The sequence below is a fragment of the Papaver somniferum genome, unplaced genomic scaffold, assembly GCF_003573695.1.
Source record: "Papaver somniferum cultivar HN1 unplaced genomic scaffold, ASM357369v1 unplaced-scaffold_137, whole genome shotgun sequence".
Lineage (NCBI taxonomy): Eukaryota > Viridiplantae > Streptophyta > Magnoliopsida > Ranunculales > Papaveraceae > Papaver > Papaver somniferum.
In genome coordinates this window covers 16,954,785-17,026,873 of record NW_020622934.1, presented here as the reverse complement: position 1 = coordinate 17,026,873, position 72,089 = coordinate 16,954,785, and the positions used below count along the sequence as shown (strand labels likewise).

Genomic DNA, 72,089 nt, shown 5'->3' with positions numbered 1-72,089 from the left:
CTAAATCTAACTTATGCTAACACGGTACATAGAACAAATTTTTAAACTAAAACAACAGCTACGTAACACCTATTATTAATGAACAACTAAACATTTCAATCCTACAAAGTCCTATATGATTAAAGATGGATATTTACAGATGGTAAAATACTATAGTGAAAGAAAGAAAAAAAAACCTTAACAGATTCACAATCCAAACTACAGGGTGCTACCAACTATGGATGAGATTGATTACCGCTAGATCAAAATAACAAAAAGGAGATGTGATAGGATGTTACAAAAACTACAAAAAATCTGGAAGCTACAGATTATAATGATCGAAAGCTTTTAACTTAGAACAAGATGCAGAACATACAATGATGCAGACTATATAACAGATGGGTCAACTTCTAAGTTATACTATAACGACACAAAAGAATACAACAGAAGACAAACAGACTACACTAACAACATGAAACATAAAAATCTAAAAACATAAATACAGGGTTATTTAAAAAATCAGCGAGTTTAGGACAGAAACTTCAGCTACACCGCTACCGAGTCCCCGGCAACGGCGCCAAAAACTTGGTATGCTATTAAACAGTACCTACAATTATAATAAACTGCAAGTGCACAATGTCGATATGCAACACAGAGCAAGCACAGGTCGATCCACATGGACTTGGTGGGCTTAAAGTTGAAGCTAGAGTTTTACTAAAACTGATTCAAATTGAGAGTAACCAAAAGGGGTGTTTGTGTCGATACGACTAAGAGGTTGGTAGTAACTAAAGCAATGAAACAAAATGTAAAGAAAGAATGCAAATTTAAGGGCACTTGGGCAGTTGAATCCACCACCTAACCCATGCTAATCAATTTCAGTTTCAAATTATGTTCTTGTCCCTTTACAATGGACACTGGTGAAGGTTCAAGCCTGCCGTTTAATCCAGGGAATTCTCGAGTGGATGGTCTATCAACTAATATCACTAATTCGCCCCTAGTATTAGTTTTCTTCTTAAAGTACAACCAATCATATGCTAATTTGATCAACTAGCTAACTATTCCTTCCTAAATCAATTAACCACAACAAGAACAATAACAATAACATCAATTAAACTAGCAGTAGAATAAAGGCTTCATCTCAACCCAAGTTATGAAATTAAAACATGATGAAGAAATACTGAAAATTAATATATATTACTGTTTGGTGCACCGGCTAATCCGGGCATAACATCCAAATACAACTGCAACCCCATTTATACAAGATTCTCCCCCAACTATTCAATCCCATTAATAGTAGTTAAACAAGAAGAAATCTAGGAAATTGATAGTCTTGAAACTCACCACTGATGTAGTCTACTTCATCATGCACTGACATTGTAATGTCTTCACTAATTTCAGATGTTGTCGGTGTTGAAAGGAAATCTGATTTCAGACCTAATATGACAACACAACACCCTATTGTTCACCACATCCACCCTTATTGTCTTCTGCAGATGATATTTCAGAGAATTCAAGCCCTCAATTCGACAAACCCTGCTTCTTTTTTTCTTCATAGCCTCCCTACTGTCGATAAATTCAAAGATGAGGCTTAGGTCAAAATTAGGGACAAAATAAAGATGAAAGGGCAGTTGGATAGTGATTTTCCTGGTTTAAAGAGTGGTACAGTTGAGAGAGGGAGATGGAGGTGGTTTGGCAGAGATAAACAAAATAGGCTGAGTGGTATCGTTGTCGGGTAGAGGAAGAACATGAATTTTTGTTTCTGAGATTGGAAATGTTGATGGGAAGAGTGATAAGGGGCATGTTTTGGTGTTCAGCAGAAATACCCAACATAGGTATATGAGAGCCTAATACACACTTTCTTTTACACTTCAGTCAATTCGGCCCATTAACCATAAATCACCACAGGACACAGCTTCTTTTGACACTGTTGTTTGGTCCATGGACTCATCCAATCCACTGATATTGTTGTCTACACTTCTGCTCGCAGATTTCGTGCTTCATGGTGTACCATTCCGCTCTCTGCAATGCCAATCAAACTCTCTTTATTCTCCTACGAACGAAACAAGCACTAATTATCAATATTCAAAACAAATAGGACTATTGATACCCAACACGCAAAATACATAATTTGATGTAAAATAAGACATTAAAGTATTTGAGATGTGACAAAAGACAACAAAATGGCCTAGAAATATGCATTATTAGGCACCGATCAACAACTCCACCAGAAACAACAAAAAGATGAAGTTTTTTTTGGCTCTTAGGATAGTTTGCTCGAAATGCAAACTTGGGTATTTATAGACCAAGGATGTTTGGACACCAAGGAATTTCCAAAACCGAATATTCTCAAGATATGCAATAAATGCCCAATATCGGTTTTCATAATTCCTGGAAATGCTTTGTCCAATATTTCCGAAATCTCACTAGAAAATCTCCAATTAGTAAATGTACATTACCAATTTTTATTTTCTTGAGATATGCATTTAATTGCTGGTAAATAAAAGCATATAAAACTAACAACCTTAATTAAAAGATTCTTAATTTATTTCTGTCCGGGATCTCCTTGAGTTATTAAGGAATATCTTTGAACAATAAAAGATACGAGTTACTGAACATGTTAAAAGTATGTCAACATATTTTCTTTGTAAATCCTCTTTCATATTTACAATCTTGAAATCGATTATACCACACTTCCAAACAAGTTTAGAATTGGTTCATCTGTATTCCAAGACAACTATGTGATTTATCAAATATCAAATCACTAATCATGGGTTTACGGTTCTACCAAACACAAGGATCGGTTCTACCTTAATATGATAACTGGGACCGGTTACACCAGTTACCAGGATCGGTTACATCAATTACCAGGACCGGTTACCATATACTCTTGGTATTACTTGTGATCGGTCAAACAAGTCACTAGGATCGGATACACCAATTACTATGACAGATTATACCAATTACAAGGATCAATTACACAACTCTTTTATAATCGGTCACACCAATTACTAGGATCGGTCACACCAATTACAAATATCGATCATACCATCTTAGGTGATTACTTAGGATCGGTTATACTAATAAAAGTCATACCAAATCGTAAGTCAGGCACCGTGACTAGTTTTACCAAGATACATAACAAGTTATGATTGGTTCTAGTAACTCACACATATATATGCAATGAATAACGATACAAATAAGCCTAGCAATTTCCCTTTCGATTCATAAAAATAGTTCATGAATGTACTTCCTTTAAAAAAATGTAAACATTGTTTCCTAAGACGAAATCTTCACCTTTACACATACACATAATCACAATAGCATTCATATGAATATGTCAATGTCTTATATACGAAGTTCAAAATATAAGCGTTATACTTTGTATCTTAATTCCTTAACACTATGATCATGTGATCGTGCCTCACTACTAGAGTATAATCATTCACAGCTGCGCAGTTATGTTTTCAATATAGTACGAATTGAAAGATACGTTAGGAATGAAACAGTTCAAGTCAAAATATTACTAACCTCGAGAGAAAGGATGATGTCGTCGTTGTAACTTGTTACTTCTTCACATTCTTCAAGTCTTCGAGTAATACTTGTATGTCTCATAATCCAAGACTTTCTAGTCTAATCTATACGAAGTTGTCTCTAGTACATAATCAAGCGATTCTTTAAATGAGTTTTGATTCAATGAAACTTGACAAACAAACTTTACATACCAACGCTTGGTGGGTTCAACCGAGCTTTGCTCTAACAGTTTTAGTATCAACAATGATTGTTCATCCCTTTGCATCAGAATCAACTATGACTGTTGATCCCTTGAGTCTGTATCAACTATAACATTTGATCCCAAGCGTATGTTTTAATTTACTTTCTTAGCAAGACTTTTCTTTTATAGTTTACGTAAAACTCTTTTCTTTTAGCCGGTTCATGTAAGCCTATATAAAGGCTAGGTTTTCTTTGTTTAGAACACATTCTTATTATCAATTACAATTATTCATCTTGATTGTTTTCAATCAGATTATCTAAGTTTTTGACGAAACTTAAACTCTCTTCGCATCCTCAGCAACTAGTTTTCTTTCACCTCCATCCATGCTACATTAGAGTCGAACCTTAAGGAATATATGTATTTTTGGAATCTAACCTTGTGATATTGTTGTATACTTTTCCTGAAATGGTAACAATGGATGAACAACCACCAACTGTTGATGTCATTCACGAAGATACTAAAGATCACTTCCAAAATGACTTGGTAGGTAACCGATTTATTGGTTTTTATTATTTTCCTATGTTCTATTCAAAATAATTAATGTAACTTTACATTGGTATTTGTATCTATTTAGACGTGGAAAACTCAAGCCGAAGCAACGACTTGGGCTGAGGGACATGGTTTTAAAATCAATTGTGTTCTAGTTAAAGGTATACAAAGCCGAAAGGACCGGGTTGAGATGGATTTTGAGGGAAGTGGGCTGAATGTAAGTAAGAAGAGAAAGGGTGAATCGTATATTGGAAAGACCTGGAGAAAGTATAAGACTAAATCGAGGAAGATAAATTGTCCTTTCATCTTCAATTGGAACTCAAGTGAAAATATTTCACCATGAATAAAAATATGGATTATCGTCATAACCATCCACATCCATCCACATCCAAATGATCTTCATGAAAATTATAGAACCGGAAAACTCAAAAATCACGAATATGTGGAGCTAGATAAAATGACGTGAGCACGTATACCGCCATCTAAAATCCTTAGCAAATTGAAGGCGGATGATAAAAATAACAAGACTACCTTGCAACAAATCTATAACGCGAGAAATACTTTGAGAAGGAAGGATTTGCAAGGTAGGTTGGTGATGAAATAATTATTGCGGTTGGCGGGGAAGAAGAACTATGCTTGCCAAAAGAAATTGGATGATTTCGGCCATGTGACGCACCTTTTTTTTCCCACCCGGAATGCGTAAAGTTGGTGCTATGCTTCTTACAAGTTTTCATATTGGATTTCACTTACAAGACTAATAAATATGAGATGCCCTTGATGAATGTTGTTTGGCATACGTCAACCAAGTCACCTTTCACTATTGGTTTTTGTTTTTTGAAAGACGAGTAGAAAGAAAGCTACGTTTGGGCATTGGAACAAGTAATGTTAATCTTTCGGGAAAATGCTCTTACAAAGGTCATGGTAACCGACCAAGAGGCGGAACTGATGTTTGCTATTAGGAAGGTATCTCCGAACGTCCAAAACTTTCTTTGTACCTTTCACATATGGAACAATATGTTAGGAAAAAATTCCAACCGATAATTTAACCGCTTAAGTTGAAATAGATAGAGAAAATTGCAAAATTACGGAAAAATTTGTGGGTTCAACCGAGCATTGATCTAACAATTTTCATTGCACTTAGGTGTATTTCTCCGTGTCAAATGATTTTGAACAATATCTTCCATTTGGTATTTCGATGGTCTATGTCATACTGCATTCATATTAATATTTTTAAAAATAGAACTGTTGCTTCGGATATGCATACGGTCTGAAAATTGATAGGTTTAGGGCCAATCGGTCGGTTGGGTCACATATTTCTTAACTCCATAAGCAAAGAAATCCCATAACGCCTTGTTGTTCTAGGCTTATAGTGGCGAATATAGGCCTAGCCTACGATAAAATGGCAAAGTAAGTCTGATTTTATTATCAATATACATGATGGAGATACTGATGGAAAACATAAATCCTAACAAAAATTCTATACGAACCGCCAGACCCCAAACCACAACAAAACTACCTTTTATTATTTTTGAATTGTAGGGCCCAAAAGAAACCCCCTGTTAACTCCAACAGTGTTGGGACCCGTCCTCATATTGAGGAGGCCGTTTTTACCTGGCTTCCTTTACGCAGTTCAAGTAGAACTACTCAAATCCTAAACACCAGTAACCAAACAGTCTACAAAATCGTAATGAGAGTGGTTCAACACATTAACTGCAAGTCACTTCATTATCCATTTTTGCAAAGCGCTTAATTACCTAGAAGTCAATGAGATTTTACATGTATAGCTAGTAGCCCACCCCACCCCACCCCACCCCACCCCACCCCCCTCTGTCTAAACTATATGCAAGTATGTTTGTCTTTTAGCCCGTGGGACTTGCAAGGAAGGAATGTTGGCTTAGATGTACCATGCTTGGATCTAGGAAGACGTTTGAACTGTGTGAAGCAAGTTAAAGTCAATATATGCACTTTAATTAATCAACTTAAAGTAGGAATAGGAATTAGCCTTGTGGCATCTTTACTGTTTTACACATTGATTAATGGCCCTGCGGTAGCAATTACTGCAAAGTGATCCCAAGGTTGTCAGTCACCAAACCGGCTGGCCAGTACAATGTCTTTTTTTATTTTTAGAAAAACTTTGGCTATATAAGCACCTAACAATGATACATAGAGTTTTCAGTGGGAGGATCACGCATCCTACCAGCATTGATTTTACATAACAGAGCAATATTAAAAGAATTCATGTTTTGAAGTCCATGAATGAGCACATTCTACTAGCATTGATTTTACATAAGAGAGCAACATTAAAAGAATCCATGTTTTGAAATCTATGGATGAGCTTGAGAATTAATAAAACAAAATAAACGGGATTGATATCAGTAGTACTGTCCTCCTCTTTTCTATTACTTCTTTCATAGTAATTTAGATGATATCTTCGTTTAACAGCTTTATGGTAGAGCAACTTGAACCGAACTAGAGTCTCCATGATTTCAGCTTGTATCTATATATTTATGTGCTGCATTTCTTTGGCCCATTGGAAGGCTAGGTCTGCACCTCTTGTTGTTCCCCAAGCTCCAGAGTATCCTGAATGTCCTCTGGTATCAATGATATTTCCTGCAAAATCTATTATAGTCAGAGCAGTATAGTAAGTCAAGCTTTCAGGATCTTGCAGAGTGCATCTTTTTATGATCTTCCCATAATATTTTTGTAAATTCTGATTCAGATTATAGGGAGTGATGTTGTGACTCATAGTTGAATTTATTCCTCGGGTAAGAGAGACAAATCATCCATAATATGCTCTGGTAAGTTGTGAATTTTATTGTGATTGCAGAGATGTTGTTTAATGCGCATATAAGTGATTGCTGCATTTGGGTTGATTTGTATGAACACCAGATCACATCTCGCTTTCCAGATATACGAACATGTAGTGGCATATATATTGCAGTCCTGGCTGGTCATCTCAGTCAGAAATCAGGAGTTTAGCCATTCCATGAATATAGTGGTATTATCAAAGTGAGTATTATGAGAGTCAAGAATTTCCTACCAAACCAAATTTGCAGCAGCGCAATTTAAGAACATATGTGTCATGGTTTCTTTTTCCCCACTATTGCAAATGGTGCATAAAGGATCAATGTAATGCAGTATGCTAGTTGTTTTAGCATTAGTGGGGAGAATCCCATGTGCACATTTCCATAAAAAGATCCTGATAACTAGAGTCACATTCATGTTCCATATTACCTCCCAGTTTCCTGTTATAGTATCATTCCTGCAAAGATTGTTAATCTTTTCCTTATATAGAGCCTTGACAGAGAATTTTCTCGTGTCATTAAGGTTCCATGTAATCTTGTCTTCTTCATCAGGATGGGTTTCCAGAGCAATAATATCTTGAGAAACATTGTGTTGTAGAAGAGAGATTGCACTAGAGTGACATTCCAGTTTCCATTTGGGAGAAGGAGAGACTCCACTGTTTCAATATGTTGGGGACAGTTTGGTGGTTTATTGAGTCTTTTAGTGATGCTTGGGATCCATATATCCTCCCAAATTTTGATTTTTCTCCCACTACCAATTCTCCAGACACAGTGTTGTTGAATATTGCTGATACCTTCAAGAATTCCTTTCCATATTCAGGAGTCACCATCTTTTGATTTTATGTCCATGTTAAGGATATTCCTGCATGTTAGATACTTTGCATCCATAAGTTTGTACCAAAGAGAGTCTTCATCTTGCTATAACCTCCAACCAATTTTTGTGATCATAGAGATGTTAAAAAGTTCCATGTTCATGAAGCCCAATCCTCCTAGCTCTTTTGGTTTGCACACTGCAGTACAAGATTTAGGGTAGTAACCAGTTGGGTTTTCTATGTTTTTCGCCTCAGAAAAAATCCCTTTGAAGGTTGTTGATTTCTTTGCAGGTTTGCTTAGGTATCTTGAAGTAGTTCATCTGATAGATACAGGAAGAAGAGGTGACAGATTTGATGAGCACCTCCCTCCCTGCAGGCACATTCTTCCAGCTAGTCATTTTAAGTTTTTCAACTCCAGGTTTGAAAGAGATGATTTTGTTTCTATGAGTGAAAAGGGGAGAACCTAAGTATTTATCATCCAACTGAAGAACTTGAACACCCATATTGTTGCTTATGAGATGTATACGACTTGGGTTTGTGTTCTTGCTGAAGAACACTCCTGATTTGTTGTAATTGATAAGTTTCCCAGATGTGCTTCCAAAAATATGTAAGATATCCATAATGTTTTGAGCTTCAGGCAAGTTGACTTTGCAGAAGATCATGCATTCTTCAGCAAAAAGAAGGTGGTTGATTGATGGTGCAGCTTTGCAGATTTTTATTCCATGTATAATGCCCAGCTCCTCAACATAAATAAGAGATTCCATGCAGAAGATAAAGAAATATGGTGAGAGAGGGTCACCTTGCCTTAAGCCTCTGGTGGATTTGAAGAACTTGTCAGGTGAACCATTTATAAGAACATCAGAAGTGGAGGTTGATATGCACTGCTTTATTTTGTTACACCATTGGTCATTGAAGCCAATCTTCTTCATTATGGCTAACAAGAAATTTCAATCTACTCTGTCAAAAGCTTTTGCCATATCTATTTTGATACCCATAGTTCCAGAGTCTCCTTTTTTTCCTCTTTTTGATCTCACGTTTTATATGGTCTCATGCGCAATTGCTATGTTATCAGATATTTGTCTTCCAGGAATAAAGGCAGATTGATAAGGAGATATGATTTTGTTTAGGTGAGGTTTTATTCTCTTAGCTATGAGTTTGGATATGATTTTATAGGTTGTATTGCAGAGACTGATGGGCCTAAAATGTCTAGGAGAAGTAAGATTGTCAGATTTTGGGATGAGGGATATGAAGGTAGAATTCATTTCTTTTAGAAGGTGACCAGAGGTGAAGAAATGTTGTACATTGACAATGTCATTTCCTATAATATCCCAGTTGGTTTTGAAGAAATTTGGTGGGAATCCATCAGGTCCTGGAGCTTTATCACTAGCCATGCTGAAAAGTATAGACTTTATTTCATTGTGGTCAGGGTTCTTGTTGAGCATAATGTTGTCAGTTGAGGTTATGGTAGTGGGTATGAGGTTGATGATTTCTATAGAAATGTTTATGGGTTCAGCAGTAGCCATGTTGGAGAAGTGGTTAGTAAAGAAGTTCTTGACTTCTTGATAATTTGTAATCCAGTTGCCTTTCTCATCTTGTATAGTGTCAATCTTGTTCCTTCTAATTCTACTCTTGGTAGCTCTGTGAAAGTAATTGGTGTTTTGGTCTCCCAATTTAATCAGCTGATCTCTGCTTTTGGTTTTCCAGAAATTTCCTTCTATGTCATGCCAGTTTTCGAGTTGTTTCCTTGCATCTTCTAGGGCATGTCCTCAATCCTCCTTGAAGTAGTTGTTGTGTAGCCAGTTTAAGTAGTGTTTGCATTCTTAAATATTAGTCTTGATGTTTCCACATACTTCCTTGTTCCAGACTCTGACTTGTAGCTTTTATATCTTTGAGTCTTCTGGCAATGGTGAAGGCACTGGATCCAGAAATAGATTTGCTCCAGCATTCAGCTATTATTTTCTTGCAATCTTCATGGTCTAACCAAGGGCCAAAGAACTTGAATGCTATCTTTCCATTTTTCCAATGTGGCTTTGAGTTTAGCGGGATGGGATGATGGTCAGACCCAATGGCCAGCATATTGGTGATAGTGGTGTTAGGATAGAGAGCTGGTCGATCATCATTTGCTAGTCCTCTATATAATCTCTGTTCATTAAGGGCATGACCCCTTATTTTTTTTGACCAAGTAAATGGGCATCCAGTAAAACCAATATCAACCAAATCCGAATCAAGAATCTTTTTTTTGAATAGAGAAGCTTCAGAGGCATCAATTGGGTGAGCACTGAATTTTTCACAAGCGGTTCAAGCGTTAACCCATACATGGGTGATCGTGCTATTTGAGAATAAGCTCAAATGAGATAAGATCGGCAAAAACGGTCTCAAAAAACCATCACATCCGTCCAACTTCGCCGGCCTAGTTGGACGTCTTAGATCGCATCTCGAGCAATCAAAGAGGTGCTTATGTGTTCACTGGCGGCCCAATTTTCTTCCCGGTCGACCGACTTGCTCAGGGAAAGTCAATAACGCATCAAATCGTTCGATCGAACTAGGGAGGACGCGGCTTCTTTGAAACCCTAATTGGTGTTTGCGGCAGTATGTTACTATCGCAAATCGATCACAATCATCCATCTTCGCCAGCCACATTGAATGGATTAGATCCAATTTCAGACGATCAAAGAGGTGCCAGCATGATCGTTGTCGGCTCATCTCCATCCCCAGCTGATCGAATTACATGCGGTGATCCAGAAGCACGTCGAACCGCTTGCCCAAAGTAGAGCGATCGTGCACTTATAAAACCCTAAATTGAATAAGCGGCATTACACAACTGCCACAAATCAATCATGTCTGTCCATCTTCGCCAGCCTGGTCGGACGGCCGAGATCTAATTTCAGTAGGCCAACGAGATGCTTGCACACTCACCAGCAGCCCATCTGTGAGTATACCTAATCGGCCTGTCCAAATCAATGACAAACACCACAAATCGTTTGGCCTAATGTTAGGGTGGCCGCACGGCTTCAAACCCTAAAATATAATCAATGAAAGCATACAACTACCGCGGATCATCTCGTCCGTCCAACTTCGCTAGCCTGGCCAGACGGTTTAAATCGTATTCTAGGTGGCCAACAGTGTGACGCCGTGATCACCATCCACCCCTCCTCCACAATTAGTGATCGACCAAGTGGTAGTTCACCCATAGGGTTCTCGAACGATCACCCAAAGTTGGCTGGCCGTGCTACTTCTTTTAAGACGCTCAATTCGTGACTGATTCGATCGAGCTCTAAAACAACGACGCTTCTTGCACAACGATTATTTTCATCTGCTTGTTTAAAAGCGATGCTTCATACACATTGATTATAAGCGATGTTTTATAAATATTGGTTTCACAAATAATTTTTTATTTGGCCTAAAAGCACTGTGTGATGCTTTCAACGACGAGTCCCACGACTCGACCCACTTACTCGAGACATCAAACATGTCACAAACTGGGGGATCTCACTGGGGTATTAGTCTGGTGGTTTACAGCGTGCGGCGTGCAACGCTCCCATTACAAGAAAGTCTCAGGAAAACCGGACGGTTAACAGTAATGAGAGTAGTGGGTGAACGTGTGATCAGTCTTCCCTCATAACGGAAACACGATGATTACCACCTTTCGCACAAACCCATTTCTCCACTACTTCCTCCACTTCCTATGAGATCAGGATGAGCTCAATGACTTGTATAAATAGGTTTTCAATCTATTTCGACAAACAAACAGACACAAGTGTTATCAACACAAGTAACCAGAAACCATTTTCTGATACAAGTCATAAAACAGCCACACCTTCATAATTCAACATCCTGATCTCAAACACCTTCTCTGCTTCCCTCCCTAATATCAACCCTTCTCCTTCACCTTGTGACTGAATTGAATCTAGAATGGCCATTTCTTGGTTTAGGACAGAGTCTTACAGATTGATCTCTCGAATCGAAAATTACTCACGTGCAGTGCATTTGTTTAGGGTTTGAATTCGTTTCTCATCAACACACCCCAAATTTACCAAAAACAACAGAATCGGTTTTTATCTTCGAACAGTATGATAGAGTGAGCTATGCATAATAGATAGAGAAATCTTAAAATAAAGAAATAAAGGGGATTTAGTTATTGTGCCAATGATCCAGAGGAGGAGCTTTCCAAGGTACCATTAGCCATTAAGAGAGGAGTATTACCCATTTGCTCATTTGTATCTTCATTCAAATATTTGAATCTCTTGGTGTTGGTCAGCTCAGAACTGTTGTGAAGTTGATTATTTTCATTTGGGAGTGATTTCTTCCTTTTAGGGTCATGATAAACAATGTTTGGAGGGGATTCACTTAGGGTTTCAAAGCTATGAGCTTTTTTCTTGGCTTTCCAGGATTCCTTCATCTTCTTGGCAATTTCAATATACATATTGGCTTTGATTTGGGCCAGAGTGGGAAGGGTATTGAAAGGAAAAAAAATTGGTGCAGGAAAAAGAGGGAAAATGTGTTCAGCAACAGCAATATCAGCAGCAACAACTTCAGCATCAGCTACTGCTTCAGGGTTGTTGATATGATGATGTCTTGCAGCAGCTTTCATTTTTGGAAGTTTTTTCTTGTATGAACCCACAATTTTTTTTGCCAGTTTTGATATTTTGTTTTTGATTTGACATGTCATCACATCACGGTGAGGAGGGCTTGATAGGTCAAAAGGATAAGTCTGAGCTCCAAAGATGATGGGACTGTTAGAGGTTACAACAATGTTTGCTATGGCTTTTTCGAGTTCCAGTCTTTTAGCAGCCTTCATTTTTGCTTCAAATTCTGCAGCTGCATCAGCATCAGAGTAATGTCTATGAATAATATCTTTACCAGCTTGAACAATTTTTTGTTGAGGGGTTTTTGGTGGGGGGGCTGGTTGAGGGGTTGGAAAATACTAATGAGCAGGATGGTTTTGAATTGGTGAAGTATCACAAAGGGGTCCTGGATGATCAAGAATTCTGCATAATTTACAGAACTTTATGCCATTGAGAGTATAAGCAACTTCCAACCAATGTGAAGTAGTAGTAGTTTCAAAAGCTTCAATACCAAACTTGAGAGACTTTGTGACATTGATTATAAGTTTTACCTCCAAATTGTTTTCAAATCTATCCCTACCATATGGTTTTTTAGCATCTTGATAAACACCAATTGGTTTAACTATATTTCTGATGTCAGGGATGATATGGGTTGGAATTCTCTTGACAAGAAGCCAAATCATGACTTCAGAAAATAATTCTTCATCAATCAGCTCAGGGCCTTGACAGGAACACCTACTAAGACCATAAGTTTCTCAAAAGCTCCTCTAGCACCTCATTTTCTTAAAGTTGTATAGTCTTCTTCATGAGTGGTTCTGAGGATGTAGAAATTTCCTCTCTTGTTCCATACATCAACTTCAATTCTACTATGTATTTCCCAATTTGCATTAATGAAGTTACTAACTCTGGATGTTTGAAAAAAAATGTTGCTGCAAAGCTTACCAATAAAACATCCTTTTCAGTCTTGAGGTTATTTGGTTTTGATATTATCAGGTTTGATGAAGACTTTTGGAAACAAATCCTCTGGAATGTTTAGAGTTGAGTTCATTTCATGGACTAGGTTATCAATGGCGTTAGGATTAGATTTTGAGGAGGAGGCCATGAGGCTAAGAAGGTGAGACAGAAGAATGGAAAGAGTGAAAGTGTTATGTTCACTTGGTATAATATAGATAAAGGTTATTAGCACATGCATTGATCAGATCTCGAGTCAGCTTATCTGAATTTAGGTATATAAGCGTGTTAATAGCACATGCATTGATCCCAGTGAGCCGAAATATTCTTTCCACCAAGTGTGTTGTGGTTTAGAGAGTGATTCCAATCTGTCAAGGAAGGAAGATTAGTAGCAGTTATAGGGGATAATTGAGGGGAAATTGAAAAGACGGTGCAAGAGGGAAGAGGTTGAGTGAACGAAGTGGCTTCTCTTCGGGAACCGCTGTTAATTAATATTGAGTCTACCCACGACCAATTCAAGAAATCCTTTAAATGGAGCCAATTAACCGTCAGGGAGGGTTTCATATCCATAATTTCTTATTTGTTCCACCCCTTTCTCTGAGACATATTTCGATTTATTTAATCTTCAACATCACGTCTGATAATCACAGCAACATTGATAGAAAAGGCAAGAGAAAGATGCAGGAAGTTGATATTGAGCCTCGTATTCATTGGCACCCCTATGAGTACTGTGTAGACTGTTTGCCTTATGGGATTGCATTTCCTCAAGGATGTGAATCTCCTGAATTATAAGAGAGCTTTTCGTGGTATTTGGATGATCTGCAACACAATGTAAGTGTGAAGGTGGAGGAGTGCTTTCAGCATGATGGGCCTCCTAGTGTGGTTCATGAGTTGTTGGTTGATTCCCCTGTAGAGAGATTGAGGCAGTTCTTCAAGCAACCAAAACCTGCTCCTATTAATCAGAATACCAGTCATCCTATTGAGGATCAAGATCAACAAAAGGTTCCAGAGAGCAGTAAGCATCGAGATGGAAACATTGAGGTTGTTGATGATGAGGATGAAATTGGGCCTCATTCTCCTCCTTCTGCTGCAAATCATCGATGGTTTGGTTCTGATGATGATTCTTTGGTATTATATGTTGATCACCCAAAGTACGATCCTTTTCAAGTGCATTAAGGTGTTTCTGTTATTGCAGATCAGTTTCTTGTGTCTGGGTTGATTAGAGTTGGATTTCAGTCCATCACTCTTGCTGCTGAGGAAAAGTATATGGTGTGTTAATTGGCTGCTAAACCATGGCGACACAATGAACCAATGCATTTTTTGGTGATGGATGCACTTTGCCATGTAACTGGAATGATTGGCAAAGCAATCTTTTCTGGTGTAATACAATCCTCCACCGATCCGATCCCCGATACAAACTATCCATCTACTGTTCCTGATGAGAAAGGGCCAAAGACCCCTGCTCCAGAGCCGTATAGTGATGAGGATGAAATTGAGGTTGATCATGCAGCAGCATTTGGTTCTTCCTACCAGTCTAAGCCGAGGCAGCGAGTTGCAGAGATTTCTATTCGCATGACTCGTAGCCGGACCCAGAGTGTCAGCCAGGGGACTTGGAGCAAAGTTGGACGGCATCAAAAGTAAGTACTCAGTGGAGCCATCTATTTCTAGCATCTGCAGAGTAATGCCATCTTTTCTTGAATTTGATAGGATGCTAGTATTGAGTGGGGAAAGGTTTAAACTTTGATTTATGGTTTGGTTAAACAATTTATTTATGTTTAGTAATGGTTTATCAGGACAAAATCTTTTAAATTTGTAATGGTGGACAAGCTTTTTTGGTGGTATTTTATTGATTATATTTGGTTTGGTATGAAATTGATAGTATGATGAATTTGTGGTATGGTACTGGGTGAAATTTGGATTTGGTTGAGTATGCTTTAGGAAATATAGTAAGGACCCATGGTAAAACTGTAACTTGAGTTGATATTGAGATAGATTGCACCTGAGTTGAGAGATTCCATCCTTGAGTTTATTGCTTTCATCCAGATAGTTTAGAGTGTTACTATTACCTATGACATGAGAGTTTGTATTTGATGTTGTGAATGCACTAGCAGGGACTGAAGTTGATGTTGTGAAAGTACTATCAGGGATTGTAGTTAAAACTGTGGTTCCTGAACTTCCTGCAATGCTTGTGGTGTTTGTGATTCTAGAGATTTCTATTTGTCTTGTGAATTTGGGAATTTTGTGAATTTTTTGATTGTCTCTGAGATGTTTACTACCTGTGTTATCAGTGATTGCTTTGAAATTCATACTTCCTTTGATTTAGCTAGGATTGAAATTGAGGCAATTGCAAGAACATAAGTGATTTGGTTTAGTATTCTTCATTGAAATGAGTGATTGAGAAGCCAACAGTAGAAACTAGAAACATGAATTAAGAATCTGAGAATGTAGGCATAGAGATTGAAAAACTGGCAAGAAAATCCGGCGAGAATATCCGGTATAAAGTAGCCGTTAGCTCGGATGAAGACAAGCATAACGGCTAGAAAAAGCCGGAGAGAGGAAACCGGAGGAAGAGATGACGAATTTGGGAGAGAAATTCGTAGAAGAGAGAGAATAAATCAAAAGGACCCAACAGTGCCAGTACAATGTAGATGGTTGCAAACTTGCGATATGAACAACTTGGATGTAGTAGCACCTAAATGAAGTAATTAATTAATAAAACCCTTGCACGGGATATTCAATATTGGTTAATTTAATTAATTTCTTCACTAATAAAAGTATATGTGCGCAAATAACAAAGAATAAACAATAATTAACATGTATTTTAACTTCAAATAATTACAAATTAATTATATGTTTAGTTCAGAGAAATAAATCAACTTCGGATGTTGTGCCTGTGCGCATGCAACACTTGACATCCAGAAATGGAAAAATTTCCCAAACTGGAACTCGTTTTCCAGAGTGCATATAAACTCTACTTCCCACTTTCTGTTTTATCTATCTCCTTTAGACTTCTGAGCTCTCCCTTTTTTTGTAAATTTTTTTTTGGCTTCTGTGTTTTTGCTGAGTTTTTCTTTGTGATTAATATAATCTTTATTTCTACCGAGCAAAAAAAAAAAGAAGAAGAGAAACTTAGGTTTGTGATTAACATAATCTCTATCTTTCTACTTCCATCTAGAATTTTAATTTCTTGTTAAATTTAGGTTTGGTGTTATAATTTGATGAAGGTATTTCACTTTTGAGAAGACAGTGGTGATTCAGTTTCGATCTGTATCATGGGTAGATCACTAAGAGCAATGGTAAGTTCATGTATATTTCATCTTGTTTTTAAGCTTTTTTTCTTTTTCATTTACATTCAGATTGTTTGTTTTGTTTTGGTTTGACAGAGAAGAGAAAAACCAAAACTTCCCATGAAAATTTTAGTTTTTTGTGTGGAAGTAATATCATATCATAAGACTTTATTTAGACTCAGTTTGAAATCCGAAACTAATCTTGAATTTTCTTTATAAAAAACCTGAAGTAACTATCTAGATCAAGTTTTTTTACTGAAGAACAATAAATTTGATGGATGTTGATGATGAGAACCTAATGTGATTATGCACAGTTGAGTTATACTATGGTCTCCTTAACAAGTAGAAGTGAATATGAGGAACGATTAAAAAAAATTAGAATGAAACCCTGATTAAAATGCTCCAACTCTGGCTGATGCTGGGGATGACTACCTGTCTTGGAATCCTGGTAACAGTTTCTCTGTAAAATGATGTTATGATGTTATTAAGGTTGCAGGGTTCATCAGATTTCCTCATAGGAGCTTATGGAATCCAAGAGTTCCACAAAAGGTTTTACTTTTCACTTGGAACTTACGCTACAATGCAGCACCAACACTTGACACTCTGCATAACTCTATTGTTATCAATGGGTGTATTATGTATAAGAAGGAAGTTAAATCTAATTCCAATTTATTTTTATATTGTGATGAAACAAGAAAGCTCTGGAATTTTTTCTTCACAAGTTTCAAGCTTGTTTGGGTCTTCAGGGAAGATGTTAAGGCAACCATTTGGTAATGGAACAGAAAGGAAGGAAATTCTTGGAGACATAAGCTTTGGATCATGATTCCTTTTTCCATTTGGTGGGTAATTTGGAATGAAAGAAATGGCAAACTATCAAGGAAGATATAAGCATTTCAATCATCTTTTGAATGAAGCAAAATTCCTGCTTTACTATTGGTCCTTAGGAACCAAGATTTTTGAGAACATCTCTATTAACAGTTTACTGTTCGGAGTGGAGTGTTGTGTATTACTTAGTTTTCTGTTTTGGAAAATCTGACTTTTATCACTGTGTTTTTATCCTTTTGATCTTAGCTTAAAGCTAGTTTTTTTTTTCTTTGGTGTTCAAGGTTACTTTGTAGCCTCCTTCATAACATAACTTCATGGTTTCCACTTCTTTGGGGTAGCTATGCCTTTTCTTTTTAATACTTTTAGCCCTTTCTGAGTAAAAAAAAATCATGATTTATGCTAGAAAATTGGTAATATTGTGTAGATAGCACCTGAGCTAGCCCCAGTAATGCCAGAACACCATATCCAGTGTCGACACCGGTTTATTTACATGATCTTCACGAGGGGGTGCATTGGTATGTGTTGTTGATAGTTGGGCTGGTGATTGTAGCCGTCGTTTGCTTTGTTGGTTATGTGATATGGATAATTATCAACCTGAGACCAGTGCCTGGAGGAGGTGTTGGAGTCTAGATCGAGATTCCAGAGGTTCCGGCCGTCACGTGGATTCTTGTGGGACATGATCTCTCTGCAGCTCCAGAACCACTGTAGGTTTTAGTTATTGGTTATGTGATATGGAGGTTTTAGTGTTATCATTGTATTTAGATTCAAGTTGTTAAATTTGAACCTCACTTGGCTAGTTTGCTTGAACTTTATGGTGAGAAGAGGCCAAGAATATTGCCAAGAAGACAAGAATAGCCACAATGTAATTGCTCCATAACATTCTGTGCTACTAGTACTAGAGTTTTGTGTTACCAAGAAGAGAGTTTCTCACTCATTTTTTTTTTTATTTTTGGTGCTTCTGGAAAAATAAGTTATGGCTTCTTATATTTTGAATCCAAGTTTACAAAAAGTTGTGAGAAAGTTAGGCCTTTATCATTTTACTATGATTTTGTAAGTCAGACTCTTTTCCTGGTACACTGTCTTAGTTGAAATCAAAAAAATGATGAGAGGCAATTCTTGCATGAGTTAGAAGACAACTTGAGAATAGCTAAAGAAATATTACGGGGACCTGTAAGTTTCATCTTATAAGGATTTAATGTACATGGCCAGGCGGCCTCTTGCTCTAATCTAATGGATAATTCTGGTGGAAACTCCAATCTAGATTCTTTCATGGTGTATGCTTTTGTGAATCAGTTTCCACGCAGAAGGATTAGATGTACAAGGCCTCTCTCTCTTTTTCTTTTTTTTTTTGTAAATTTGTTATGCTCATATTATTGAATGTGGTCTAATGACTCTGGAAGTGAGGAATAATAGTGATATTTTCACTTTTTCAACTTGGTCTATTTTTAGGTAAAAATGAAAAAAGAAAAATATCATTTTCCTAAAACAAAGGTAATAGTTTACTAATGACCGATATATACAATTTTTTGGATATGTTTTTCGGTGCAAAAGGTATTAATGTCTTTGACTATGTATATGTGCGTGAAACTTAAATCGAAACGTATACATTTTTGCAATACGATAAATATGATGTCTTCTCATGAATATTAAATGTTTACATATACTAATTACAATCTTATAATGATTTATCAAATTAAAAAGAACTGTGTATATATATAGGTTACGACTTTGTCATTATTAACAACCATAAACAAATTGTAATTATTCCGAATTAGTATTCTGAATGAAGTTTTTTCACTAATACTATTAAGAAGTTGAGAACTAAAAGGTATTATATCGTAATAAACTTAAGGGCCTCAAAGGTGAATATAAAAACATATTCTTTTTGTACCTTTTGTTGTTAAGTTTTAAATAATTTTACTTATCTTAGTTTGGTGTGTGACATTGTTTATTTTATATTCCACCAAGTATGTCATGGAAGAAGCATGTCGAAAAGTTTCTTAACTCTTCGGCTAAGTTTTATATCCATATGATCCCTTGACCCTTCATATAGATCTTTAAGAAGTATCAAAAATTGAAATCTTTAAAAAAAAAAGTTGTTTAATTACTAAAAAGAAAACTCAAACATAAATGGAATCATCAATAATATCGTATAATTCCAATTTCATAAATATATATATATGTATACATTGTATTGTTCTTAGCATAACTAATCAATAGATACACATTTATAAGTTCTATTTTCTAGCTTAGTATTCAAATTTTGATTTTATGACATAACTAAGGCATCCTCATACATCTAAACGATAACGTTAGGTACTCGATTAAACTATCATTTGATGTGGTCTTGCTAATCCTTTAAACAAGAACTTTGTTCCGGACGTAATATGCACTTAAAAGTGCATCACCCAATTTACAATCATATAGAGAAGAGCTGACTAACATAAAATTTACCATATTTGTTGTATTTATGTTATTCGCTTTTCCTGCAAGTCTACAACACCATGTAATTATTGTGAATATGATGGTGCATATTCATGGGTCATTTATTTAAATTATTTTGTCTAAATAGTTATTTTGTATTCAACCAATCTGTCGAAACGTAAAACTTAGTTATACAAATAGTGAAGAATTATATTTGAAGAACACCAGGAAACATGTTAGGTTTATAATCAATTGACTGTGATCTCCGTATTTGAAGAATGCAGTCAAAATCGGCCAGGATTAAAATTAAAACGTATCTTATTTTATGGAGTTGATGATAATTAAACCTATATTATTTTGTGGAATCAACTGGGATATTCACTCGACCTAGCCGATTATGGGATATACAAAGTTAAACAAATTTATGAATTTGAACATATTTTCACACTTTTCAAGTAACAAAAATTGCATTCTAGATCGTTTTTGACTTATACATAAAAATTCGTGGTATCAGACTCCGTCATCTATCACATTTGATTCTTAATTTTCCTCGTAAGAATTTTAATTTTGAATATCAGGACCTAAAAAGTCACTTGCAAGTCTAATCTACTAACGCTAACTTTAATTTAGCTTTTAATCTAACAACTAACATTGTATAGAATTTGTTACATTATTTGCATCTCCATGGACTTAAGAACGAATCCATGAACCAAAAAAACTAAGATTATGTAAACCATCACTAATAAGATTATAAGATATTTCATTTCACAACAGTTGGAGATCCAATCAGAGCATTCACTACATTCAAACAATCTCCGCCCAGGTGGATTCAATGAAGCCTTTTTCCTTTACACACTGAAAAGTTTCTATGAGAGCTTTGGCTTCTGCTTCTTCAGCATCTATTGTTTTGGTAGAAGTACATCGCATTCCATTGCAATCACCTGCAGATTTCCTTCGTATTAGTTACATACCATCATTTAGAGGCAAATTTTGGGTCACATGGTAAAATCAGCATCACACATGATAAACTTTGGTTTCAAGATAGATTTTGGTTTCATTGAAAGACAAATTTAGAATCCACCTACTGTGCTAATAATAGACTCAATCCTTATCACTTGCCATTTTCTATGTTTATCCATCACCAATCACGTTTGTTTGATCTTCTGAGATTGGGTTACATTAGAATGCAAAACCATTGAGTCCTTTAATATAATGGAATAGAAACCCAATTCACATATTTATTTGATTGTTAGGAAAGTTAAGAGTGAACACATGGATCACATGACAAATCTATGTGTCATAATTAATTATCGCAGTGATGCAAGTTAATACGATCGGTACAGTTGTAAATAAAATGGTTTCAACTGAATAAACAAAATAATGCAAGTACGTCGTTAAAGACATACGATGACAATGATATAGATAACATAATGTAAGTGCAAGATTACAAAGGACATGATACGTGGTTCGGCATGAATGCTTACATTCATGGGGGTACTGAGAGGTTTTTACCATATGATTAGTAAAATAATTACGAGGTTAAATCGAATGACTTTATTAAGGGAAGGACATGAGTGCAATGTAACTATTCTCCTCTAGTATTCACTTTATCTCTCGTACATTACCTTGGGTCATCGTTGCACGATGATACCTCAATGATATTCTTTCGTCTGATGGTCTGTTTCTCGGCTATCCACACAATGACTTCCATGTGTTATCTTTCCGTTGCATTTAATGTTGATCGTTGGCTCGACCCACGAGAAGAAATCTATCACCAGTGTCTTGTGTTCTTTATGTCAGTTGGTCTAGATCGGGCTCGTCCATTTTGAATTTGTCTGAGGATGCGTAAAGTAGAGTTTGGGGATTATATTATGTTAGTGTGTCCATTCAGTTCTGGTTATATGGCTCCCAGCCTCCCACACGTCCATCTTAGTTGTCACGTGTAGGGTGGTGATCTTATACCCACAGAGAGTCACATTTTGTCGGGCTTCAACCCAGTAAAAAAAGGAAACAGATGCATCTATTTGCAACTCCTTCAGTTCATACTAAAAGAAAGTTAGTTCCATGTCCTGTTATATCAGTATATGATGAAAGAGCAGTTTCCAAACCGCAAAAGATAGATTAAATTACATATGGGGTTTACATGAAAGAGGCCCGCAACCGCAAATGATAGCTTATATTACTTTTTTTTTTTGAAAGAAAAACACACAGATGATCATTAAAAGCCAAAACGGCAAAGAGTTACATCATAACTTTTCAGCTTCAAGCTTGACTCTAACAGACTCAGGGAGATTCATACTCCATTTCCTACTACAATTGTTTGTCCTAGCAAACCTGGCCAGAAGATATGCCACTTGATTACACTTCCTATTTCTAAAGAAAACAACAACATTTCCTAAACAACTAACAAGGTGCTGACACTCTTCAATAATGTTACCATCTTCCCAGGGAGAGATATTGCACAGGCCATTGATGCTATCCATAACCTTCTTATTATCACCTTCCACAATGACATTCTGGATTTGTAGTTGAATGATCTATTGCAGAGCTTTAAGCACAACGACAACTTCAGCCTGAGTTATATCCCTGACTCTCTCTACCAGTGTCCATGCCTCCACTAATTGACCTGTAAAATCTCTTATTATTAGAGAAATTCCGGCATAATGGTTACCAGGCAAAACTGAAGCATCTATATTAATTTTCAGTCTTCCCCTTAAAGGAGGAGACCATATATTCATGATATATCTTCTATTTCCCATATTATTGCTCATGGATCTTAAAACCTGCATCTGAATCAATTGATTGTTAGTATGTATTTTATTCTTATTACAATAAGTGTAAACCCTGGCTTTCAGATTGTTAATGGAACAGTTTTTTCCTTCAAAAACTAGCTCACATCTGGATTTCCATATGAACCACATTGCGATCACAATGAGATTCACATTGCCCTTTCTACCAAAATTGATTCTAGAACCTTTATTGTCCCATGTTTTTATCCATTGCTTAATATCATCTATGTTAGTGAGATCTTGAGCAACATTTGGGAAGATAGCATTCCAAATGCTTCTAGCATAATTGCATTGAATAAGCATGTGAGTAGTGCTCTCCTCTTCTTCTTGACATCTAGTGCATATGCCATCATGGTCTGGATTGTATCTGTTAAGCTTTTGATTGACTGAGAGAATGTTTTGAGCAATTTTCCACAGGAACAACTGACATTTATGAGGAATTTGGAGATGCCATAAGCCTAACCAGAATTTAGCTTCTTCTTCTTTATTTCTGAGGGTTTGATTGTTGTAGCAGAAAATGGCTTTGTAGGTAGAATTCACAGAGAACATATCATTGGTTTTTAAGGACCATTTCATCTTATCCCCTTGTTGAGTAAGAGGGATAATATTCAGAATTTCTTCCACTTGGTCTTGAGTAAAGTATTCTTGAAGGAGACCAATCTTCCAATTTCTTGTATTAAGGTCAATAAACTCTACAACTTTCATGTGATAAGGAATGTCTTCACTGTTTCTGAAATTTTCTTGGATATGTTGGGCAGTGTATCCTTTGATCCAATTGTCTTTGAAAGCATTAACTGACTTACCATCTCCAATTAACCAAATATGAAACTTTTTGATCCATTCTATGCCTTTGCTGATGCTTTTCCAGATAGCAGTTCCACTCTCAGATATGTCTTCATGAAGAATGTTTTGATTTCTGAAGTAGTTAACTTTTAGAATGGTGGCCCATTTCTTATGCTTTTCATTAATTAATATACACGCCAATTTAGTGATCATTGCTTCATTGAAGATCTTCAGATTTTTGAACCCAAGTCCTCCCCATCTTTTGGGGATTGAAACTGCACCCCAAGAGATGAAATAATAACCTCTTCCATTGTTCTTGTTCCACCAGTATTTTCTTTGGGTAACTTCAAGCTGGTTTATAGTTTGTTGAGGAATAATAAAACATCCCATCTGAAATTGAGCCATGGAATTAGTGACAGCCTGAATTTGTGTACTTCTGCCTGCTTGATTCACCATACCAGCCTGCCAGTGTTGAATTCTTGTCTTCATCTTTTCATGGACGTTTTTGAAGCATTTATTTCTCCCTTTGATCATGAATAAGTTAATTCCTAGGTACTTTTCATCCAAAGGCATAGTTTTCATTCCTATCATGTTGCATATGTCAATCTTGATGCCCTCATTTAATCTCTTGCTGAAGTGTATACTGGATTTGTTAAGATTTATCATCTGTCCTGAAGCTTCACAAAATTTATATATGACCTTTTGCAGACTTTCTATAGAAGACCTTTTAGCTGAGGAGAACAATATGCAGTCATCTGCAAAGAAAAGATGTGAAACTGGAGGACCATATCTTGCAGGGTGAATGGGAATTACGTCCTTGTTATCCACTTCATCTTGGATCACCCTACTAAATCTTTCCATACAGATGATGAAGAGATATGGAGACAGGTTATCTCCCTGTTTTAATCCTCTTGTAGGAACCATTGCTTGTATTGGAGAACCATTTAGCAGAATTTAGATAGTAGTGGTTGATATACATTGGTTCACTAGATGGCACCATCTATCACAGAATCCAAGTTTCAGCAAATTTTCATTGATGAAGCTCCATTCCATCATGTCAAAATCTTTTGACATGTCCAATTTAACAGCCACAACTCCATGATAAGATCTTGTGTTCTTCATGTATTGAACAATTTCATGAGCTGTAATGGTATTGTCTAATATATTTCTACCTGGAACATAAGCCGCTTGCCATGGGGATATGATTTTATGGAGGATTGGTTTTAACCTGTTTGTTATGATTTTTGTTATGATTTTGTATGAGATGTTGCATAAACTTATGGGTCTGAAGTCTGAAGGAGTTTGAACACCGATATGCTTTGGGATGAGGGTTTGAAAAGTATGATTTAATTCCTTGAGAAGTTTACCAGTTTTAAAGAACTCCTGCACCATCTGAATAACATTTGTGCTAACAGTCTCCCAATTTTGCTAGTAAAACCCTGCTTGAAAGCCATCTGGGCCTGGAGCAGACCAAGACGTTATTTGGAACACATTTTTCCTGATTTCCTGAGAGGTTGGAACTGCAGTAAGTTTATTGTTTTCCTCTGCAGCGATACATGGACTTATGAGATTCATTATCTCCTCATTCTTTTTAGGATTAGAAGTAGTAGTTATTTCTTGAAAGTTCTCCAACAATATTTGTGTGATTTCTGCTCTTGTATTTTTCCACTCACCATCAGCACTCTTTAGAGAATGGATTTGATTTATCCTCCTTCTATAGTTGGCTTGAGCATGAAAGATCTTTGAGTTTCTGTCTTGGTATCTAATTGTACTTTCTCTTGATTGTTGGTAAGCAATTATGTTCTTCACTTCATAAAGAGATTTAAGTTGTTGTTGACATCTTTGAAGATCCTCCATATTTATCTGAGGCTGATTGATTAAAGCTTGAATTTGATCCTGAACCTCTTTTATTTTTTTATCAATGTCTCCATACTCCTTAACTCTCCATATCTTCAAGCCATTCTTAACTCCTCTTAGCTTGTTTGTGAATTTAAAAGCTTCAGTACCCTTCTTTGAGCAAACCCAGTTTTTCTTGATTTCTTCTTTGCAGGTACTATTTGTGAGCCACTGTTCATAGAATCTGAATGGTTTGCTGAGACTTTCATTTTGAGGATTGGTGTTTAGTAAGATGAGAGCATGATCAGAGCCACATGGGATAAGATTGTTAAGTATTGCATTTGGAAAGATAGTCATCCAGCTGGGTAAACGAAGAGCTCTATCTAATCTGGTTCTGACTTGATTGAGTTGATCTCTATGGTTTGACCATGTGAAAGGGCTACCAGTAAATGGGATATCTATGAGACCAAGCTCTGAAATGGTGTTGGTTATGATTGGATGAGATTGAGTAGGATAGCTTAAATTACATCCTTGAAAAATTATACTCCGTATTTATTCATACAACACCCATCGGAGCTTCACTAAAATTTTCAAACACAATTTACACAAAATATTAATGTGCTATCAGTTGGCCTGCCATTGTTTCTGGAGTTGGCAATATCTGGCCCAACCGGCACTATTTTGACTCACCAAAAGATAAAAATGTATGCATGCGTTATGTAAGACGCACACACCCAGACAAGCAGATTTGGTATAGGACTCGATATTGAATCACTAGAGTCAAACATTATTAGTGCAAACAGATAGTAGTATGATCCGTTGTTTTCTTTTCTCTGTAAATATAGGAACCGAAACTTGCAGCAACGCAGAAGATTAATGAAAGATACCTTCTTAAACTAGACTACAAGGTCCACCGAGACATCCTTTTGTTTCTGGTATATGTGATTATTTCTTTCTTTACAAAAGGTCAGGCCAAACAGTATTCCCAGCTGACAAAAAAGTGAATTAATCTATCTTAGGTGTAAGCTCACTTGATTGACTGTATCTGTATGCAAGTTTGGAATTGGAGATGGATCGCCATTTACAGTGGTGATCTGCCTGCTTAGTGTTTATGTTAGAAGGAAAGAGTACTATGTGATGATGCAAACTCCTCTAATAAGCTACAAAAAGCCCATTAAGCCACCAGGCCAAACTGAGCTCAATCTGAGTGTCTAACAAAACAAAAAGGTGTTAGCTGAACCAATGTAGTCAATTTCGTCCGTACTGGCCGATATATCGGCGATATTACCGGCACCAGTGGTAGAGCGAAACGGAAACAGTGATATGGCGATACGATACTTGACCGATAATATCGGCCGGTACGGGCGAAAAGGATACGACCGATTTGCCCGATATTAGATATTTTCGGAATTAGCTGTGAACACCAGGGTACTTTCGGAATTTTAGTTGAAGGGAAGAGACTAAATCTCATTCTCATCGAATTTTCAGCTCAGAAAACTTCTTCGCAGCCGAAAAAAACTTTCTTCTCAATCTCAATGGTGAGATTCAATTGATTTTTTTTATGCTAACAAGAGGTAGGGGTTTTGATTATTAATCTCTTCTCTTGCTGTTATTTTGTTTTCTTTGTATGAATTATTTGCATCTAATTGTTCTGTGATGAATTTATTTGTTAAATCTCATATATTTTGCCGTAGTTTTCTTTTCCAGTTCTTGCATCTTCAGATCATCATCATAATATACAGCTCAATATTTTCCATTTTTAGTTGGTAATCTTAACTTGGGTTTAAACACAAATTTCTATTTTTGTATGCTTGAACAGAACATCCTATTCATCCCCTCCCTGATTAGACTATCTCATCAGATTAGACAATCTCTCTAGAGCTAGTTGAATGTTTTCTAGTTTTAAGTGGGTGGATGTTCACCTCAGCGTCTCCTATGTATATGTTGTTGTACAGCTAGTCCAACATTTGGTGTAATTTGTGGGAAACTTAAGTCTTGGTGGGTAAAATTAGTTTTTAAACCAAAAACAAATTGGGTATCAACTGAATAATAATAATAATCAATAATGGGAGTGCAAAATTGAGATTTTTCTAATTTTTTATGATACCCCACTGGTTAATTTTATACCTAAATCTTTGTTTGAAAAGTTCAGGAGAATTGCGAATATAGTTGTAGCTTGTGTTTCTTTTTTTTAGCTAGGTTGTAGCTTGTGTTTCATTTACTCCGCTAGCACCTTATACTGCTGGTAGTATTCTCTTTCCGTGATGAATTTATTTGTATCAATATGTTGATAGTTCCCATTTAGTATGCATTTACATACATTATCAGTTAGAAGAAATGAAGAAGTTTGTTAATACATTTAGGGAACATTGGCAAATAGTGATTACTGAACTTTAAAGTTGTGAATTTTCTCCCCCTTTTCCAATTTGAATTTGATACGACGGCTCTTACGTTTTGAATGAACTTGTTTTGTTTTTCAAAAATTGATGATATTTTTATCTTAAGTGTGAAACAAATATTAATTTTAAAAATTATAGATATGAATTTAGAACCGATATTGCATCGATATTTGAAACCGAGATTTCCCTGTACAATGTTGTACCAGTAAACCGGTCTCTGGCCGAGACAAACCCGTATCCGATATTAACTACATTGAGCTGAACATGTCAAGGAAAAAGATGAGCAACTTTTACTACAAGAAAGGTTTTTGAACGAATCAAGCTTCGATTTTATCCCATGCTTCTCCATCAGCTTGTGAGAGTACACGAGGAAGTTTAGCCACAACATCTGCTATAGGAGGTCTTTTCATAGCATCTTCCTGTACACGCATTTCAGCAACAGCAAGAGCTTGAGCAAGTTCATTTTCTGGATGGCACCCTTCCATGGATGGGTCAACAATCTCTTTGAACTTCGTACTATCACTAATATATGGCTGTGTCTGCGAAGTCAAAAAGGTGATAAGTTAAGGAAATGCACAAGAAAAAACATGTGATCAGATTTGAAATGAAGGAATAAATAAACAGTAGACAAAATAAAAAAAGTTCAAAAAGTTACCCAAACAACAATACTGGGCTTCGCAGCCAGATTTTCTTGAATTGCCTTCCGCCCAGTGATCAACTCAAGCAAAACAACCCCAAAACTAAAGATATCATATTGCTTGGTGAGCCTACCGGTCAAACCGTACTCTGGAGCACAATAGTCTAATGTTCCAATCACCATTCTAGAACCCTTGGAGTTATCCCAAGTAGGACCAAGTTTTGCAAAACTGAAATCTAACAGTTTTGGATTAAAATTTTCATAAGTAAAATACTAGATGCTTTGAGGTCTCCAAAAAGTACAGGAGGATCCTTTTGATCATGCAAATATTGTAAAGCCTTGGCAACACCCTTAGCTATCTTCATCCTAGTCTTCCAATCTAGAGGCTTTTTGCCGACTTCATGCCCTACAACCATAAGATCAAATTAGTTGATATAATTGCCTTAACATGTCATGATGCATAAGAAGGTGAGAAATCTAACCATATAATTGAAGATCCAATGACCTATGCGGCATAAATTCATAAATGAAACATAGATCGTCCCCGTTATCATGGAGGCCAATCAACTTGACGAGGTTAGAATGCTCTAAGCGGCTGAGCATTTCAACCTGAGCTAGAAATTCTGCACGTTCTTGTTGGATACTCTTTTTGGTGTTCTTTTTAAGCTTTTTCACTGCAACATCCTAAAACGGCAGTTTACCAAATAATAAATTAAACAGTCATGTACATACTAATTGTTCCTTTTTCATTTGCAAATAAGAAAACTCACCTGGCTGTACCCAAGCTTGCCTTTATATACCCGTCCCAATTTTCCTTCACCTAAAACAAGCTGTGGATCGAAATTGTTAGTGGCGACAATTAGCTCATTTAATTCGAATAGACGAGCATTAGCTGCACCATATTGAAATTCAGCTTGGTTTGCTCTAACACCTTCATGACTTCCTGAAAACAAATCATATACACAGGAAACATCGTTAGATTTTCTTCAGACACCAAAGTCGACGGAAAAACTTCTTCTAAAAGAGGAAAATGAAAAGATGACCAATACGAGAGATGAAGACTGGAAATTTGGAGAAATACTACAAATTTACAAGATAGAGCACCTGTATCGTCTTCTCTGTCTGAAGATTCGCCATCAATCGGTGCAACACGGGGGAAACACCAAAACCTAGTCATATCCAAAGAAAAAGAAGCGTGATGAAATTGGGGGAAGAAGACCGCGTTTGGTTTTAGCGGATTCTATTTTCTAATGATCAATCCTGCCTAGGGTCGCTCAACCTCCCACCTAAACTCATTTGCATTGTTGCTTGGGCTAAGCATTTCCTTACCAGTAATAACATGCAACTGAGACTCCACTTTGGCAAATGGCAACTCAGCAAGATTGTTGATGGTTAGCTTTTGTGCACATTTCTTGTTGCGCAACTCCCAATATGTTACTGGTGTTTAGGGTCAACGTCTCCATCAATAGGACCACATTCACCACTGCAACATGAAGGCATCTTACTCTGAGGGAACCATATCGCGTTGCCAACCAGAAGTGTTGGCATCGCATTGTAGTTGGCAATATCTGGCCCAGCCGGCAGATTGACCCTAACCCTATCAATTTTTAGAATGTATGCACTTCCAGATTCAGAGTTCAGGGAAACAATTCTAGTTTAAACAGCGTACATGTCGCATGGGTTATATACCCGAAGTCCATCACATTGCCAGAAGGAAGAGATCGCTCAAAGCTTTATAAGAGAATTATAGCTAATTGAAACGAAAATACTTTCATAATGAACAGAAGGCTTATTATTCAAAATCCTGCATCAAGATTGACACTACATCATTGTGCACCTTATGTTATGACTAAGAAACGAAATGAACAGAAGACTGATTATTGAATCAATCAAGCATATGTACGAGGATCTCATAGCTAATCCTACTCTGGTCAATGTTGATAGATGGATATTCTCATCATAATATTCTTGATCACTTGGAATAAATGACCACGTTCAGATGATGTATATATCCAACTACTGGTAGAGGATCAGGAATCAGGGCAGTGGTTCTTGCGAATCCCCCAAACGAGACAAATGAAGGTATGCATCAGTTCCTGTAGTCAAAATTCAAGAAGTTATCATATAAGAAACATTTATGGTGCGGACAAGCCAAGATGGAACACTAGAATTCACTTCATAAGAACAAAAAAGAGAATGGAGCTTAACTCACCATATCCTTCCATGGATATGATTTGCAGGTCTCCTCCGAAGTATCTAGCATAAAGACGACTTATTGGAAGCCCATATCCATATCCAGCCATTGTTACTCCATCCGATGATCCCATATCTGAGTACTCATCCAATGGATTTTTAGCTGTGCTGTACAAATAGGTAAAAATTTTGGGCAAGCCACTTCTTGGAATGCCACCACCTTCATCTGAGATCTGTCAAAATTTTCAACAACAGAAATAATCACTAACGCAAATCCATAAAATAGCAGTATTCTGACCCAGCAAAAGATAAAATAGTCACGTACTAAGTACACCCTGACAAGCAGATCTGGTATAGTAATATAATCCTCAATATTGAATCACAAAAGCCAAACATTATTAGTGCAAACAGAACCGTGATACTATTATGATCCGCTGTTTTCTTTTCTCTATAAATAATAGGAAACTGGACTTGCAGGATATGATAGCATCCATATTTGAACGCGGTCCCAAGAAAATAGTAGTGTTTCTGGCTTGGTACAAAGTCATACCAGGTTTTTGAACACATATGCCTGACTACAAGATTTACTTGACTGATAATAGCTATATGCAATGCAGAAGATGCATCAAAGAAACCTTCTCAAACTAGATAATTAAGCACAAACCTTTATCGTGACATCTTCTAACCCATCAGCAACAATAATTCTAACAGGGGGAGCAATTTTGTCTGAATCCATAAATCTTTCTTGGACAGCACGCAGGGAGTTCTTAACTAGCTCAAATACCATCAGATGCAAGTGTGTCGGAACGTACCTGTAATTGTAAAGGACAGAAAATATGTTTGACTACTTTGAAACAATAACCCTATAAATTATCAAAAGGCTCATGACTATAAAACTCAGCTAGTCAAACTAGAGATCTCTCTCTTAGGTATGTTAATCTGCTCTTTTGTGCCCCAAACTTGCATATTTACCCTCTTACGTTTTACACACCGAAATCAAACACCTCGCCTCAACGGAAGTCTGGGTATCTTTTCTAAGAGAAAGGATACAGAGATATTCCCCTATGGTAAGTGGGTAACAGATAGGCTAAACAAATATATTAATATCATGTATTCGCCATACGAGAAGCAAGATAAGGACAACGAACCAGATCTCATGATGAAGGTGCATATAGAAGACATGGATTGAGACTCAGAGAAATCGACTAAAAAAACAGTACAACTCTGAATAGCCTTTCGCTCTGCAAAATCCACCGAGGTTCAGCTGAATTCTGAGTCTCAATCTTAGTCGTCCTTAGTTATTTAATTTGTAAATTATATTGCTAGTCAATGTTATTATCAAGGCTTCCTTAATGGATCAGGAGATTAAGGTACCGCGATCTTAATTATTTATGTATTTCCTAATTGGATCTTCCTTTTGGGGTTAGAAAAACAATGTGCATATATGGTAGAACTTTCAATTCTACACGAGGATTGAAACGAAAATGGAAATTGAAAGACTAACCGCACTGGTTGATCAACGGGGAACATTTAGTTAAAGTTAGGAAGAACGAAATAAGAAAATAAAACCAGTTAAGAACATACGGGAAAGTGAAATTTGGGTCGCCATAGATGTTGATATTAGGTGCACTCCCATACTCACGCATGCATATACAACGAGCATCCTCACTGGCATTCCGTGCTACCTCCATGGGAGACATTTTAGTATGTATATAACCCACACAATCTGGTGCCGGATTAGGATCATGCAAAGCCACATGCTGCCCTGAGGTTCGCCCAAAATCAGAGAAGTTTGGTTAGTAAAGAAACATAACTATGTCAAAGAAATCATCCCTCGAAGTAATTAACCAAGCCAGTAAAACGAAAGAAAGAGGAATACACAGTAAACTAACCAATAAGCATTCGAATCCCAATTCTCGACATGTAAAAACGATCAAGAAATTGGTGGATTTCATCCACAGGTTGCATGATCTTTGGGCTCAAATCTTTCTTCAGTTGCTGAACACCCAAAGCCATCGTTGGCACCACATTATTATGTCTCACTTTAATCATCTTAATCATTTGCGTGAAAGCCAACTCATCATTTGTATCCTTGATCTCCGGAAATGCTCGAAGATCTCGAAAGGAGTCTACGTACCAGTCTCGTACCTAATCACAAAACATACCAAATGAAGAGCTAATTCAAAATCACAAGAGTCTTTCACCACAATCAGAACTCCGTAACAGCACCTTAACACACAAGCAATCACTATGGCAAACATGAACACTACATCTACACGCGATATAAATAGAAACACAAAGCTCCCTCTTGACCAAGACTGGTATGTGCAACACAGTCAGAGAAACATTTTTTGAATATAAAAATCCTAACTAACAAAACTAGTTTTCATTTAGACATTTCACTGAACACATAACGAACAAACAAAATAACCATGACCATGATGAAAGAAATCAAACCCACATTCTAAATGATCAAACTAATCGAAACCCACAAAAAAATCACTCAAATTCATCTAAACCCATGAAAAATAATAAACAGAGTACAAGTAAATGAATTGTACCTGTAAAACAGCAGGTTTACTAGACAAACCATACGGCAAACTCTCCAATTCAATAGCTCTCCTAGCAATTCTAATAGGCAATTCTTTGTGAAGAAATTGAGAAGAAATAAGCAAATTTTTCTCAGTAGGTTTCGACCCGAATTCCATCATATATCTTAAACTCACACCATTTTGTTTCATCAAACCCCATTTATGTACTTCGTCTATTAATGATTTAGAAAACGTCTCTGATAATTTCTTAGCCGCCATGGCTGCTAAACAGAGATAGAGAAAGAGAAATTATGAGAGAAATTTACATGGATAGAGAGACAAAGAAAAGAAAGAAGATCGGAGATTCCAAGATAAAATACACAGAGAGTTTTGTCAGGATTATGGAGAGAAGTGTGATAGAGAGAGATATATCATCCATTTATACTGAGACAGGTGGAGTGTGTAAGCATTGGGAGGGAAAGAAAGATAAAAACGAGGAGGAACCGGAATTAAGAAGATTATTAATGGAAGAAGAAGATTCAAAGAGATAGAGAATAGAAGCAATTAGAAGATTGGTTTTTTTTAGCCGTAGAATCAGATTCTGATACAAAGTAAATTTACATAATAATTTCTGTAGTAAAACTTAATGTCAAGTGTGACATTACATATTAATGCGGTAAGAACAAAAAGAAGTTTTTTAGCCAAGGCCCTAAACTTCCCATCTATTTATGTAGTTTCAAGCTAAAAGCTCAATATAGTACGTTTTGATGTCAGAAGTGGAAGTGTTTTTGTAAATATTTAGTTCGGTTAAATCAGGAGATTATTAAAAGTCTGGCGTTTTTAGGGGTCACTCAAAAGGAATTAGGGGCCAACAATAAAACAAAAAAGGTCACCCAATCCTAAATTGTGTTCACCCCTTATCTTCCATATTTCGTAATGACAAAATTACCCTTCAATATTCGGTAGTTTGAGCAGGATTCGGGTGATAAAAAAATTTGAGGGATTTTTTTTTGCTTTTTCAAACTTTGGTACAACCATAATCGGTAGTAAAGTGTGTTACTTTAACTTCCGAATGTATATTGGTCCCAAAATGAGATTTTTCCAAAATCCTTTAATTTTCGACTTTGGTACAACCATAATCGGTAGTAAAGTGTGTTACTTTAACTTCCGAATGTATATTTGCCCCAAAATGATATTTTGCCAAAATCCTTAAATTTTCGAACTTTGGTACAACCATAATCGGTAGTAAATTGTGTTACTTTAGCCTCCGAATATATTCATTTTTTGAATCTTAGTACTACCATAATCGGTAGTAAATTTAACTTCCGAATGTATATTGTCCCCAAAATGAGATTTTGCCAAAATCCTAAAATTTTCGAACTTTGGTACTACCATAATCGGTAGTAAAGTGTGTTACTTTAACCTCCGAATATACACAATTTTCGAATATTAGTACTACCATAATCGGTAGTAAATTTGACTTCCGAATGTATATTGGCCCCAAAATATGATTTTGCCAAAATCCTAAAATTTTCGAACTTTGGTACTACCATAATCGGTAGTAAAGTGTGTTACTTTAACCTCCGAATATACTAAATTTTCGAATTTTAGTACTACCATAATCGGAAGTGAATTGTGTTAATAAGTGATGTTTATTATCTGCCGATTGTGTTCATGGCCTCAAATTCAAATTTTCAAAACTTAACAAAAGTTTCAAAATTTTCTACTTTCACAATCGGTAGTTAATGGTGTTCATTATCTATCGATTGTGCGTAACTTTTTGTACAGAGAAATTTAATTTTTAGAATCAAGAATAATCGGTAGATATCGATTAATTTACCTACCGATTATGGTTGATATTCTTAAGAAACGAAGAACATCAACCATAATCGGTAGGTAAAGTATATTATTATCTACCGATTATGTTTCTGCTAGTGTAAATCCAAGAACATCAACCATAATCGGTAGGTAAAATAGATAGTTATCTACCGATTATGTTTCTGCTACTGTAAATCCAAGAAAATTTTCGGATCAAATTTTTGATTTCAAGTAATCAAATCCTAATTTTGAATCACAACTACTATCATCTATTCGTTTTGTTTGTTGAACTCCTTTTTTTTTGATGTTCTAAGTTTCAACTTTAAGTTTAATGAATTTTGGGTTTTAATTTTAAACAATCAATCATAACATTTGTTTGATCGATGATCTTTGTTTTCAATCAAAATTAAAATGATGGAAAAAAATTTCAATGGGTGGAAAAGAGAAGAAGAAGTGGAATGATATGATTATGAAAATAAAGGATATAGGTTTAGATTTAGTATAAAGGTGAAGGACAATATAGACAACTTTTTATTTTTAAGACATCCCTTAACCTCCTTCAATGGATGGGAATAAAAAGGTGGCCCCTAATTCTTTTTGGGTGGCCTCTAAAAACGCCAGGATTAAAAGCATTCTGCATCGACAACGATTGTCATTTTTCTAAACGATTATTTACTAGTTAGTTGATTGCAGTCTGATTTGGATGATATTATATTTATTATCCACAACTTTTAATTTTTCGGGAGACATAACCTGTCCAGTAAACGTTATATAACTAATTAAATAGCAGACTTTAAAATACTACTCATAGGAGAGTGACTGTTTTGGGTACTATTATTACTGATTTACTGTATTATTTTTTCCATTCCGGAAAAGATATTTATCACTTTTTTCGTTTTAACCTATTAACCAAAGAGATTATAGAATTGTTATTATGGTAATTCCCATTGGTTTGGGGGCAACATGAAAGCTTTTATAAAAGCAAAGACTTTTAGGTTTTAGAAATTTGAGTAAGCACTGATTAAGGAAGACTTGGGAAATCAGGTCCTGAGATAGCGAGTCTGGGTGAAGTTTCATTAAAGTCGGAATGGGGAATAAAGTAAACTCCAGTCTTTGCAGTGGTTTTGTGGTGAGTGGGAATGGACCACTAGCTGTGAATGGTGATGACTGATGAGATAGTTGTGAGCCATGAATTGGATGTTGTGGTGGAGATCATGTCTTTACTTTTCTCATTTGGATTGGAATCTTGTGGGTCTCCGGTTTGAATATGCACAGCTACCCTGGTCCATACAAAGATAAGCCCTTCTCATCCCTATTTTCCACACAAGTTGTGGAAAAATATTTGGCTGCTCGAATTTTTTTTAATCTAACATGACATTAATAGTTGTAAAGTATGATTATAAACAACAATTAACCAATCCAACAAGTTTGGACAAGCTTTATACAAGTATTATCATAATCAATCATGTATAAGACGGTTGTGATGGTGCTAGTTAAAAAATGTTCAAGCTTAAATATATATGATGTTTTATTTTTCTCATTCAACCTAAACTCCAATGATTTATAAATTAACAATATAATCTGAGTCAATAATGATCAAAGAAATAAACAAAGTTTTTACGCAAAGGAAATAAACAAGTTGCTTAGTTTTATTAAGGAGAAGGGATCTCCTCACACTTTAATTATTACACTATCTCAGACGGTGGACGTCATTTTTACGATTTAAAACCAAATTGTGACGGGTTTGAAGCTAATATTTTGGGGATGTGTTTCTCCTACCAAGTTCGACATGCCTACCAAAAATGAGCTCATTCCGAAATATAAAACCTCACGATCTACCGGTCTTAATTTCGACGGTCAGAAATCCGTAGATTGGAATCTTCTCATTTTCAAAGTAGTGGATGATGGTGTTATACGTTTCGGAATGGGCTCATTTTTGGCAGGGATGTAGAACTTAGTAAAAGAAACACATTCTAGAAATATTAACTTCAAATCCGTCACGATTTGATTTTAAATCACAAAAATGATGTCCAACGTGTGAGATAGTGTGATAATAAAAGGGTGAAGGAATCCTTCTCTTTATTAAGACAATACTATCTTTTTGCATCATTAGGACGTAGTACTACGATCTGTCCATCTTTTCTTGATGGAAAACAACAAGGTGTCCTCACTTCACATTTCACATCAATCGTCAATATTTCTCCGCTTAGTTATTATCCAATCGTCATCCGTTAGGCTTGAGTGTGGCCAAACACACGTGACAGTGTTGGTTATTTTGTCGATAATTAATGACATAAAGATTCACATTTCATACTAAAATTAAGTATTAAAATCGTGGGATGATTATAAACTCAGGTGTGTATGTACACATATATCTCTTTCCATGATAGCATCCAACAAAATGAAATGTGTTTAGTCACGCTACTCACGTTTAATTTGCTCAAATGGAAGACCTTTTCAATAATGTCAGGTTTGTTGCTATCTAACCAAGTATTGACATGGGTCCCAAGCTCCAACATAAAATTTGCTAAAACCGAAATAAGCAAAATGATGCATTCCCTTCGAGAAAGCAGCTTCTAAATGTCAAGTCCAATGTTGAATTCTTCACATGGACACGCACGATTCTAAAGTTGCTTTCGCCCTCGGGCCTTCGCAAGAAACCAAAACCAGAAGTGATGTTTTCCTTCTCGGTAAAGAAAAAGGCTCTAGAAAAGAAAAGGGAAAAAAAAGAGAGCCAAGAGTATTTTTCTATTATTACCTATTTGCCTGTGTGATTGGCTCTAATGGTTCTCCAAGATCCAACATTACGTCTAAGCGTAGTGGAAATTCAAGATTGAAAACAAAGACGTCATCTGATGTATCAACTTAGATCATCATTACGACTATGAATTCAACGGTCTATATAATTCTGATGTTTGAATTTCCATAAAGTATCTTCTACCAGCCATTTGAAATGGCATCTGGTGCTCGACAACCTTAATGGCGTCCTGGTGTTGATTCCATCACACGTTCAAAGAAACAGAATGTTGAAGAATAAACCAAGATACTATGAAGAAGACAAAAGGGATGAACACGTGTTTTTGATACAATAGTATGTATAAACTATGAGAGTTGACAGAATGTGGTTGAATCAACTGGTACAGTTGACATGAAGTGAATGGATAAACAAGAGTTGTTTATCCATGGTACAATTTTTAGAAGTTTACTTGGGTTGCAAGTATTACTGGTTTTGATTCCATGGCGTCCTGGTGTTGATTCCATCACACGTCCAAAGAAACAGAAGAATCCTTGTTGAATTCAACTTAAAAATGACGCAAAAACGACACTTTTGGGGGAGAAAGTTGAATCTTACTCCGCCATTAAAGTAAGCCGAACTAAAAAGAAAAATTGAGGAGAAATGGTTAAAATGTATTAAAAGAAAAATGGACTAAAGTAGTTCTCAGTACACAAGGCATAAGCCCAATGATCTAATATGCATAGAGTTACACTCAGCTACAATCTATCAGGAGCTTTTTCTTTTTCTTATTTTTTTTTAAAAAATAAGGAACCTTTTCATTAATGGAAATTCGAGGTTACAATGAGATTAGAATCGAAAATAAGAGAATACAAAGTAACAAGAACATATTGTAGAAGTACAATACCGAGAAATCAAACAAGAGAAAGAGAAGGATTACCGGAGTAAGACAAATACAAGTATGAATAAGATCCAGTTAAATAGGAGGAAGAATGATTTTTCTCGGAAGGAGATCCCAACCGTTTAGTTTGTTTTTCTTCTTTAAAAAGATATGCTCCCAAAATAGGAGTGATTTTCTCAAATCTCTTGTAACTAGTGATGAAGCTTCCGTCATCAAACAAATCACCGATAAAGATGAAGATTTCGTCGTTGGAACATCACTATCGATCATAGAACCCATCTCAATAACCAAAAACCACCATTAAAGCAAAGATAAACCTCAAAAGAGTAAATATAACCATCATAATGGTGTAGATAAAAAGAAAATATAGTAAAAATTAAGTTAAAACTACTAATTAACCTAGAAGCTTAAGTTAAAACTACTAACCTAGAAATATTGAAAAAATCGGCTTAGATCCGGTCCAAAATGGACCAGGCGGATATGAGTAGAAAGAGTTGTTGTTGATAATTTTGTTGAAGAAGGAGTGGAGAGAGGAGAGGGTGAGATGGAAAAACTTTGTTTTTGGAAGTGATGACTATGAATAAATTTAAAAAAATTTCCTTGAGCACCCCAATGAAATATATAAGATTTGATTTCATTTATCAATATTCCTTATGATTTAGATTTCCGTTTGACATATATTCTTTTGTTTCTTTCACCCATAGTGACCAGCAGATTGCAAATATAAGAAGAGGCCAGATTTTTCTACTTTTATTCCTTCCTTTTCTAAATTTTCAGGCCTTCAATTGAGCAGGGAGTGTACCGGCTTGTACACATCTAATTTTATAGTCCCCAATGAAGTAATCCCAGATTTTTGTGTGAAAAGCTTCACTGCAATAATAGACGATTGACTGATTGTGTACATTGATTGCAGAGGGAACAATTCAAGTTTGTAATTTAAAAGCCTCTCATAATCAAATTGTCAGAAGTTGGAATAACATTTTATGAGGCATCCCACATGAAAGGACCATTGTTGTCGTATTTTGGTGTTGTTAGATTATCAAGTTATAGCATGATTTGGCATTGAACCCACCAGACATGTTGCAAACTAAAGAGTCTTCCTTTGTATCTAAACAAGGTAGCGAACCTAGAAAAGTGAACATCTCTGTTAGATCACTGCTCGGTTGAACTCGCAAGCGTTGTTATCTCAAGCTTGTTTGTCAAGTTTAGTTGATCAAAACTATATACCTGATTTCTAGTCTACTTATAGATATGTCTCGGATTAGGATAGAATGTATAGTTGAGCTTTAGACTTCACATCGTTCACCAATTGAAGACGAATATCTACTGAGGAACTTGGAGGAACTTCATCAGCAAAAGGTATGTGGAGACTAAAACTTATCTATCACTCAAAAGTCTATTCTATTCTATTTCTAATGAGACTAAGTCATATAGCTATACAGACTTTTACATTATACACATTTAATGTTTCGAGCTGAGCTTAACTCGTTTATCTATTTCTCGAAATATGTGTTGGAAGCTTTTTGATTTAGCTATGTTCATCATATTCTTGATGAGTTTAGTTGGACAAAATTTATTTGTTGGAAACTAAATATAATGTCAAAAGATGATCATGTGAAAATTACCTTGAACATCTTATATGATTTGTGTGAGACAGTCATTTGATGTTAGCTTGGGAAATTTCGTATTGATCATTCGATCACTTGAAAACAACTTGAAGCTAATATTTTGTGTGATACAACCATTGTCGTCTTCTAAGGATGTTTCAATGATTGAAATGAGAGTTTAGAACGATTACCCATGTCTGGATACAACACGGTATGCATACCTAGTATGCAAACTGTATTGTGATGATTCAGGTCCGGAACTCTTGTTTGCGTACCTAATATGCGAACGGATTTACCTGAGTTGGGTCCGGAACGGTTGTTCGCAAACCGGGTTTGTGAAAGGCTTGACTAGGCCAAGGTCCGAAACTGCTGTTCACATACCTGGTTGGCGAACACAGTGGTGAAGTTCTAGAATCGGTCATTTCTCATACTCATGAACTAAAATATTTATGATCTAAGGAATGCAATCTTTGCAAACCATGTCTTAATGTTCATGAATTGATTCATGTATAAGTACTTTGTACGATTACAAATCAAACTGATTTAGATTCAATTTATTCATATATTTTTCTATGAGATAGTGAACAATTGAATAACTCTATTTGTAACACAATTAGATTCATTTGATTATCTTTCATGATTGATTGATCTTCATATTTTATCTGGAAGTGTTAGATGAATACGGCTAAGACAAAAGTGTTCATATGGCTAACTTCGGTTAACTGTTATGGAGCCAACTCAATATACACGTTTAGGTACGGTAACCCATATCTAAATGAAGGTATATTTCATTTGTGTATAACAAGATAAGACCATCTAACAGTGGAGATTGATTTCTTTATTTTAAGCAGACTTAGCTTGAATCTTAAATCAGGTTTTCATCTAACGGTGAATATTGAATGCTTTGTTACTAAGCTATCTTAGCTTTGATTGAAAGCAACCCTGATTTCAAAGACCATATAAGGGAGAACTCTAGCAATGGGAAAACCTAATCCCCACACTTCTGTGTGTTCCTAGTTGCGTACTAGAGTCGATTCTATTTTAACCTAGGTTTTTCCAAAACCATTATTAGGTTAACGAATTGAAGTCTTCATTTAGGATTCGTGAAGCCAAATCCAACTATTTTCTCCGTAGTTGTGTATTCTGATCTTACTTGTACTATCTTACTGAGTTTTATTTTCTCTAAGATATACTCGAGATTTATCTCTGATAGGTAAGATATACAAAGTAATCACAAAATTTCTTCGTCTCAGACTCTTGTGATTCCACAATAACTTTTCTTGTTAATCAGTTGTGTTATTGTGAGGTGACTAATATTTTATAGGCTACTCTTCGAGTGTATAAGACCGTATTATTAGTTGGTTCATGTTCACCTTGATTTTATCAAAAGACGGAACAAAAACAGAATAAAAAATAAACATATCTGCGGGAGACAGATTTGTTTCTAAGTCATCGACTTTGGGTCGTAGAAAATCTTAGTTGTGGGTGAGATCAGCTAAGGGAATCAAGTGTGAAAAAGTGGGGGTACAACAACCACACCTGATATTTCGTTTAGCAATCTGTATGGACAACTCCAATACAATTCCAAGAGAATCAACTAGATAGTCAAACTCAATGACATAAAAGTATCCAAGAGTTATATCTCAATTTCTCAAATCAATCTGCAATCGAACAAATAAGAATACGTGAGCCATATCAATATGAGAAATAACTTGGATGGTTCCAAAGACCAATATCCAAGTGTCAATCAATTTCAATCAGCAACCAAAGGTTGGATTTACCAATTGATTGAACTACGCACAAGCTGTGATATTTCAATTATATAAACAAATATAATGCGGAAAAGAAATAACACAGACACCAGATATTTTGTAAACGAGGAAACTGCAAATACTGAAAAACCTCAGGACCTATTCCAGATTGAACACCACACTGTATTAAGCCGTCACAGACACTAGCCTACTACAATATTAACTTCAGACTAGAATGTAGTTGAGCCCCAACCAATATCACACTGATCAAGGTACAGTCACGTTCCTTACGCCTCTGAATCCCAGCAGGACTCTGCGCACTTGATTCCCTTAGCTGATTTCACCCACAACCAAGAGTTGCTACGACCCAAAGCCAAAGACTTATAAACCAATATGTCTCCCATTGTTGATGCTGGATTTTCGGCAAGGGATAAAATCGTAAAATCATGATACTGCATGTTTCTGACCCGGCTTCAGGAATGTATAGACGATTCATATTTTATGATACGTGAACCATTTCACGATCTCTGACTGAGCGAACATTCCTCTCAGAGCTATGATGAATATGTTTCTCGAAAGGCCTCTCATCTGAGCGTTCGATGCTTCACACATTTTATCATCACCTCTACATAAAATCAAAATGATTGGGCGACTCCTAGACATAATGTTTGTTAGATAGCTTAACGCCTTCAGGACGTCACGCTGCTCATTTTTCCCTGACTACGTAGAGAGACCGTGTATAAAATCTCTTAATGATTGGGAGGTTCCTAGGCATAATGCTTGTTAGAGATCTTAACACCTTCAGGACATCACGCTGCTCGTTGTTCACTGACTATACACCCCTCAGAACGAATATGATGCTTCAATTATCTCATATCTCGATTCTGCAAATAGAATAATTCTAGCATGTCATTTATCAACTGACTTCCTAGAAAATAATTTATTCTATCTCATTACTCCATTCCATGGCTGATCCTTAGTTGGATTCCGTAGATTAGTAATAGATAACCATTTTATCTCATTACTTCGTTCCCTGAATTATCAGCTGAATTCTATGGATTAGTAATAGATACTCAATTAATTTTATTGCTCCGTTTCATGACTGATTCTCAAGTGAATTTCATGGATTAGTAATAAATATTCAACAATCGGGCATCTGGGCCACCACCGAGTAAGCTCCGAGAAAATGGTGTGAGTGTACTTAGAAAATAATGCACAAACGAGCACCCGAATGCACTATCGAGCATTCGAAAATATGGACAAACGAGGAAACCTGTGCAAAATGGGGAGGAAAATAATATTAATAAAATAATAAAGAGGCGCCTAAGGGGACCGGTCCCACCGTACGGCCGGTCATGCCGCCGTGGCCGGTCCCGGAACTCTTTAAATTATTTTATATTATTTTATTATTGGGATGAAGACTCCTTCATTTGAGCAAAGTCCCTCGTTTGGGCAAAACTGTGAGATTCTCCATACTTTCCATCAAACGATGAAAAATAGTAAAAAATTGGGAAAGGTTTCACGGGACCGGACCACCTAGCCAGCCGGCCATGCCCTAGTCGTGGCCGGTCCCACACCTTGCAATTCCTTATTTTCTCATATTATTATTTCCTTCATCTTATGAAACTCCATCGTTTGAGCGAAAACCCTAGTTTTTTAATATTTTCTCAAATATTGCTCAAACCATGAAAAAGCCAAAAAGTCAAATGGTCACATGACCGACTAGGCTTCTCGCATTAAAAATTAAAATATTATTATTTTAATATTCTAAAATATCGGTCGCACGAGCAAAGTTCTACTTGCTCATTCGAGCTGAATTGAGAGTTTCAGTCAAGATATCAAACTCTTCTGAAAATCCAAAATATTGCTCGAACGCGCACCAGAAAATACCAAAACTCTCACGTATGGTAACACGGGCATGCCACCTTGACCGACCAAGGTCGGCCCTTAGGCTTTCTAGGAGCCGGTCCCACACTCTTTCATAATTTTGACCTAATTATTTCTCAACAGTTCATATTGGGTCCAAACTCTCTCTAACCGACTTGGGATTTTCTCAATCGACCATCAACTGGTCCCACGACTACCAAGGGCCGGTCCCATGACCCCTTGGTCGGTCCCTCATCTCTCCATAACTAGGTTTTACTACCTAACGCTCAGACTATCATTATTTTAATAAATGATTAAACCAGCATTTGATCATCCTTTCACCAACTGGTCAACAAAGAACTTTGGTGCATGCTCACTCGAGCACTTGGGCGCTACATGGTCGACCATCATCCCATGAAGCCGGTCCCTCGGATACTGGTGTATCCGTGCTCTTTTAGAGAACTTAGTTAACCTCAAGCTAAGTTGGGGAGGAAAATCCTATTCTAGGCAGGAATCCTTGTTTAGGAAGAATTCCTAGTTAGGGAAGAGTTTTGTTTTACGCAATACTCTTAGCTTAGGAAATAGATTCATAATAGAAGTCCTTGGTTGGCTGAGTACGATAAAGGCTATAAAAAGAGGGCTTTGGCTAATAGCTAAGGATATATACTGGGCACAGAAAACCTAGAGAAAGCTTGGAACAATACTTGTGCAAGCTTAGCAAACAGTTTAAGGTTAATCCACTATTTAAAGAAGATTGTGAGTGTAACAAAGAGAGAATTGTAAGAGTTTTCTTGTTCATAATCTAGAGAAGAGATTTTCTTTGAATTACTACTTGTGTTCTATTTTCTAAGTTTCTCGTCTATTATTATTCTGAATTCCGCATTTATAGTAATAACTACCAAGGTACAGAGACCAATACGTATCAAGTTGGCATCACGAGCAAGGTTAGTTTCTATGGTAAATCCTTGTGGTTTATGGTTTTCACTAGATCTATATACATAAAGCTTGGTTAGGTACTCAAGAAGCTAGAATACTTTAAGAAAACAAGGGGATCAACGATGACGAAGTCAGATGACGAACATAAGGAAAGGAAAACACAAACTATGGAAGAAAAGGTGGCTACGCTGTAAACATACGTGAAGTCAATTCAAGTTACCCTTAAGGAACTGAGTGAATGTATTCGTTCTCATACACCCAAGACGAAGACGAATAAAAAGATTACACCTTCACCTGAAGCTTCGGAAAAAAGATGATTCGGAAGAAGACGATTCGGAAGAATAAGAAGAAGAAGAAGAGGAAGAAAATGAGGATGAAGAAAATTGAGTTTTTTAAAAGTCCTACATCAACTAAACCTCATGGTAAGAATCTGAAAATTGATTTTCATGTTGATATTCCACTTTGCAATGGGAGTGTCGATGTAGAAAAATTGGATGATTGGATTGAACGTCTAGAGACGTATTTTTCTTTCTTTGAATATGGTTCAAAGGAAAAGATTGCTTTAGCGGTATTGAAGCTACAAAAGCATGCTCTAACCTGATGGAAAGATTATCAAATACAGAACCTAGGTAAGGGAGTATTATCGTGGAAAAGATTCAAGGAAGTTGTAAGGAAACAGTTTATCCGGTTGGCTACCTTGAAGAGATATGGTTCAAGTGGTACAACTTGAAGTAGACTTACAACCAAACCGTGCAAGAATATACTTCGAAATTCCAGAATCAAGCTATGATTTTGGATTTATACTTGGGAGATTATGTTATCTATATGAAATATATTTCTGAGTTCCATGAGTATATACAGAAGGAGTTGAAGATATTTTCGGTGGATACTATCTCCGAAGCAAGTATAAAAGCTAACGCCATTAAAGGAAAGCTTAAGAAATCTGATTCAAAGGGAAATACTAAAGTGAAATCTGTAGGTACCACTGTGAAAGGAGGTGAAAGGAGCAAAAAATAAGAAGGGAAGTCTAGTGACAAGGAAGGTTTGATTTGCACCCATTGCAAGCAAACAGGTCACGTTATCGACAAGTGTTGGGTTACGAACCCTCATCTAAAGCCTAAAGGGTCACAGAGGAAAGAAGTCAAAGCCAAGAAGGCATCACTAGTCACTCAAACTCCAAAAGAAGTCCATGGACTAACGGAACCCAATTCAAAACTTTCTCTTATGACAGGGGAAAAAGAAAGACCTTCAAAAGATGATATCAGGGAGCGACGCTTCACAGTGAAGATGCAAGTCAGAACATCACTTGTTTATGTTGTTATTGACCCTTGAAGTCAGAAGAATTTACTTTAAATTATTTGGTGTAGAAGTTAGGATTGAAGACTATCAAACATCCAAAACCATACCCTTTAGGATGGCTTCAAAAGGAAGGGTGCTTACAAGTTTCACAGCAGTGCACGTTCAAATTTGCTCTATATGAGTCATATATTGACGAAGTTACATGCGACGTAGTTCCTTTGGATATCTTATAGGTAGTATTAGGTAGTCCTTACCTATGGGATAGAGATGCAACTCTACACATGAGGGAACAAAAGTATACCTTTACAAAAGATGGGGAAAGTTTTGTGATTCGGGCTATAGATTCTCCTCTTGAGGGAGCAAGCTTAATCACAACCACTCGGGATAAGCGGTTAGTGAATGCTAGCACAAAGTTCATTCTCCTTGTGATTCGTTCTCTTGAGGAGAAGCCGAAGAGAGTTTGTTTGGCAGCCTTGTCTGCACAACAAGAAGGCTACCTAGAAAGGTTGAAGTTGAAGTATAAGGATTTATTTACAGATGTCACTGGGTTACCGTTAAAGAGGAGTGTGGAGCATGAAATTATGTTGACCGGAGAGAGTTATCTTCCTAATGTAGGTCTTTGTCGCACGTCCAAGGAGGAATCTGATGAGATCAAGAAACAAATCAAAGAACTCCTAGAATTAGAAATGATAGTGTCAAGTGCTTCACCTTGTGGATCAGCGGTATTGTTGGTACCAAAGAAAGATGGAGGCTGGCATATGTGTATTGATTATAGAGCATTGAACTACCCTCTACCTAGGATAGACGACATGATGGATCAGTTGGAAAAAGATCGAGTCTTTACAAAGTTAGATTTCAAATTCGGATACCACCAAGTGAGATTCCGAGAAGATGATACATGGAAGACTGCTTTCAAAACCAAACAAGGCTTGTTCGAATGGCTGGTGATGCCTTTTGGTTTGTGTAATGCTCCAGCGACGTTTATGCGTTTGATGAATGATTTGTTACGACCTTTTATAGAAGATTTTGTGATTTTTTATTTCGATGATATCCTTATATACATCAGAACTTAGGAAGAGCATCTCGTTCACGTTGAGAAGTTGTTTAAAGTGTTACATGAAGGCCAGCTAGAGTTGAACGTAAAGAAGTGTGAGTTTGGAAAGGAGGAGTTGGTGTACCTTGGATTCATTGTTGGTGGAGGACAACGGAAGATTGATCCAAAGAAAGTTGAAGTGATCACTAAGTGGCCTAGACCGAGTATCGTAATTGAAATAAGGAGTTTCTTAGGGGCTTGCACATACTTGCGTGAGTTTATCCGACATTTTTCAAATATTGCAGGACCATTACTTGATGATAACAGCGACGACGCTATAATCATACCACGAGTAGAAGACTTATGGTTTGATAGAGAGGAACCACTCAAGGAAGACTTCATATTGGAGCAAAGAGTGACTAAAACACGACAAGGACATAAAGAAGCTTTTATAATTGGATGTAAAGGTCAAGTTCCTAGCAAGGACAAGTGGTTTAACAAGGAAAAAAGGGCTCTCGAGTTCTCTAACCTTCATTTTTAACTCTCACAGGAGTTCAAGTTATTAAAAGGGGGACCTACGATACAAGTGTATCCGTACTCCTTTAGAGAACTTAGTTATCCTCAATCTAAGTTGAGGGAAGAATCATATTTTAGGAAGGAATCCTTTTTTAGGAAGAATTCCTAGTTAGGTAAGAGTTTTGTTTTAGACAATACTCTTAATTTAGGAAATAGATTCCTAATAGAAGTCCTTAGTCGGCTGAGTACAATGAGGGCTATAAACAGAGGGCTTTGGCTAATAGCTAAGGATATATACTGGGCACAGAAAACCTAGATAAAGCTTGGAACGATACTTTTGCAAGCTTAGAAAACAGTGTAAGGTTAATCCACTGTTTAGAGAAGATTGTGAGCGTAACAAAGAGAGAATTGTAATCGTTTTATTGTTCATAATCTAGAGAAGATATTTTCTTCGAATTACTACTTGTGTTCTATTATCTAAGTTTCTCGTCTATTATTATTCTGAATTCCACCTTTATAGTAATAGCTACCAAGGTATAGAGATCAATACGTTGCACTCTCCTTGCTCAGGTGCTCGAATATTGATTCAAATATCAATATTCAGTAATTCATCAAATGAGCAATATTTGCTCAGATGCTCGAATATTGATTCAACTGTCAATATTTAACAATTCAAGCAATATTTTCTCAGACTATCAATATTCATTATGCTGATTCAATTATCAACATCATTCATTCGAGAACTATACTTCTCAGCAGAGATGTTCAATCCATGAATCATAGACCATTCGACAATTATACCCGACTGAAAAATACTTAGACTCATCGTCTAATCAAGTCAACGACTGACTAATCAAATACAGTCTGCCTTGCAGACTTTACATTCGTGAGACATCAATCACGTCACATCATGGGGGATATTAATTAGGGTTTTGATATGAAGGCCTACGGCACGCGTGTTCATCCATGATGAGAAATGTGAGTAAGTCGTGCAAGCAGTTTAGGGATTTATCAAACTAGTGGGTGGACAATCAACCAAGTCTCCGCACGACCTGGAACTGGTTAAACCACGATTTCCCACTTTCCCACTCTTTCACTCGAGCAACTGTCACACTTACTAGAGATCAATGTGTTTACATTCGAGCAATATAAATAAGTTTCTGAATTCACGATTGAAAAACAACAAAATATTGATCGAATATACAACATCCATCGTCTAACCAATAATCATTGTGTGAGCAACAATATTCTCAATTGAGTAGAATTCAAACTTATTCTTCATTTGCATAAACCTACAACACATTCACAATCCTTGATCATCATTGATCTCACACACTTCTCAGCTTCCCTCCTAATATCAACCCTCTTCCCTCTTTGTGACCTAATTGACTCTGTAATGATCGTTTCTTGTTTTAGGTCGGAGTCCTACAGTTTGATCTCTCAAACTCAAAGCACTCTCGTGTAGTGCATCTGTTTGAGGAGCCTCCATCCGCACGGTCGTCTCTCGTTTCCCTCAAAAACCAGCAAATTGTTTTCCCCATCAACACCCACGTAAAAGTCTATTTAGATAGATAAATATGTCTTACAAAGAAATACCTATGAAGTTTTGTTCCGTCTTATGATAAATCAAGGTGCGCAGGAACCAATCGATAATCCGGTCTTATATTCCCGAAGAACGGCCTAGAAATATCAATCACCTCACAATAACTTAACTATATGGTAGTAGAACAAGTTATTGTGGAATCACAAAGAATGAGACAAAGAACTTTGTGATTACTTTTTATATCTTACCTGTCGGAGATAAATCTCGAGCCAATCTTAGAGAAGATAGTACTCAATACGATAGAACAAGTAAGATCAGAATACGCAACTACAGAGAAAATAGTTGGATATAGCTTCAGAATCCCAATGAAGTCTTCAATTCGTTAACCTACACGGTTTTGGAAAAACCTAGGCTAAAGGAGAATCGACTCTAGTACGCAACTAGTATTACACAAGAGGTGTGGGTATTAGGTTTCCCGGTTGCTAGAGTTCTCCTTTATATAGCTTTCAAATCAGGGTTTGCTTAGTTACCTTGGAAACGAAGCATTCATTATTCACTGTTAGATAAAATCCTGATTTAATATGCAGGCTAAGTTTTGCTTGAAACCATAACAATATATCTCCACCGTTAGATGGACTTATCTTGTCACACACAAATGAAATATACTTCATTTAGATATGGGTAATCGTACCTAAACGTGTACATGAAGTTGGATCAATAATATTTAATCAAAGTTAGCCATATGAATACTTTTGTCTAATCCACATTCGTCTAACATATCTAGATAAACTATGATGATCAAAGATAGTCGAAGGATCTAATTGTGTTCTTCATAGACTTGTTCAATTTTTCATTATCTTATAGTAAAATACATGAATGAATCGAAGCAGAATCAGATTGATTCAAAAGAATCAATTCATGAACATTTAACCAACGTTTTGCAAAGATTGCATTCCTTATTATATAAATGTATTTGTTCATGAGATGAAATCATACTTTACCAATTTAAGAACTTGAACCACTTAAGTTTACGAACGGGTATGCAAAAGTAAGTTCTGGACATTGCTCACAAGCCAACAATTTGCAAACAGGTATGCAAATTTTAGCTCTGAACCGAACTCAGTTGAAACCGTGTACCAACGGGTACGCAAACTTGGTTTCCGGGATTCAACAGTTAAATCGGTTTGCGAACGAGTATGCAAACTTAAGTACCCTGACTTAAACATTTGAGTAAGTTTGCGAACGGGTATGCAAACTTCAGGTCCCGAATTCTATCAAAACGGTTAGTACACTAAGTACACAAACCGTAATGTATCCAGACATGGGTTTTAGCTCTTAACTCCCATTTCAATCATTGAAACATTCTTAGAAGATGACAGTGGATGTCTCACATACATCATTAGCTAATAAACAATTTTCAAGTGATCGAATGATCAATACGAAACTTTCCAAGTCGACATCAAATGATTGTCTCACACAAATCATGTAAGATGTTTCAAGGCAATTTCCACATGATCATCCCTTGACATAAAGTCAAGAGTAATGATTATTGTAGCTAAGATAGAAATCTACCAACACATATTTCGAGAAATAGATAAGCGAGTTATACTCAGCTCGAAATATCAAATATGTATGATACGAAATACTAAATCATATACGACTTTTGTCTCAATAGGAGATAAGTAAGAAATAAATAGACTTTTTGATGATAGATAAGTTTTAGTCTCCACATACCTTTTGTTGATGAAGTTCCTCCGAGTTCTTCAATCTATCTCCGTCTTCAGTTGTAAGCGCCGTGAAGTCTAAATCTCAATCATACAATCCATCCTAGTCCAAAACTCCTATAGGTAGACTAGAAATCAAGACTATAGTTTTGATCAACTAAACTTGACAAACAAGCTTGAGATAGAAACGCTTGCGAGTTCGACAAAGCAATGCTCTTACAATCTTCCCTTTTGTCAATTTTAGTGACAAAACTATCAATATATATGGATTACAAAATAAATAAGACTTTGTAGATTCTCATCCATCATGCTTGATTTCCTTGGTTCTTCAATATTACGTGAACTCTTTTCCGCTCCAAGTATTCCAGTGACTCTAAATGTGTTCGAGCCAGCATCATTGTTGTTGAAGATCCGTAGCTATAACAATAATCAACAAGATTGTTTTCGTATTGTTATACAGTGTCATAGTTGTTAGAGCACTGCTCGGTCGAACTCGCATGCGTTGATATCTCAAGCATGTTTGTCAATGTTAGTGATGAAAACTATAAGTCTTGATTTCTAGTCTACTTATAGCGAAGTCTCAGACTAGGATAGAAAGTTTAGTTGATCTCAAGACCCCATGGTGATCATCATACAAAGGCGAATTCGACTAAAAGGTATGTTGATCTCAAGACCTCAAGGAACTTGTGGAACTTCATCGACTAAAAGGTATGTGGAGACTTGAACTTATCTATCACTCAAAAGTCAATCTACTCTATCTCCTATCTTGAGACAAAAGTCGTTTTGCTATATATACTTTGATTATGCACATTTGCTATTTCGAGCCGAGTTTATCTCTCTTATCTATTTCTCAAAATATGTGTTGGTAAGCTTTCGCTTTAACCAAGTTCATCTTTACTAGTGACGAAAGTCATGTTAAGTTTCAATTACTTGAAAATTGCTTTGACGAAAAATAGTGTGTGAACAACAACTATATAACGTCCTCTAAGAATGTTTCAATGATTGAAATAAGAGTTTAGATTATATAACCATGGTTGGATATAAGCATTGCGTGGTAACTCATACATGTATAAGTCCTTATTTCTTGAACCAAAGTATGCGTACTTTGCTGCTCAGGAAAACCGGAACTAGAGTTCGCGTACCCAATTTGCGTACCAAGTCCGCGTAGTGTCGAAGGTTCTCATCCCAATAATTTCTGTTGGAGTTTGTGAACTGAAAACAAAAGTATTCCGGGTACTTAATTCCGCGTACCAGTCCGCGTACTTAAGTTGGTTATTTTCTAAAAACGATTATTTGTGAACTTAAACTTATATTAACTAAGGAATGCAAGTTTACAAACTGTGGCTATAAAGTTCATGAATCGATTCGAGTGAATCAAATCGTTTGTGCTTCAATTATGTTTTGTATACTTCTTTAAGATCTAAGCAATTGAACAACCCTCTAACTAGTTCATTTGAGTCATTTGAACTAGTTATGGTAAAGAAGAATATGGTTGATATGAAAGTGCTCATACGGCTAACCATTTGGTTAACTACTGTTGAACCAACTAGATGTACATGTTTGAGTACGGTTACACAAACCTAAATAAACGTGCATTTCATTTTGTGTAACAATCTAAGTTTCAATCTAACGGTTGAAAGATATTAGCTTGAATCTAATCAGGTTTTCATCTAACGGTGAATATTGAATGATTTGTTACTAAGATAACATTGATTGCAAATCCTGATTTGAAAGACTATATAAGGGAAAACTATAGCAACTGGGAAACCTAATACCCATACCTACTGTGTGATACTAGTTGTATTAGCTAGAGTCGATTCTCCTTTAACCTTAGGTTTCTACCGAGACCCTATAGGTTAACAACTTGAAGACTTCATTGGGATTGTGAAGCCAGACCCAACTGTTTTCTCTGTAGTTGCGTGATCTGATCTTGATGTTTCTATCGTATTTGAGTACAATCCTAAGATTGGCTTGAGATTGATTTCTTCGATAGGCAAGATATAAAAGTAGTCACAAACATCTTCGTCTCATCGTTTGTGATTCCAAAATATCTTCTTTCGCTAGTCGATTAATATTATTGTGAGGTGATTGATAATACTGAGCTGTTCTTCGGGAATATAAGTCTGGTTTATCAATTGGTTCATGTTCACCTTGATTTATCAAAAGATGGAACAAAAACTCGTAGGTATTTCTGCGGGAGAGAGATTTATCTATTACCGTAGACTTTTCTGTGTGACACAAATTTGTTCATTAAAGTCTTCGACTTTGGCTCGTAGCAACTCTTAGTTGTGGGTGAGATCAGCTAAGGTAATCAAGTGCGTAGTATCCTGATGGAATCAGAGACGTAAGGAGCACAACTGTACCTTGGATCAGTGTGATACTTATTGGGGTTCAACTACAGTCCAGACCGAAGTTAGTTTGTGGTAGGCTAGTGTCTGTAGCGGCTTAATACAGTGTGTGTTCAATCTGGACTAGGTCCCGGGGTTTTTCTCTATTTGCGGTTTCTTCGTTAACAAAACTTCTGGTGTCTGTGTTATTTATTTTCCATATTATATTTTGTTATATAATTGAAATATCACAGGTTGTGCGTTAAATCGATCAATTGGAAAATCCAACCTTTGGTTGTTGATTGAAATTGATTGACACTTGAACATTGGTCTTTGGTGCCGTTCAAGTGATTTCTCTTGTATTCAATTAGACTCGCATATTCTATTTGCTTGAGTAAGTATTGAATCGATAAAGTGAGATATAACTCTTTGATATACTTTTATTAAGATTAAGTCTGAATGTCTAGATGATTCTCTTAAAAGTATATTGGAGTTAGTCCATGTAGATTGCTAAACGAAATATTGGGTGTGGTTGTTAGACCCCCACTTTTTCAATAGTATTATTACACAACATCAAAGTTCAATTGTACCACAACTTTGACAATAATACTATGGTGATATATATCACTCCCCTTAGTCAATACTTCATCTCACAATGAAAACCACTCCCCCTTACATAATGATCCGTAAACCATATGTATGTAGTGTGAACTACAAAATAATTATGCCCCTTCTTGTCAATATAAATTGGCAAAGGTACAAAAATTATGGGATCATAATGAAATTCTCATAGAGATACTTCATGACTAAAAGAGAACATATCAACTTTGTTTCGATGATTTCACATAATCTAAACTTAGTGTATTCACCAAGGAGTTAATAAATAAATAATAGACTTAACTTTTGAGCATATATATGGAATAATCACAGTTCACGGACGTAAACCACTGTTGATGGTGGTTTTTAGTTCAGGGCTAAATTTGTAAAACCCTGCATTTAATAGGCCGTCACTCTGCAAAGAGACAGAGCCATGTGAAAGTGATGAATGTCAAACCTCTTCACTGGCGCATTTATTAAGCAACTCAATATATATATATATGAAATTTATCCAGAATGGTGCATGTAGCAACAATCCCAGATATTCTGTAAGTTTTGGCACCTTGCCTGTATTATTCAATTAATATAAGTTTTTTTGAATACTTTTTGTGTTATGTTCCACGGCTGAACCCTTAATGTTGATATGGCATGACAATTTGTGTTTATTCGCAGCAGAGTAGCATGAATTTCCAAGTATCAAGGATAAGGTCTTTGCATAAAGTATTCAATCGGAAATCATACTGCTCTCTGGCAATGAACTTAAAGAACTTTGTGTCAACACATAGAATTCAATCAATTTTATGATAGTTCACAAGATTCAGATATTACCCTGACTAATTTGCAAAAAAAATTAGGGTTTTGCGCCTCGCGCAGTATATCAGACCTTGCATGTCTAAATTAAGCCTAGGAAAACGAGGTAATTAATCCGCCATGGATTAGTCGGTGCAAAGTCCTACCAAAAATCAGAAAGCAAGGAGCCGCGGAACAGGAGAAGCAACAAAGAGAGGTGTGGCCACGCCACAGGCCATCCGGCGCCACTTGCAAGTGGCCACACCCTATGTTGCCGACCGGCCCCTCTTTCCCATCGACCACTCAGGTCACTTTAAACCTGCCACGTGCACATAAGTTGTGGGTGGGACCATACTTGCCGACCCTATTTCCATCGACCAATCAGGTCGCTTTAAATCCGCCACACCACACTAGAAGTGTGGTCACGCCCATGCTTGGCCGACCCCTCTTATATATTAACCAATCAGGTTGCTCCAAACTTGCCACGGTGTTAAAAGAGGCAAACCGCGCCAAATGGTCACAAAGCCATTGGCTTTCCAAAAACCGCGCAACATGCCAAGCGTGCCATGTTGCGCCAATGAGCTGGACGGCATGCCAAACGTGCAGCATCATGCAAAACGTGCAGCAACATGCCAAACATGCCAAACGTGCTACTTTACCGTAGTATCATGTTGAACGTGCCGTAAAAAGCGCGCCTACGTGCTAACCCACCTTCTGTTCGTGGCCAACGCCATAAAAAACTTCAACATGGTTCTCCTAGACAGTAGCACGACCTTGCTCAAGTGGTGATGGATGAAACCCTAATTTCCAGTCGTGGCGTAAATTATGCCACTTCGGGCCCCACAACATGCCACGAGCCGTGTGGACTTAGGAAACCCTAATAAAGGCGTCATACCATAGCCACTCGTGGCAATACTTGCTCCTGTGGACATTTCCACATGATGGCCTAGCTATGGTTCCTTTGGCGTGGCTCTGGCATCACTTGCATAAAACGCCATTGTACCGCGGTCACATGCCGCATGTGTTAATTAGGGTTTCGGCATGCCAAACCCTAATTTAGGCAAAGTTACTACGCCAACCAAGCCAAATAATGTTCCACGGAACATTGGGATTGATGTGGCTACTAGAACTGATGTTTCCACACCACATTTGAGTCCAACACCAATGTGCCAAAATCTGGCGGCCATGGGTACGACAGGCGCCACTTGCACCATTGTGCTACTGGCATGCGCTGACCATGCTAACCATTCCACTGGCATACACTAAAAGCGCCACTACGCCATTAACATGTATCAATGGCGCCATTGTGCTATTGATAGGCGCCAACAGGCTGTGGCCATAATCAATAGCCACCCTTTCTCATGAGATACAATCTTAGCTGTCCAAATTTTCCATGGAATTGACAGACCTGTGGCAAGATTCTGGCGACCAGCCAAGACAAGCCTAATAGCATCACGTGTTATTTTCCTGTGGTAAGTCTCTTGAATTTGACTTTCCACGCGTAGCAGACTGCTACACGTTTTCCACGAAAACACTCGAGATATCAAACATGTCACAAACTGGGGGTTTACAGCTGTTGATGGTGGTTTTTAGCTTAGGGTTAAAATCGTAAAACCTTACATCTGACATGACGTCACTAGGACCACTAGCGCATTTATTGAATCATTCAACACGCCTAAGTAAGAATTACCAGGGTACCTTTTTTTTTTACATATATATGTGTCATGTTCCACGGTAGAACCCTTAGTATTGACCGACATCACCTTCGTACACCAAACCCTAAATTCTTACACCACCGTGCCAATGGAAAACCATGCCATCCACGTCTCCGCGCCAAGGTATGCCAACCATGCCAGCCGCACCACCGTGCCAATGGAAAACCATGCCAGCCACGTCTCCGCGCCAAGTCATGCCAACCATGCCAGCCGCACCACCGTGCCAATGGCAAGCCGTGCCAACCACATCTCCGTGCCAAGGCATGTCAACCATGCCAGCCGCACCATGATAGGTGTAGAATACATCCTATTTATTATCTATTGTTTATGCTTTCTTTGCTATTTTTCTTGTGAATTATGTATTTTACGTGTGTTTTTGAGTTTTATAGCTACTTTGGAGTCATGCGGAAGAAAATAAGAAGAAATCACCCTATTTGAGCAAAAGGAAAAATTGTCATTTCCTGGGCGAACACTATCTTGAGCCCAGCCAAGGTTAAAGACCAACTCTGTTTTGGAGAAGTATAAAAGACAGCCAGCTCACGTTAAGGGGTTGTCATCTGTGTGACCCTTATCTAAGCCGACGGGGTATCTGAATCCATCACCCAAATGCAAACTAACCCTTATATAGAAGACATATTCTCTTCCCAAATCATTAGTATCTGAAATTGAGAGATACAGAAAGAGGCAGCAGCTGCTGCTATTAAAACCGAGAGAAGAGAGTTGAGAGAAATCGAAGCCATTGATGTTGAATCAAGACTGATTGAAGAAGAATTGATAAGATGTGGTGGTGGTTGGTGCTGTTGATTCGAGCAAGACATGAAGATGAAGTAGACAACAGATGGATGGATTTAGAAATTAGGGTTGTTGTTCTCGAAGAAACAAAGGGGATCTGGATTGGAAGAAAAAATTGGAGAAGAAGAAGAATCAGAGATGGGGTTTGGATCGAATCGATCAATGGAGGAATTTTGGGGCTGAATTTGTGTTCGAAATGATGGAGATGGTTAGCATCTGTAGAAGATAAATCTGTTGTTCTTGAATTGAAGTTAGATAGGTGGGATTCGAAGAATTGAGAAATGGGTATCTGATGATGGGTTTGGTCATGAAGTTGTAGAATGAGATCTCAGAGAATCAGAACAGAGGTATTGTTGATATGAAGAACCCGGTGGAATAAGATGATGAACAATTGAATCTGCTCTAAGAAGAGATTATGCTGTGATTGAGAAGCAAATGGGTTGTAAACTGAGCTGAATTGAAACTCTGTTGATGAATGCTTTAACTAGATGTATGTGTAGGATTGTTACAGGGAGTTGGCATGAACTTGGCATGAGAGATGCCCAGAAAATAAACAGAACTCTGTCGGATTTTCATGCCGACGAGTCAACTCAGTGATGCCAGCGATCCAACTCAGCTGAGTAAGACTAGTTAGCCGAGTAAGATGCTGACTAGAAAGCTGACTCTCTCCTCCCTTGACCCCATTGACCGTTAGAGACTGCTAGTCTGACTGTTAAGTTTAACAGAGCCGTGACGGAATATTCCGTCTACGGAGAAGCATCTCAGGTTGCCGGCAGTGACATTTCAGGTGATTTCCCGGTCGGATTCCGGTGATCCCAAAAACTTTTCAGGCGACCAAAAGTACAGAAACTAGTGAAGAATTTTCTAGACTCATGGGTTTAAAGAATTGGGCTTGGATTTGGAAAGAGAAGATGGAAGATTTGAGAAAGACTTGGATTTGGAAGTTGAGTTACAAAGGGAAAGGGATTCTATTCCTAAGAAGAGTTGAAGCAAATTGAAGCCTATAAATAGAGAAGTTCTCTATACAACTTTTGCACACCTCTACACACACAACACTTGTGTTTTTGCTTGCTTTTTCAAAATTATTCTTTTAATTATTTGTGTGAACTCCTTAGCATGAGTATCTAATTTTCTTATTGATTGAGGATGAATTCCTAGTTCTTGACATGTTTTGAGTTTTGTTTTAAATCTACTTTGAAGTTTTCACATGATTATCATTTGTTTTTACTAATTGGAATGTTTATAATTCATGGTTGTTTGATAGACTATTTAGAGTGCACGCTGAATTGATTTGTTAACTCAACCTAAAGCTAGTAGAAGTTAGGGAATACGTAATCGTTCTCGACACTTTACACAAGTAGAAAACACGAGACCTTGCAGAGGGATTCCGTGGAGCAATTGTGTGTGAAAACAACGCTAGAAAGTGAACCAAGCGAACCGAGTTTAATTACTTGTACTAAACCTAAATTCATAAATCTTAATGCGTTCGGGGAATTACATCTTGTAAGCGAACCTCAAGGTGGTTCTTTTGAATAGAATCTGATAACTAAGCGGACCTGTTACTCAGTGAAACAAGGAATTTTGGGGTTAGCTAAGCGAACCTGCTATCCTACGGTTGGTGATAATCTGTGACAAATAAAAAGATGGAAAAGAACATAACTTGAATCATTGTTTTTCAATGAAGAAAGATTCCTTGATCTAATCTCTCTTATTGATTTCCTTTATCTTTTTAATTGCTTTGTTTACTTTCTTTTGATTTTAAAATCTAAAACAAAAACCCCCCTTTTGTGACATTATAAGACAACTAAAACCTCTTGCTCCTCATGGGAATGAACTTAACTACCACCATATTACTTGTTAATTGAGTGGAAAAATATTCACTAATTTGTTGTGGTTACGACACGCATCAAATTTTGGCGCCGCTGCCGGGGAGCAGCGGACGATTTTAGTTGTTTTTAGTTTTGCTTTATTCTTGCTTTGTTAGATTCTATATCGTAGCTAACTTAGTTTTTGAGAATATTATTTCAAGTACTAGTTTTCCATGTATGGTGGACAAGAGCAAGCATATTACAACAATCAATGCGGTTTTCAACCTCAACATTATGACAACTTCCAACCATCTTTAGGATACAATCAAAACCAATCTTTTGGCTATGATCAATTTCCTACAAAACCTTATGGATATTCTCATACATATCAACAACCTTGTAGTAGGTATGTAAGTCAAGCACCAAGGTGGGATAAGTCTACTTCTAATTGGCTTCATTCGAGTTGTATGCAGATTATGAATGAATTACAAGATATGCAACAAATACTAGACCAACTTGACTGTGATAGAAAGAACGTCGCACAAACCAATTTCTGCAACACTTTTTCTTACCCGACTTTGGATCGTAGTTATGATCATTCACCCATTCAAAGGGAAGAGTCATGGGAAATAAAACCTATTGTAGCCAACGGTGGTAAGCGTGTGAACGTCAAGAAACTTGTACAGAAATTATACAAGTTGGAAGATGATGGAACCTCAGAAGAGCTTGTCTCAGAAATTAGTAGGACCACTCATATGGAACTTAAACGACTTCTGGATAAAGGTTATGAAACCGATGAAGATTCTTATTATGGTGAATCTGAAAGTGAAGATGGTTGTGTTGAAAAGGACCAACCTTTGGAGACTTTTGATGACGCTAGTGTAGATTACTCGAGCCTTGATCTTAATAATGATCAATTACCTATTAAAAAGGTAGAGCTTGAGGAAGATGCAATTAGTGCTTTTAAAAAATTCCTTAGGGAAAGAAATGAGTCCGCGGTAGTGTATGAGCGTTGCAACAATGAGGAAGTTGTTCCAACTCTGGATCATAATAACGATCTTTCACATATTCAAAAGGAGGAGATTGGGTGTGACTTACCTATTTTTATAAACAGTGTAACACCCTCACAAGAAGATCTTACAATATATACCGAAGAAGATTTTATGAGAGAGGAATGGCCCGATTCCGATGAAAAGGATGTTGAAGAGGAGATGCTCGAGAATGAAACCGAATTGAATGATATTGTGGAATGATGTGATTTGTAGATAGTGGTAAAAGTGGTTCGATTCTCAGACTTGTGAAGGATATTAATTAGACTTAAATTCTAATATTAAAATAGAAAAACTCACTAAAAATTATAGCAAACTCAAACAAAGTTGATATCAATATTAAAAAGAACACTGAGGCTAAGATTCCACTATTTTCCAAATTCAAGGTGATTTAATCCAATATTTATATTCATGCAATTTTTTCGTTCAATTTGATTCTAAACTATTGCAATAAGTAGATTCTCAAAATAACAAGTGTAAATCCGAAGCATAAAACATCAAAAACCTAGGTCCAAGCATGCTCTGTCAAAAGAAATAACAATTGCTTAACAAGAATCATTCAAACAATTTTCATTCAAGGAAAAACAATCATAAAAATAATTGTGATAAATAAATAAATAAGAATATAACACTTTTTGTTGAAAAAATAGCTTCCTCTATCGCCTCAGCAATGGGGTTTAGCTCCTCATATTAACCACTTGCTCAAAATACATGTTTGTTGCTCAAAAGTTGATTAAAAAGAAGAGAAGGTATAAAACAGCGTGTTTGTAACGGATATAATTGTTATGAACCATTATTACAAAATACCCTAACACAGAACTGTTGTGAACTCTGAATAATTGTTACAGAAATTGTGACAAAGTGATTGAATTTTGAAAGAAAAGGCCATGGATTCTGCGACTGTCTTTTACTGTTGTTCTGTGTTCTTCTTCTTCCTTTCGCCTGTATCTCTGCAACTTGTTGTTTTTATGCTCTGTTATGTTCTAAAACTTCCCCAAAGTGTACGTACCCCCTTCTGTGACTCCCTAGCCTCATATATATACACGGAAGGTCCCGTATAAGGCAAGTGAAGTCCCAAAAATAACTCTTTTCTTCGGCAGTAATAATCGGAATTTTCTTCTCTTCCAAATCTTCTTTACGCGGTTTGTGAGTTATAAAACTTCCTAAAACTGAAAGATACGAATCCCAGAGAGTAAATCCTTCCTTCACAACACCAAACTTCCACAAATATAACCAATGAAACTTCCACGAATAACCAGTGCCATGTTTTATCCAAACCGAAGATTGATGCCTATTTTTTCGAATCTGTGCCACCTACAATCTCTGTTCTGACTCATCATGTACATCCCAACTCATCTCCACATAAGAAACCTCTCCAATACTTCAAGGAATTTCAGAAAATCCGATAATATTTCCATCTCCTCTGTTCAGCCCTAACTCCACATAATGCCCTATATTTTCGAATTTAGAAGACCTACCAACCCTGTTTAGTCGTAACAGGGTGGTACCAATCCATTCCAGCGTCAAACACCGAGAAAAACTCAACAGAATTTAATCCAGCTCTTCCCAGGAAAATACGCAGCTTGTATACCAGATTCCCGCCAATTTGAAATTCGAATTTGTGAAGAAAGGGGGCGCCCCCTATCCAGAGTGGGGATGCGAATAACAACTGCCTTGGGGGTGTCCTGGGGGTTCCCCTTATCCAAACCGGGGGTCCGAATAGCAAGTGTCCTCCTGGTGCTTCCCAACAATTTTTCAAGCCAATTTTTTCCAAAAATGTTTATTGGCCAAAAATACCTAAAAATAAATAAAACACCATAATAAGTACAAAAATGAGCCCTAACAATATATAGAATCGAGACAAATCGGACAAAAAAATGTGTCTATCATGGAAGACCCAATTGAGCTTGCAAAAGATTTTAATGATGCCAAGACTTTGGTTAAGGTAGAAAACGACGAAGAATGGTGGCAAGGTTTGATAGAGGACCACGATATACAAGAGGTAAGTAATTCACTTGAATTTTTTAAGGATGAAGAGGATTCTGTAATACAAGAAATTGTGCAAGGTTTGTCAAACCCTTTGCATATTGGTTCTTCTCCTTTACCTCTTATTGGTTTGAATGTATGTTCTTCGAAAGTATTTTTGGATGATTTTGTTTCTCGATATCCACCATTAGAAACACTTGATGCTAACACTATGCAGGTTTTACAAGAGGAATACATGGAAGTTCCAAAATTCTATGTTCTTTATACACTTCCGAGTGTGGACAAGAATAAGTGTTGGAGAAATTTCTATCAGGCGATAATTTCACTATTATTTTCTTGCGCTAACATTCGTATGGAGTTATTATGTGCAAAATAGGTACTATGGATGGATCCCCAAATTTTTAGATTGTTAGTATATGGGGAATGAATCTTACAAGTGGCAAGTCGGGCCGTCGACTTTAAAACAAGCGCTAAATGGGAGGCAACCCATAGGTTTTGTATTTCTTATCCTTTTGTTTTTTGTTTTGCTTATTTATTTTTTCTTGTTCCATATCATGTTAGGATTTCCCACCTTAACTTTACTAGGAGGATTCAATTAAATTGAAGACAATGTAAGGTTTAAGTGTGGGGGAGTGGTTAAGCATTTATTTTTAAAAAAAAATAAATTTCATAAAACCTCCAACTTGTAGAGATTTTAGAGTCACTAGCATACTTCTAGGTATGTTTACATAGAGAATTCTGACCGACATAACAGAACTTGGAAGTGTTAGGGAACTACGTTCGGATTTCTTGCTTGTTAGAGTGTTAAATAATGGATTTAATCATGCCGGTGATGCAGATTAGGAGCACGGAGACATGCATTATTAGAGTTGCTGATCAATCATTAGTGGAGACTACCCTATTTATGTCATGCGAGGCACCAACCAGATTTCTTTATAAATAACTAAAGAGCTTTCTTTTGAGTTTTTGTCACCATATGTTAATTCCGGGTAGAATGGTGAGCTACCCAACCACCCACCAATAGAAGCACTACTCTTTGATCTCTTGAGTGCTAATTTTGTCACTCATGAGGGTGACGTCTATAGATGAAAAGCCTCCTTCTTGTAGTTAGATTTGCAGTTAGCACCATTCTCTCTCTCGACAACAACGGGTCCATAGAAACACTATTGCCATCATCAACAAGGGAGCGACATCAAAATCTACAAGGAAAGTTGAAAATGTTCAAGGTTTACAAGCAACAGAACAAGAAAAGAGTAAATTTCATATCCAAGTAAAGCAACATATAATGAGCGGATTTTTATATATACATGTTGAAGACTTACATATAAGGAGCCTAATTTTATATCCAAGTTGAAGACTTATTTACAAGAGCAAAGAAAAGCAAAAGGTGAGAATTATTGAAGTTTATGATTTCGAGACGATACAAGTTGTGAAGAATCAAGCGGTAAAGTACTTTTCCCACGACCATGGTTTGTTTTTATTTTCACTTTGCTTTGTATTTTATCTCTCTTGTCTCTAAAAAAATAAAAAAAAAATATGCAAAAAAGGAAAGAAAAATAAAAAAAAATGATGACAAGAGAAATTTTATTTTTATTTATTTAATAAGCCATGGGGAAGGAAAATTTATAAATAAGTTTCAAGCAACAGGGATTTTAAGGGAAAAGGTTACAAATTGTCAAGGATCTACGAAGTTCGAGAATTTATCATCAATAGTTGAAACCGAAGACGAAGACTAAGAAGATAAAGACGAGGAGCGGAAGACGTTTCTATTGGATGTTGTGAGAGTGGTGTTATCATCATTGCAATCGGATGTGAAGGTGAGTAAGTAATCTCATCCTCGATAATAGTGGTTGATTTCCTTTCTTAGAGATCGTCAGAAAAATGGTTTTCAAAATGTTAAAAGATGTGGGTTTTTAAAATATTTCAGAAGTTGTCCCTCCCACTGTTCAACGTGTTGCAGAATTTCTCTCTTCATTCCTACCTGCACACATGTGAGTACCATAAAAGTACGTCTTTTGAGTGCAATTTCATAAAACCCTTTTTGGTGAGGCAGAAGTCGAGGCGAAATGCTTATTCCTCGCTTCTCAAACACGCGTTCTCTCATTATGGTGTGGTTATTTCTCACTCAACATTTAAGAATCAGAATATGTTCTTTAGTATTTCTAACTTCTTATTACTAGCATGCAGAAACTCTATGTCCTCATAGATCTTTGGATGCTTGGGACGCTGGAACGCTTTGAAGTTGTAAGTTTTAGTTTGATTTGCTCGAGGACTAGTAAAGTCTAAGTGTGGGGGAATTTGATAGGTGTATAATACATCCTATTTATTATCTATTGTTTATGCTTTCTTTGTTATTTTTCTTGTGAATTATGTATTTTACATGTGTTTTTGAGTTTTATAGCTACTTTGGAATCACGCGGAAGAAAATAAGAAGAAATCACCCAATTTGAGCAAAAGGGCAAAATTGTCATTTCCTGGGTGAACACTATCTGGAGCCCAGCCAAGGTTATAGATCAACTCTGTGGAGAAGTATAAAAGACAACCAGCTCATGTTAAGGGGTTGCCATCTGTGTGACCCTTATCTAAGCCGACGGGGTATCTGAATCCATCACCCAAATTGTAACCTAACCCTTATTAAAAACACATATTCTCTTCCCAAATCATTAGTATCTGAAATTGAGAGAAACAAAAAGAGGCATCAGCTGCTGCTATTAAAACCGAGAGAAGAGAGTTGAGAGAAATCGAAGCCATTGCTGTTGAATCAAGACTGATTGAAGAAGAATTGATGAGATGTGGTGGTGGTTGATGTTGTTGATTCGAGCAAGACATGGAGATGAATTAGATAGCAGATTGATGGATTTAGAAATTAGGGTTGGTGTTCTCGAAGAAACAAAGGGGATCTGGATTGGAAGAAGAAATTGGAGAAGAAGCAGCATCAGATATGGGGTTTCGATCGAATCGATCAATGGAGGAATTTTGGGGCTGAATTTTTGTTCGAAATGATGGAGATGGTTAACAGCTGTAGAAGATGAATCTGTTGTTCTTGAATTTAAGTTAGATAGGTAGGATTCGAAGAATTGAGAAACGGGTATCTGATGATAGGTTTGGTCATGAAGTTGTAGAATGAGATCTCAGAGAATCAGAAGAGATGTGTTGTTGATATGAAGAACCCAGTGGAATAAGATGATGAACAATTGAATCTGCTGTAAGAAGAGATGTTGTTGTGATTGAGAAGCAAATGGGTTGTAAACTGAGCTGAATTGAAACTCTGTTGATGAATGCTTTAACTAGATGTATGTGTAGGATTGTTACAGGGAATTGGCCTGAACTTGGCCTGAGAGATGCCCAGAAAATAAACAGAACTCTGTCGGATTTTCATGCCGGCGAGTCAACTCAGTGATGCCAGCGATCCAACTCAGCGGAGTAAGACTAGTTAGCCGATTAAGATGCTGACTAGAAAGCTGATTCTCTCCTCTCTTGACCCCATTGACCGTTAGAGACTGTTAACTTTAACAGAGCCGTGACGGAATATTCCGTCTACGGAGAAGCATCTCAGGTTGCCGGCAGTGACATTTCAGGTGATTTCCCGGCCGGATTTCGGTGATCCCAAAAACTTTTCAAGCGACCAAAAGTACAGAAACTGGTGAAGAATTTTCTAGACTCATCTAGACTCATGGGTTTGAAGAATTGGGCTTGGATTTGGAAAGAGAAGATGGAAGGTTTAAGAAAGACTTGGATTTGGAAGTTGAGTTACAAAGGGAAAGGGATTCTATTCCTAAGAAGAGTTGAAGCAAATTGAAGCCTATAAATAGAGAAGTTCTCTATACAACTTTTGCACACCTCTACACACACAACACTTGTGTTTTTGCTTGCTTTTCCAAAATTCTTCTTTTAATTATTTGTGTGAACTCCTTAGCATGAGTATCTAATTTTCTTATTGATTGAGGATGAATTCCTAGTTCTTGACATGTTTTGAGTTTTGTTTTAAATCTACTTTGAAGTTTTCACATGATTATCGTTTGTTTTTACTAATTGGAATGTTTATAATTCATGGTTGTTTGATAGATTATTTAGAGCGCACGCTGAATTGATTTGTTAACTCAACCTAAAGCTAGTAGAAGTTAGGGAATACGTAATCGTTCTCGACACTTTACACAAGTAGAAAACACGAGACCTTACAGAGGGATTTTGTGGAGCAATTGTGTGTGAAAACAACGCTAGAAAGTGAACCAAGCGAACCGAGTTTAATTACTAGTACTAAACCTAAATTCATAAATCTTAATGCGTTCGGGGAATTACATTTTGTAAGCGAACCTCAAGGTGGTTCTTTTGAATAGAATCTGATAACTAACCGAACCTGTTACTCAGTGAAACAAGGAATTTTGGGGTTAGCTACGCGAACCTGCTATCCTACGGTTGGTGATAATCCGTGACTAATAAAAAGGTGGAAAAGAACATAAGTTGAATCATTGTTTTGCAACGAAGAACGATTCCTTGATCTAATCTCTATTATTGATCTCCTTTATCTTTTTAATTGCTTTGTTTACTTTCTTTTGCTTTTAAAATCTAGAACCAAAACCACCCTTTTGTGACATTATAAGAAAACTAAAACCTCTTGCTCCTCGTGGGAACGAATTTAACTACCACCATATTACTTTTTAATTGAGTGGAGAAATATTCACTAATTTCTTGTGGTCACGACACGCATCACACCACTTTTCCAATGGCAAACCATGCCAGCCACGTCTCCGCGCCAAGGCATGCCAACCATGCCAGCTGCACCACTGTGCCAATGGAAAACCGTGCCAGCCACGTCTCCGCGCCAAGGCATGCCAAGCATGCCAGCCGCGCCACCGTACCAATGGCAAACCATGCCAGACACGTCTCTGCGCCAAGGCATGCCAACCATGCCAGCCGCACCACATGTGCCAATGGCATGCCGTGCCAGCCACACCTCTGCGCCAATGCATGCCAACCATGCCATCCACGATTTCATGCCAAAGCCATGCCGGCCCCGCTGCATGCTGCTGGATGCCAAAACGAAAGGTTGCAATAATCAACGGCCACCCTTCCATCTTAGATGCAAATCTTGGCCGTCCAAGGTCACCAACCAACGCATGGTAACCTTTGGCCCAACGCCAAAACCCTAGTTTTGGTCACGCCTAAACCGCGCCAAGGCATGCCGACCATGCCACATGTGCCAATGGCATGCCGTGCCAGCCACCTTGCCGCGCCTAAACCGTACCATGCGGGCCTTCCCCTCACGGCTGCCAAAACGAAGCGTGCAACTTGGCCACCCTTCCATCTTAGATGCAAATTTTAACCGTCCAAGGTCACCAACCAACGCATGGTAACCTTTGGCCCAACGCCAAAACCCTAGTTTTGGCCACACCTAAACCGCGCCAAGGCATGTCGTGTCAGCCACCTTGTCGCGCCTAAACCATACCATGCCGACCTTCCCCTCATGGCTGCCAAAACGAAGGCGTGCGACAATTAACGACCACCCTTCCATCTTAGATGCAAATCTTAGCCCTCCAAGGTCACCAACCAACGGATGATAACCTTTGGCCCAACGCCAAAACCCTAGTTTTGGCCACGCCTAAACCACGCCAAGGCATGACGACCATGCTACATGTGCCAATGGCATGCCGTGCCATCCACCTTGTCGTGCCTAAACCATACCATGCGGGCCTTCCCTAACGGCTGCCAAAACGAAGGTGTGCGACAATCAATGGCCACCCTTCCATCTTAGATGCAAATCTTAACCGTCCAAGGTCACCAACCAACGCATGGTAACCTTTGGCCCAACGTCAAAACCCTAGTTTTGGCCACGCCTAAACCTCGCCAAGGCATGCCAACCATGCCACATGTGCCAATGGCATGTCGTGCCATCCACCTTGCCGCGCCTAAACCATACCATACCAGCCTTCCCCTCACGGCTGCCAAAACGAAGGCGTGCGATAATCAACGACCACCCTTCCATCTTAAATGCAAATCTTAGCCGTCCAAGGTCACCAACCAACGCATGGTAACCTTTGGACCAACGACAAAACCCTAGTTTTGGCCACGCTTAAACCGCGCCAAGGCATACCGACCATGCCACGTGCCAATGGCATGTCGTGCCAGCCACCTTGCTGCGCCTAAACCATACCATGCCGGCCTTCCCTTCACGGCTTCCAAAACGAAGGCTTGCAACAATCGACGACCACATTTGCATCTAAGACGCAGATCTTAGACGTCCAAGGTTACCAGCTAACACAGGGCAACCTTTTGGCTCGATGCCAATCCCTAGTTTTGGTCGCGCCCAAACAATGCCAAAACCCTAGATTTTGTCCACGCCTAAACTAGGCCATATTAAAGCCATGTCGGCCATGTTTTCATGCCACTGGATACCAAACAAAAGTTTGCAATAATCAACGACTTCCCTTCCTCTCAAGATGCAAAATCTCGACCGTCGAAGGTCACCACCGAGCCGGCAAGTCTCCCAAGATCAACTTGCCAAACAACAGCAACATGCTACATGTTTTCCACGAAAACACTTGAGACATCAACACATGTCACAAACTGGGGGATGCTCATTGGGTATTGGTTTGGCGGTTTACAGCGTGCGACGTACACTACGCCCGTTACAAGACAGTGTCATAAGGATTAGGCGGTTAGTAAATACAGGGAGTAATGGTAAAACGCTTTCTTTTATGGAACATCAATTCCAGGCGTTACCGGTTACCACCTCCTCCTATTTACTCATCCGTTTTCCATTTCTTACGAGACCAGAGTACATTTCACTTCGACTTGTATAAATATGTCTTACCTATTTCCACCGAACAACAAGTTCTGGTCAGGAGCATACAACACTCAGAAAACGTTTGCTAGCTTTCCCATTTGTTAGCTTCCCACTTTCTGATGCAAGTCACAAAACAACTACTCTTCCAGGATCAACTATTCTGGTCTCAACACTCTCTTCGCTTCCCTCCCCAAAACCAACCCTTCTCCTCCTCTTTGTGACCAAAGCAAGTATGGAACGACCATTTCTTGGTTTAGGCCGGATTTGTACAGATTGATCTCTTGAATCTAAAGTACTCCCTTGCAGTACATTATTTAGGGTTTAGAGTCGTTTCTCACCCACACACCCGAAATTACCGAAATCAGCAGAAACCGTTTTCACCCTCAAACAATTGGCGACCACATTGGGAGATTGATCTTTCAGTTACAATGTCAACTTTCAATCCTCGATATCATATTTCGACGCAGACGTCAGGATAGTAGCATCCAAACGACCCGCCCAGGGATCGACGACTCAGTTACCAGACGACCCGGTTACCAGTCATGATACGACAAGGGATGACTGGGGACTTTCCACAATCACGGCGGTGCTTCGCACAAAACTCGGTATTACACCCGAGAGATTCTTTTTCATCAGAAGATCCGAAAAACCGAGTAAGTCCTGCTAGACAAAATACATGGTCTACTACTTCAAATCTTCACAGGGGAGATAAAAATCCGATAGCCATATTTTTCCCGTGTTTCATGCTTTCTACTATCGCACAACATTCACAATTCCCTGACTTCCCTGGGGTACTCATGTCACTTATATTCATAACCAAAAACATCAATATTCTAAAACAGTTCATTCCAAATAATAATCCAAAACCCTCAGGGGTAATACTTGTCTATCAACCCAAAAATCCAGAAAATCAAAACCATAAACCAAGCGCTTTGTTTGCCTTTCAAAAAAAAAAAAAACAGTCACCTACCCGTACGTGCCTACTTTGCATAATAATGATTACCCACCACTATTCATAAGGTAGCCGACGTTACTACGGTGATATTCGAAGAGGAATTGTTTATGACGAAGTGTTTCTACAAGTTTATGAAAGGAATACCCACGGCTAGGGTTTACACCAGTTCAGAAGAACAATATTTTTACAAATTTATGGGAGGCATACCTATGGCTAGGGTTTGCACCAACACAAGAAAACAAGAAAACAAATTGAAAGAGAAACGCTGGAGTACATAGCTGGAATATGCTTGCCCACTTTATTGCTAACGCGCTACCGCTAATACCACGATGTGAGAACAAAGATACGAGATAAAAAGGAGAGCCAGCCCCTTTCATATGCATAACACTTTTGGAATTCGAATAAGGAAATGATTTCCTATTTGAGCTATATATGGGTAAAGGAAACTGGGCCCGCAAGAACAAGTTCGTGCCACACCAAGCCAGCGTCGTGCCAAGCCAACAATCCGCGCCATGCCCAGCCGACAGTCCGCGCCATACCAAATCCAAGCCAGCGTCCATGCCAAGCCAGCATCCACGCCAAGCCAGCGCCCATTCCAAGTCGATCCGGCGCTAACAACTTGCATCTTTCCAGTGCTAACAACTTGCATCTTTCCAGCGCCAGCAGCTTGCATCCTTTCCAGTGCTAACAACTTGCATCTTTCCAGCGCCAGCAACTTGCATCCTTCGAGCGCTAACAGCTTGCATCTTTACAGCAGCTTGCATCTTTCCAGCGCCAGCAGCTTGCATCCTTTCCAGCGCTAACAGCTTGCATCTTTACAGCAGCTTGCATCTTCCCTGCGCCAGCAGCTTGCATCCTTCCAGCGTTGCTCTTGAACGCCGAGTATAATGGAATCAGCAATCTAATTTAATTACACGAAAAGATCAGAAACGACTTCTCCAAAATCGAAGCAAAGAAAAATCATCAACCCCTCTGAGTTCACAAAGACTCTTTTCCCTATCAGGAGATGCATGATTTCTGGGGACTTCGCCCGCAAAATCGTGCAGTCTATGATGAAACATTTATGTGAGATTCTATATTTCCCCAAGGCGCAACGTCAGGCATATTTGCAGCCCTCAACCGCACTGCATCAGGGAAGAAGCTGTTTCCAACCTGAGAAGCCGTTCCCAAACCCCAACCTCTCCTGGAAAACACGATTGCTAGATGGAACTGGGGACTCCTAACCATTGTTCGCTTGAAGGGTGTCCAGTTTGACAGCACACTGATTAACGCAGCCGCTCCACTTCAACATCCTCCCACAGTGACTCCGCTTCAACGATCACTCTGACAGCCGCTCCGCTTGAACGCTCGCTCCAGCAGCCGCTCCGTTTTAGCGTTATCTCCATAAGATTCTCCAGGATCCGAAGACGAAGCTTCAGCGTTCGGCTTCTTAAGTTTCAACATCTTCTCCAAGAGCCGATGCTGCTTCAACGACGCTTCTTCCTGCAAAGGGTCGTACCACCATGCTCCCCTTGTCAAGGATCATGATCACAGCCAACCAATCTTCGTAGTCATGGACAGTTTGCTCGCTTACGCATCCAGACAATCCTTTTACTTCCATAGATGCCCGTACAACTCCAGCCAATCCTTTTACTTCCAGGGATGCCCATACAATTCCAACCAACCTACTTTCTTACCACGACAATGTAGTCTCTTCTGATTACATCTGCTACCAAGAATTGTTGCCGCTCATTTGTTGATACCAGTAAGAGCTTCACCACAGCAGCAATCACTACAAAGATGGAAACATGTAAACTATACTTGAGGAATGAGGATATACATGGAATCCCTTCATTGTCAAAGCTCAGAAGACACAGTCAACCAAAAGGCCATAGCCGCAACAAGGTCATATACTCTTCAAGAGTGCAGCGCAAGAATATCATCACCTCTCTGTATAGAAGACGCCTTCAACACTTTACGAGGCCTCGGAGGATCCCAAGCCTGCTCAGAGGAAAACAACTTCAGAAACTGAAGAAAAAAACGACTGGGGACTTCTCTTCGGAGTCCATCGACGACCATCAAAGACTCATGAGATAACTCCAGAGACGCGGCTGAAACATTTTCTTGAAGAAACAGAGGGAGCCATGATAAACAACATAACTCTCTCATTCCTACATCTTCATTATCCAGAATATTTCGTCCATGCGATGTCCTGAGCATCCCAGCGTCACATACAGAAGAGTACGATAAGCTTGTATCAAATCACGTGGACGTGGATTCAAGGCGATGCAATGAAAATAGGATACACATGGGGACTACCAGCATGAGACGCTTTCACTCCCCTCAACCAGGTTTTTTCTGATTTCAACATCATCACTGTCGAAGTTTCACGAGCCGCAGGAATTTCTCAACATGAAGTCGTACATGTACACCGAAGACTTCAAGAGCACGCCACAAAGATATTTCATCAATGTCGCCGGATCAAACCGAAGTATAACTGGGGA

The 72,089-nt window shown here is 37.6% G+C and overlaps 2 protein-coding genes and 1 long non-coding RNA gene across 6 annotated transcripts; 1 reads left to right on the top strand and 2 right to left on the bottom strand.

Moving 5' to 3' along the window:
- Nucleotides 1-26,829: 26,829 nt before the first annotated feature.
- Nucleotides 26,830-28,381, top strand: LOC113334811. The gene is made up of 2 exons (XR_003352960.1): nt 26,830-26,890; nt 27,922-28,381. It is a non-coding gene; the product is annotated as an uncharacterized LOC113334811 (long non-coding RNA).
- LOC113334809 (probable serine/threonine-protein kinase PBL7) lies at nt 27,865-29,978 on the bottom strand. Of its 4 annotated transcripts, XM_026581024.1 has the most exons (7): nt 29,682-29,978; nt 29,457-29,521; nt 29,284-29,295; nt 29,123-29,182; nt 28,835-29,036; nt 28,371-28,758; nt 27,865-28,254 (listed from the first exon to the last, which is right to left on the bottom strand). In XM_026581024.1, the coding sequence occupies exons 2-6, from the start codon at nt 29,487-29,489 to the stop codon at nt 28,589-28,591; spliced, it is 477 nt and encodes a 158-aa protein (XP_026436809.1). In that variant the 5' UTR covers nt 29,490-29,521; nt 29,682-29,978; the 3' UTR covers nt 27,865-28,254; nt 28,371-28,588. The 4 variants fall into 4 exon arrangements, with proteins under 4 accessions (XP_026436809.1, XP_026436810.1, XP_026436808.1 ...); XM_026581025.1 differs by lacking the exon at nt 29,682-29,978 and having other exon boundaries at nt 29,457-29,639; XM_026581023.1 differs by lacking the exon at nt 29,682-29,978 and having other exon boundaries at nt 29,123-29,295; nt 29,457-29,639.
- Nucleotides 29,979-30,099: 121 nt separating this feature from the next.
- Nucleotides 30,100-33,664, bottom strand: LOC113334808 (pyruvate dehydrogenase (acetyl-transferring) kinase, mitochondrial-like). The gene is made up of 6 exons (XM_026581022.1): nt 33,107-33,664; nt 32,438-32,693; nt 32,130-32,310; nt 31,210-31,357; nt 30,565-30,778; nt 30,100-30,448 (listed from the first exon to the last, which is right to left on the bottom strand). Exons 1-6 carry the CDS (start codon nt 33,353-33,355, stop codon nt 30,390-30,392), a joined length of 1,107 nt encoding a protein of 368 aa, XP_026436807.1. The 5' UTR covers nt 33,356-33,664; the 3' UTR covers nt 30,100-30,389.
- Nucleotides 33,665-72,089: the final 38,425 nt, after the last annotated feature.

What these genes read in the sequence shown, in the direction of transcription:
- LOC113334809 (XM_026581023.1), bottom strand. Translation starts at nt 29,529, where the DNA reads ATGACTAGGTTTTGGTGTTTCCCCCGTGTTGCACCGATTGATGGCGAA. An exon ending in AGACAGAGAAGACGATACAG is followed by an intron (nt 29,296 to 29,456) that starts GTGCTCTATCTT and finishes ATTTGTTTTCAG; the next exon opens with GAAGTCATGAAGGTGTTAGA. An exon ending in ATTGGATCTTCAATTATATG is followed by an intron (nt 28,759 to 28,834) that starts GTTAGATTTCTC and finishes TTATGGTTGTAG; the next exon opens with GGCATGAAGTCGGCAAAAAG.
- LOC113334808 (XM_026581022.1), bottom strand. Translation starts at nt 33,355, where the DNA reads ATGGCGGCTAAGAAATTATCAGAGACGTTTTCTAAATCATTAATAGAC. An exon ending in GTAAACCTGCTGTTTTACAG is followed by an intron (nt 32,694 to 33,106) that starts GTACAATTCATT and finishes TTTTGTGATTAG; the next exon opens with GTACGAGACTGGTACGTAGA. An exon ending in TAGAAGATGTCACGATAAAG is followed by an intron (nt 30,779 to 31,209) that starts GTTTGTGCTTAA and finishes AAATTTTGACAG; the next exon opens with ATCTCAGATGAAGGTGGTGG.